Source organism: Salvia hispanica, chromosome 2, assembly GCF_029641045.1.
Source record: "Salvia hispanica isolate PSC_SH4W2 chromosome 2, Shi_PSC_v1, whole genome shotgun sequence".
Classification (NCBI taxonomy): Eukaryota; Viridiplantae; Streptophyta; class Magnoliopsida; order Lamiales; family Lamiaceae; genus Salvia; species Salvia hispanica.
The window spans coordinates 46,377,709-46,449,797 of NC_142693.1; the positions used below are offsets into that span (position 1 = coordinate 46,377,709).

General features: G+C 34.7%; 2 protein-coding genes across 2 annotated transcripts; one reads left to right on the forward strand and one right to left on the reverse strand.

Annotated features, from left to right (window-relative positions):
* Positions 1-12,678: 12,678 nt before the first annotated feature.
* Positions 12,679-13,188, forward strand: LOC148932528 (uncharacterized). Its single transcript, XM_089064605.1, has one exon. It carries the CDS (start codon positions 12,679-12,681, stop codon positions 13,186-13,188), a length of 510 nt encoding a protein of 169 aa, XP_088920731.1.
* An 8,242-nt stretch (positions 13,189-21,430) lies between these two features.
* Positions 21,431-24,093, reverse strand: LOC125202290 (2-methylpropanoate--CoA ligase CCL4-like). The gene is made up of 2 exons (XM_048100667.2): positions 22,820-24,093; positions 21,431-22,158 (listed from the first exon to the last, which is right to left on the reverse strand). Exons 1-2 carry the CDS (start codon positions 24,057-24,059, stop codon positions 21,557-21,559), a joined length of 1,842 nt encoding a protein of 613 aa, XP_047956624.1. The 5' UTR covers positions 24,060-24,093; the 3' UTR covers positions 21,431-21,556.
* Positions 24,094-72,089: the final 47,996 nt, after the last annotated feature.

Consider the following 72,089-nt stretch of genomic DNA (forward strand, 5'->3'; position numbering starts at 1 on the left):
CGCTTGTTGGGAGGCAACCCAACCTTGTTTTTGAAGATTTTTGTTTTAAGTTAAGTATTTTTGGTTTTAGTTTAATTTTGTGCATTGAATTTTTTTTTGCAGGCTCTGACTTCTACGCGGCGATCGCCGCATGTGCTGCGGCGGTCCGCCACCTGCTCCCTGGAACATTCTGTTGTCGCGCGGTGACCGCCGGACATGCTGCGGCGGGCCGCCGCCTGGGCGTATTTTTCCAGCGCGATTTTTCCTAAGTTTCTCAACTTTCGTCCGGTCAAGCCTCGACACAAGAATTTTCAAGGTTCGTTTTTTTTTCAGTAGTTCACTCACGTCCCTACCAACTCTGCAAACTTATTTTACACTTTGTTGTAAATAAGTTTGGGGGGATGAAGTGGTGGACCGTGAGTTTAGGTTTTTGTTTTAAAGTTTTTGTTTTAAAGTTTTTGTTTTTGTTTTTCAAAATCCTGTAGGAGAATTTTGTGTTCTAAAAAAATGTTTTCTTGAATCCATGTCGTGAACTTAACATGAAGAACTTAGAAACACGCATGCTTAGGGACACACTTTAGATTGAGATGCCGATGATATTACATTCCATCTATGTTTAAGTGTGGCTTAACGTTTTGATTTGATGGTTTGGTAAAAAGGTGCATAATTAGTGAATTATTTGTTCGCCTTGAATCATGCTTATACCTTGTGAGGATTTGAGCCAAAAATTTATTCTTGTGTGATTTATCTGCATGCATGTATATGTTTCTAGAACTTGCTCCTAGCCTAGCCTAACTTTACATAGTGTTTAAGTTGATTTAGGAGGATGATTGACCATCTTTTCTTAGCCTACTTTTATCAAAAAACCATGACCCTCTAAAAAATTTTATTTTCAAATTTTTTTCCTTCGGAGCCAAGTTTGAGCCTTTAAGCCTATTCTTTGGAAGCCAAAATAATGGGGGCAATTCCTTGGGTTAGTTAGTTTTTGCTATCTTATTTTGTAAAGGAACTGGAGAGATAAGGAGGAAAGATAAAAAGTAGTGTGCTTAATATAAAGATAGTACAAGTTGTGAAATTGAGAAAAATTCCAAATATGTGCTTGATCTTAGAAAAAAAAAAGAAAGGATGTGTAAGAAAGAAAAAGAAAAAGAAAAAAAAAAGAGAAAAAATGTGTGAAAGGTTGTGAAAAGTAAAGAAAATCAAAGGATTGGAAAGTGAGTTGGAGGAGATAAATGAAGTGTTAAAAGTGCCTTGGGTTTAGAAAAGTGGAGTTATCTTTACTCTACTTGGGATATTTTTATTTTTAGTCACTTTTTAGCCAAATATTCCACACCTACCAAAGAGCCTACATTATAACCAAAGATAAAGACCTTTCAGACTTTTGAAGCTTAATCACATTTAGTAGAGGAGGGAGTAGACTTTGAGCAAGCCTATGGTAAACTTTGCATGATGTATGATTTGAGTGCTTATGTACACATTATCCTTATACACTTTGAGAGTGAGAGAACACTTCCCATCTTTGGAAGTTTGCCACGTGCGAGGGCTTGAATTCAAGGTGTTCCACGAGTTAGTAATGAAAGTGCACTAATAAGCCTTGCTTGATTTGATTGTGTTAATACATGTTTAAACTGTCCTTCCATCTTTTGAGGCAATTATGACATATAGTCCTTGTACATTCCGTGCGTCTATTCTTGTATCTTTATTGTTTTGTTCGAGGACAAACAAAAATGTAAGATTGGGGGAGTTGATACGCTCGGATTTTGCACTGTTTTAAGGCTATTATTTGGTCCATTTTTTATGTCAAAGTCACTCTACATGTCCATTATTTGCATATTTTGTCTATTTTGGTATTTTGACGTGTTTTGTGAGAAATGTGCATAAATGAGCCGAAAAAGGGAGCCAAAACGCCAGGTTTGGGAATCTGGAGTCAGACGGCGATCGGCGACCCCCGCGGATGTGTGCGGCGACCGCCGGCGCCCGGCGGGCAGATCAATGCAGCGGTCCGCCTCGGAAAAATGTTCTTGGAAGAGAAGTCTCGTCCGGCGACCGCCGGAAGATGTGCGGCGGTCCGCCTCCGAGGGAACAGACTCTCTGGACTCCAACGCGGCGACCGCCGGCCAAGGTGCGGTGGCCCGCCGGAGAAAGGCGGCGAATCCGAGAAGCCATAGATTTGCGCCCAATTTTACCATATTTTGGAGATTTTTTCCTTCTACACCAAGGCATGGCTTTTCCCTTAATATAAGGCCTCAAGCTTCATCAAAAAAAGAGAACTTCTACTTGCAAAATACTTCATAGAGATCAAGACCTAGAGTACTTCATTGGTGCAAGGAGTTGGAGAAGGATTTCAAGAACATCAAGAACGACAAGGATTCAACCCACGAGTTTTATTTGCTTTAGTTTTATGTTCAATTTTTAGCTTATTCAATTATGTGTAACTAAACTCATAGGATTCTAGGGATGTGTTAGTAACGATTTTGTTTATACAAATTCCTTTTTCTATCTAATATCCGTTTTGTTTTTACTTTGTTTCTTCCCTAAGTAGTTTTGATGCTGCATGATTGAGTGACACAATCGTGTATGATTTAATATAACTTGCTTCATAACTGTGACAGAGTTCTAGCGAGTTAGATTCACTTAGTAGACACTACAGTTAGCTTCCCTTAAAACGGCACTGTTAATTGAGAGTGGGGACTTTTCAAGGGTCTTAGGAGCTTTTTGGAGTTACGTGTTAGGATTGACAACCCTAATCTTGTAATCAACATTTGTATCGCATGAGCATAAGCTAGGTGACTTGTCCTTTCAAAGTATAAACTGTGTTAGGGTATTGTAGTTGGAATTTTGTATAACCATAACTGTGAACACACATTCCTGGGATTCCCTTATCTCTATCGTCTTTCTCTGTGTTTTATTCGCTTTTTAGTTGGTCTATGCTTTCTATTGTTTTTAGTTTTTCAAAAGTTTTCAAAACTCAATTGTTTTTCCAAATAGTATTTGAGTCTTAGTAGAAGGTAGAGGATAGACACTTTGTGTTCGTCTTCCCCGTGTTCGATATCCGGTACTAACCTTTAGCTATACTATATATACTCTGTATACTTGCAGGTTTATTTAGTGATAATAAAAAGTGCATCAATATTGAAAGACATATCAAACCAGTTGGGTGTCTCCCGAGGTCTCAAACCTCCCCTTCTTAGCCGAACCTTCTATCATCACAGGGAGAGGAGCTATGTCTTCAGCCTCCCTTTTCTCCAACAGCTTCCCATCTTCAAGACTCTCCAAATCCTCCTGTTCATCCTCCGGATCCCAATCTTTCTCATCTTCATATATTTCATTATCAAAATCACCAATTGGCAGCCTTTTAAAGAACTTTGGGTTAGCGAGAGAGTTTTGAGAGAACCCCCAGATTCCACCATAGTCCCCTTTTGAGAATGATGCTCCTGGTCTTCATACACCTCATATATATACACCCCGTACCTCCCACCATACATCCCCTGGAGTGACCTTCTATCCCCTCTTCCTCGGTCAAAAGAATAGGATCTTCCCAGTCCCCTGCCCGGCTCCCCACCCCTGACACCTCCAGACCTCCCCCTCCTACTCCAGTAAGTTTGAAAGCCTTCCTCATCCATCTCCACAGCCAAGAAACTTGATGGGGTTTGGTGCCCCGTGCACAGCGGAAGACTTGTACAAAACAAATAAATCAGACACGGGTTTATTTGACTGATTATGCGATTAATCAATTCACATGTTAAACAGATAATTGCATGCTAGAACGCAAATAATTCATGCTTAGAAAATATGAATCCTAAACATGATTTCTACTGTTTACCGATTTTGATTCTCCAAAGAATCGACGATTGCTTGCACCTTCTCCACGATGATCTTCAATACTAGACCACAGATCTTCTGACTGGTTCTCGAACTGTGTCTCGATATCAGGGTGGGTTGATCTTATCAAAATACTAGGACTCGAATAAAAGAAGATAGAAATATCTCACGGAGGAGAGCTGAAGAATTTTCGACCTCCTCTAAAACATAGAGAGGGGGACGAAAATTTCATCTAATAATAATTGTGATTCTGTCTCTCCTTTATTCTCCTATTTATATTAAGTTCATATTGGGCCCAGACAGGGATCTATGGAAGGTTTTGGATATGGGCTCCCCCAATTAGCTTTTTACTAATTAAATTGAACCCACAATTTAATAGAAGCTTATATTGGAATATTACGAGCAGCAACTACAGAAGTAATATTGCACTCCCCATCCAAATCTGAAATTACAAGTAATCCGGGTTTCCATTATTTATATTATTTATTTCCCGGACTTAAGATATAAATGTCCAATAATTAATTGAAGTCTGCTATGGACTTAATTAATTAACATCTTATTAATTCCAAGAGTGGACTTAACAAGAAACACTTATTTATTATTCATAGAGTGATAAAACTCCAACTGGCCAGTTTTCTGAATAATAAAACCTTGTTCGAGCTCCTTTTGAGGACATTATCAAACGAGACTCACCTCGCACACGATTCAACATAATAGCAATCCTAGCACCACCAAATATTAATCACCACTACCCAATATATCAGGATTATTGGGTTGCGAAAAACTCGCACCATTTAATAAGTCAAAGTAGTGCATAATCAATACCGTATGCTCAATGCTAACGTATGTAGATTAAGAAATAGTTATTTATCAAGACCTAGTCTTTCAGTAGATAGCATAAAGACACGTCTTGCTGTTAGATCCATTTAGTGCTATACCACACCAACGTCATCTTATCTAAGTAAGGCTTAGAAATAATCGGACTGACATTGCAACCTTTCATGATAGGTAGTCTAAGCCTATCTGGGTTGTGAAATTCTTCTTTTTCTTTTTCAATGCATTGCATAGAACCGACTGTGTTACCTTAAAGTGGACGACGCCCACAACCAGTCTACAAAGCAAAAGACTTAGACTTTGTTTTCTTCTTATACATTTAAATGTTTATAAAACATCTTATAAATGCACAAGCAAACACAATGTAATAATATACTGATTCTATTCGTGCGAAACTGCTCGAATAATACTGAATCGGGTTAAAAGTGGATTATAGAGTTTTATGTATACAAGCAAGATTCTATTCGAGCGAAACTTGCTCGAAACATGCTTTTCAGTATACCAAACCTAACAATCTCCCACTTATACTCAAAACATGCTTTCGAGTATACCCACTGCCAAAAACTCTCCCACTTATACACAAAGGCATTTTATGTGAAAAATCTGCCTGGTTGTTCTCTGATCATATCTTTTCCACCATAATGTCTTTGTTGCGTACTTGATCTTTAATTAATTTCATCTCTCTATATGATTGCTTAGCTTTAATAGCTCGTGTGTCCCTTGAGTTAGCCTTCACTAGAGTCATACTCCAAAATGTAATACTCATAGGCATACTCAAACTTACGATTAAAGCTATTAGGAAGATACTCCTAAGGTAAACACATATTCAGATGATGACTTACTCGATCACTGATTAGTCATAAAACTAACTCAGTGTAACCCCAAGGACATTACATGAATGACTGGTAAACTAGAATATAGCAAATAGTCTTTCTCAAGCACTATGGTATACTCTTTTCCTCAATCAAAGTCATTTGCCATGGTTAATATGATATACGCTTTTCATGCATAAGCACAACTAATATCAAACTTAGTACAAATTATAGCATTCATGAGACAACTATCTCCGAAACTAGTCTCATAATTCTTCTCATAATTCTTGATCTCACTAAACATCAAACGACACTTGACTAGAGACAAGACAATTCCATCTTGAAAGGTATAAACCTTTTCATGGAATTTCTATGCTAAAATGTTCCAAGCAATGTGTAGATATAGGATTCCTAAGAGAATCTCAACATTCATTCTAGCAATCTTAAAAGGACTTAGATGCTCAGAATATAATTAGTTTCTCTTAAATCCTTTATCTTAAACTGGGTAGACAACCAGTTTCCTACGCCAGATGCTAATCTTAGTTGTTTGCAACTTTTGTAGATTTCATCATCGTAGAGTACTAATAATACCATATTTAATGCACTTTCAACTTCTTTGTGCTTACAGCACTGCTATGGGCAAAAGTCAAATTCCAAATATTTGACAATTTTGATAAAACACATATGCTCTGATTTAGATGTTTGCCTAAGACCACGAAGGTCTATATTAGCTTCCAATCATGTGTTTCTTGCCCTTCATTACATATCCATTAGAATGTTCTAGTAGATGATTTTCTCAAGACTTCTATTCATTGAAGGCTGTCTTGACAATCATAATACATAAATTAATAGACAATATGATCGAATAAATCCTGGCACAATGATAACGAGAAGAAAATTCTCCTTGGGCATAACCCATTGTCATTGTCTAGCCATTTGAGATCCACATTTACACTTGCAAAGATACTTGCTCCCACTGACTGACACAGCCTATTGGTAGTATTGCAAGTTTTGTAAAATATGTTGTCTATCTTAGATTGTAATATGGAATCTATCACCTTTTCAAAGATGATTATCCAAATTAACCAATACTACATTATAGTTAAAGGGATTATTTTCAAGTTAATCTAAGACTGAGTCTTACGACACTCTTAGACCCATGAACTTGTTGTGTTCCAGTGGAACGCTCCCACTACGACATGGTTTTTACAATCTTAGGTACTGAAGTTGATTTTATTAGGGCAAAAGTTTCTAATGGTATGACTTCTTGGTAATGTGGAAAATCTGATATCTCTCTTTTTATTTTGAGAGTTATCACGCTGTTAGGCTTGTAGTTCATCTCTTGATCTTCATACAAGAATTATATATTTGAAGATTACAAAACTTATAACCTTACATCATTTGGGACAAACCTTAAAACATGCCTCAGTACACAAGTCCAATTTCTTGGACACTTTTCCAACACGTGTTGGAACAATATTACACCTTGAGATGTGCTAGACTAGAGACGCTCTAGTCCACAACTCGTGTTTTGTAGAAGGTACTGATGTTGGTAGTTTCTTTAATGTTTATCCCATCAATGATAAGATTTTAATGAGTACAACTCATCACTTAATCAAACTTGTCTTAGAAAGACTTCGATTCCTTCTTATATAACTATCCCATTCATTAGATGAATGCTTGGATTTGTTAATGGAGATTAGACTCCCACTACTGATCATAACCCTTCGCTCGTCTCCTTATGGTGTAAACCATTGAGACTTGCTAGTCTTTCTATGTTGCACTTCTATAAGTATTCTGAATCTCTTGAAAAATCAAATGATTCTAACTCATAGTGCATCAAACAGACTTTCTCAACTCTCAAGCTATTTAACGAAATGTAAAAATCTTGATAGTCTAGATCAGTTCGAACAATTGCTAAGTATTTTCTTAGCCTTAAGATTAAGAGCCATAAACACTTTATCATTCAATGATTAAGAAGTTGATGTGTTGTTGAATACTCAACCTTGTCGCACTTATATTATTTTAATACTATAATGCCTTAAGCATCAACCATAAAACAACAGTTGAGCATTAATAGCTCCCACTGCAACAAAAACATAACTGGATCAAAATCTCTTACTTAGAAGTTGCATTGTCTTGTAAGTCATTGTCCTTCTATAAAATAGGTCAATCCAACTCACAGAGCATCTTTTCTCGCTTTAAACAAACTTTGATGGCAATTCAGGCTCTCCCATTTCCATATCTAGTCTTTTGTTGAAATGAACTAGGACTTAAGAAAAATGCAGCCTTTATGAATTCGTCATCTATCATGTTACTTTCCTCTAACAGTAATATAACGACTATTAGTCTGAAGATTTTCTACTTTTTAGTTAAACCTTCTTGTAGTCATTTCTTATTACTTTAGGCGATGACTTGTGTGTCAGAAACTATTTGAGTGATCAAAAGATCCTCAAAACATGCTGTCACTCTAGGATATTCCAATCGAATCATCTTGATAGATTCTATTTATATCCATCTTTCATCGTCATTAACCAAGACTTGTCGAGCTACTTAAAGGAAAATAGCTTGACTTTATTCCTCAAAGAGCTTGTCAAGTACATGCATTATGCATTCTCGAACATTCTTCGTGGAATTATGTCAAGGAAATGGAGGACATGAATCATTGAGTATAAATTCCAAGCTTTTAGCGATAAGAATCTTATCCATTTTCGTTTCCGGTCTACATAATTTAGGCATTCGAGTTTACTTTCTTTAAAGATCGCAGACAAATATTAAATGACATAATGAAGATAAGGCAAATAAACTTATTATCACATACTCATGCTCAATACATAATCGCAAATAACCACAAAACAATTATGTATCTTGCAACTGTAAAAATTAAAATTTTGTACCCTCAAGCAGAGGTCAATACGCATTAAAATTTTAGCAATTTTACTGGTCACAACACCGACGAATAGTCCAAAGACCGCAGCACGGCATGGCCGCCAAATGTTGCCTAAGCACGACCATCAGATTTAGCATTACAGAATCTTGTTTCTACAATACACTGCCATAACTATGCTCATGTGCTAATAACAAAACCAAGCTATCTCATAAATTTTGTTTGAACTTCTGAAACTTGTAATTTCTAAGGATTATTGTCCCCACAACATGGGTGGCGATAATATTAGAAACTACTTTCTTAGGGATTATGAACTTGCTATTTCTTAGGATTATTGTCCCCACAGCATGGGTGGCGATTATATTAGAAACTAGCTTCATAAATTTGCAAACCAACCGATGGAGACCGTATACAACGCACTTGTTGTAATCATCACTTAGATATATTTATATGGTTTTTGCATAATTATCACATAAGCAGATAAAGCAGATAATCCACTTAAATTAGATAAACACCAAATAAACAAATAAATCCATTTAATGCATGGCATTTAAACACACATGATAATTATCAAAAATTATTTAATCTAGTCAAGGGAGAATCAATTAAATAATTAAGTTTTATCGTGGATAATGGTTATCCAAATTCATTTAGGATTTATCAAGATAGTGTTGACTATTTAAATCCATTTAGGATTATTCTAGATTTTATTTCGATAAAATCAAATCCTACAATTCAAGATAACGTTGATCTAGGATTATCATTATTTAAATCGTACTAGGATATCGCTAGATAGAAACAATTCCATCATAATCCATAAGATAAAAATAAAATCCTATCAACCAGGATTTATACAAATCTTAATTCTATTTAGAATAGACATCTAGAATATATCAAATATTACTTAGGAGTTCTTAGATAAATAAATTCATCTAAATCCAATTAAATAAGAATTTTCTTATATATATCTTTATCCTAATCTATCTAGGATATAAATCCAAAATATAAGGATAACTTGGATTAATGCTTATTTTAATCCATCTAGGATTTGTCTTAATAGAATTAAATCTATTCAAATCCATAGGATAAAAATAAATTAATATTAATATTAATCCTAATCCATCTAGAATTTTTTAGGAGTAATCAATATAAATCCATAGAATTAGATAATATTATATTATAATTATTCAAATCTATCCAAGAATTTATCTAGGAACAAATCCATATAAATTTATAAGATAAGAATAAAATATTATATTATCACTATCCAAATCTATCTAGAATTTATCTATGAATAAATTCATATAAACTCATAGGATGAGAATCAAATAATATTATCATTATCTAAATCCAACTAGGATTTATCTAGTAATAAATCCATACAAATCCATAGGAAATAGATAAAAATTAGATTGTCATTTTCCAAATATAACTAGGATTCATCTAGGAATAAAATCCATATAAATCCATTAAATAAGGAAAGAATCTAATTAATCCATGATTTAATTCATAATTAAATCTCATATAATATATAAAAAATCACAAAAGATATATTCAAATCTTATTTCTAAATTAATCTTGAATTATTTCCAAAATTGAATCCAAGGATTTGGAAATCCTAATCAAATTTGGAAAGCGAAGTCTCGGGACAAGACGTTGTGACGTCGCGTGGGAAAAACCCCAACCCCAACGCTGCACTCCAGCCGCCTCACGGAGGCTGCCAGTGCTCCTGCGTCGACTTCGCCGCTGCTTCTTCCTTTCCGGCGCTGCTGCGTTTCTGCTCGCTGATCGCCTGCCCGGCGTCGCAGCTTGCTGCCAGCACCCAGTCAAGACAGCCCCAACCTGAGGGCCTGGGCATCCTTCTCTCCGTCGGACTCCCACTGCTCCGCAGCCGCTGCTGCTACCCAGAACTCCGCTGCCGTCGCGCTTGCAGATCGCCGCCGCAATCGTGCAGCTGCGTCGCTGCTCTCGCTGCAGCAGCTGGATCATGTCAAGGCTGCGAGCCCGCCGAACGGATGCGGTTATACCCGCGAATCCAATTTCAATTTACGTGTAATATTATGTATCACAAATTATTTGGTCAAACCACCCATTAGGTAATGATTACAAATCTTGAGAATTAATTCTCATAAACACATCTACACGTAAAAGAGACGCCAGGGATTCACGCCGCAATTAAGAGATATGCAATCATTAACTTTGATTCCACAATTAGAGAATTAAATTCCTTCGCACTCCTACGTCCTTGTGTTCGAACAAACAAACAAACTCAACACACCGACAAGAAAAACATGCATTCAAGCAATTCACATAACATGAAATTAATCCACATAATCAGAGCCAAAAATTGGCTCTGATACCAATTGATGGGGTTTGGTGCCCCTTGCACAGCAGAAGACTTGTACAAAACAAATAAATCAGACACGGATCTATTTGACCGATTATGCGATTAATCAATTCACATGTTAAACAGATAATTGCATGCTATAATGCAAATAATTCATGCTTAGAAAATATAAATCCTAAACATGATTTCTTTTAGGGTTACCGATTTTGATTCTCCAAAGAATCGACGATTGCTTGCGCCTTCTCCACGATGATCTTCAAAACTAGACCACGGATCTTCTGACTGGTTCCCGAACTGTATTTCGATATTAGGGTGGGCTGATCATATAAAATACTAGGACTCGAATAAAAGAAGACAGAAATTTCTCACGGAGGAGAGCTTAAGAATTTTCGAGCTCCTCTAAAACTAAGAGAGGGGGACGAAATTTCATATAATAATAATTGTGATTTTGTCTCTCCTTTATTCTCCTATTTATATTAAGTTCATATTGGGCCAGACAGGGATCTATGGGAGGTTTTGGATATGGGCTCCCCCAATTAGCATTTTACTAATTAAATTGAACCCACAACTTAATACAAGCTTATATTGGAATATTACGAGCGGCCACTATAGAAGTTATATTGCACTCCTCATCCAAATCCGAAATTACAAGTAATCCGGGTTTCTATTATTTATATTATTTATTTCATGCACTTAAGATATAAATGTCGATTAATTAATTGAAGTCTGATATGGACTTAGTTAATTAACAACTGATTAATTCCAAGAGTGGACTTAGCAAGAAACACTTATTTATTATTCATAGAGTGATAAAACTCCAACTGGTCAGTTTTTTGAATAATAAAACCTTGTTCGAGCTCCTCTTGAGGACATTATCAAACGAGACTCATCTCGCGCACGATTCAACATAATAGCAATCCTAGCACCGCTAGATATTAATCACCACTACCCAATATATCAGGATTTTTGGGTTGCGAAAAACCCGCACCATTTGATAAGTCAAAGTAGTGCATAATCAATATTGTATGCTCAATGCTAACGTATGTAGATTAAGAAATAGTTATTTATCAAGACCTAGTCTTTCAGTAGATAGCATAAAGACACGTCTTGCTGTTAGATCCATTCAGTGCTATACGACACCAACGTCATCTTATTTCAGTAAGGCTTAGAAATACTCGGACTGACATTGCAACCTTTCATGATAGGTAGTCTAAGCCTATCTGGGTTGTGAAATTCTTCTTTTTCTTTTGCAAAACATTGCATAGAACCGACTGTGTTACCTTAAAGTGGAAGACGCCCACAACCAGTCTACTAAGCAAAAGACTTAGACTTTGTTTGCTTCTTATACATTTAAATGTTTATAAAACATCTTATAAATGCACAAGCAAACACAATGTAATAATATACTGATTCTATTCGTGCGAAACTGCTCGAATAATACTGAATCGGGTTAAAAGTGGAATATAGAGTTTTACGTATACAAGCAAGATTCTATTCGAGCGAAACTTGCTCGAAACATGCTTTTCAGTATACCAAACCTAACAAAACTCCCATTTATCCCCTCATCTCCTGGAATAACCTCAGACTCCAGATTATGTTTTACTATTTGTGGGTCAACTTTGGGATCATCTTTGGGATCCTCTTCACTATCTATATGTTGACCGCATCTCAAAGAAGGACGGGGCCACTATTTGTTGCGGGGGCTTGATTACGGCGATTGCTGAACACACCTTGGCATCCCAACCACAGACTTCACTCCGGGCATGGGTGAGATGTTCATCACTTATGAAGTACTTTTTGCGGTAGGGTTTTTGAAGACCGAATCAAATGGCCAAGCGTTCTTTCTCCAATTGGAGCGGGATCACTTTCCCATTCCAATCCCATATTTTACTAAGGTCGATACGTGGGACAACAAGTCCAATTTGAAACTCGACACCGCTGCCCACCGGAGAGCCATTGAGGCTAACCCTGTTCAAGGGGAATTCAAGAAGAGGAACATGCCGTTGCGCACCCCCATCTTCGACCCGGAGGAGGACTCCGCCTTCGCCGCCATTGATCAATACCACGGGGGCGGAGAGCATTCACATGCTCAAGGAATTGGGGCACCGCCGCAACAAGAAGAAGAAGAGGAGGTTGAAGGCCACCGTCGACGAGGAAGGCCGGATCCTCAAGAAGAGTTCCAAGCCGGCACTTCTGCCCAACTAGGAGGGATGTTCTCCTATGTGAAATACATGTCCAACACTTGGGGCAACCGTTGGGTGGAACAACAACAAGTCAATGCCTTCAATCAACAAGGTTGGGAGGCGCAAGGCGATTGGCGGGCGGCGGAGCAAGATTATTTGGAGGCTCAAAGGCTTGCGGATGTGCAACAACGTCAACAAATCGCCGAGCTCCAAAGGATGGCCACCGAGGCTAGAGAGGAGCGCCAAACTATGAGGGGCGACATCACTTATCTCATTGGCGCTTTTGAAGACCTCAATGCCCGTTTCCCTCTTCCCCAAGAATGATGAAGTCAAGATCATGACTTTAAATGAGCACTTGTATCATTTGTTTTTGGTTCAAGACAATTTGGCTTTTATTTTTTGACAATTTTTGTTTAAGTTTTTTAGTACCTTTTGGTTAAATTTTTTGTTTTTGTGTTGTTGGAAATTTTCGCATGTTTCTGGACTCTCGCCAGCGACTGCTGTTGTGCCCACAGCGGCCCGTAGGCCAATCTCCGGAACGATTCTGATGCTTTGCAGCGACCGCTGGTGGGCGCCCAGCTACCGCTGCCCTATTGCAGTTTCCAACGCGATTTGCGAATTCTTCGAATTTTCGCCCCGTGCAGCCACTACGCGAAATTTTCAAGGTACGTTTTCTTTAAGTAGTTTACTCACGTCCTTACCGACTCTACAAACTTATTTTACACTTTGTTGTAAATAAGTTTGGGGGGATGAAGTGGTGGACCGTGAGTTTAGATTTTTGTTTTTAGGGCTTTAGATTAAGTTTTTGTTTTAAAATTCAAAAGGTGAATCCATGTCATGAACTTAGCATGAAGAGCTTAGAAACATGCATGCTTAGGGACACATTACACTGAGTTGCCAATGATATTTAATTCCATCCATGTTTAAGTATGGCTTGACGTCTTAATTTGATGGTTTGGTGAAAAGGTGCATAATTAGTAAATTGCTTGTTCGCCTTGTGAGATTTGAGCCTAAATTCTTTCTTGTGTGATTTATCTATATTCATGTATATGTTTCTAGAACTTTCTCCTAGTCTGCCTAAGTTTACATAGTGTTTAAGTTGATTTAGGAGGATGTTAGGCCATCTTTTCTTAGCTACTTTTATACCCAAAATATTCGACCCTCTCAAAAATTTACCCTTTGGAGCTAACTTTTGAGCCTTTAAGCCTATTCTTTGGAAGCCAAATAAATGAGGACAATTCCTTGGGTTTGTTAGCTTTTGATATCTTTTGTAAAGGAATTGGAGTGATAAGGAGGAAAGTATAAAAAAGTAGTGTGCTTAATACAGAGAAGTACAAGTTATGAAATAGAAAAAATCAAAATATGTGCTTGGAAGTGAGTTGAAGGAGAAAAATAAGTGTTAAAAGTGTCTTGAGTTTTAGAAAAGTGGAGTCCTTTTAACTCTACTTGGGATATCTTTATTTTTGAGTCACTTTTTAGCCAAATATTCATCACCTACCAAAGAGTCTACATTACAATAAAAAATAAAGACATTTCGGACTTTTGATGCTTAATTACATCTAGTAGATGAGGGATTAGACTTTGAGCAAACCTACGGTAAACATTGCATGATGCATGATTTGAGTGCTTATACACTTAACCTTTTTACACTTTGAGAGTGAGACAAAGAAATCACTTCCCATCTTTGGAAGTTTGACACATGTGAGTGCATGAATTCAAGGTGTTCCACGAGTTAGTAATGAAAATGCACTAATAAGCCTTGCTTGATTTGATTGCGTCAGTTTATGCTTAATCTATTCTTCCATCTTTTGAGGCAATTACGACGTCTAGTCCTTGTGCATTCCGTGCGTCTATTTCGTATCTTTATTGTTTTGTTCGAAGACAAACATGTATGTTTGGGGGAGTTGATATGCTCGGATTTTGCACTGTTTTAAGGCCTTTATTTGGTCCGTTTTTAATGTCAAAATCACAATTCATGTCCATATTTTGCATATTTTCTCTATTTTGGTATTTTGACGTGTTTTGTGAGATTTGTGCATATTTGAGCCTAAAAAGACAGGAAAAGGTCGAAATTGGAAATCTGGAGCATTCGAGATGCCCAGCACTCCACTGCAACATGCACAACGACCGCTGGAGCCCAGTGACCGCCAAACCAGTAGCGGTCCGCTCCGGAGAAAGTTGTGCTGAAACGAAGAACACGCCTAACGGCCGCTGGGGAGTTTGCAACGACCGGTCGAAGAGTTTTCGAAGCTACGGGATTATTCACAGCAATCGCTGCAACACAGTGTAGTGACCGCTATCCAAGAGGCATAGGCTACGGATCATTGTGCAGCGACAACTGGCCAAGGTGCAGCGCCCGCTGTGAAAACGCGGAACACGAATTTAACTTACTTTCTCCCCAATATTTACCAAACTTAAAACGGCACTGTTAATGGAGATTGAGGACTTTTCATGGGTCTTAGAAGCTTTTAGAAGTTACAGATCTAGGATTGACAACCCTAGTGTTAGTAATCTACGCTTGTACGGCATGGGCATAAATTATGTGACTCGTCCTATCGAAGTATAAACTGTGCTAGGGTCTTGTAGTTGGAATTTGTATAACCATAACTGTGAACGCACATCCCTGGAATTCTCTTATCACTCATATTTTATCTCTTTAATAATTTGCAATTAGTTGTTTTATTGTTTTCAAACTGTTTCTTGTTTTCAAAATCTCCAAAAACTTTCGGTTTTCCAAATAGTGAACGAAGCTTAGTAGAAGGTAGTCAGTCTGTGACTTTATTCCCCGTGTTCGATATCTGGTACTGACCTTTAGCTATACTATATAATCTCTATATACTTGCAGGTTTTTAGTACTAATAAAAAGTGCATCAGCTGACACTGTCACCTTATGTATCCATACTTTATATTGTTCATTCTCAAATTATTTCTCTCATTATCCATCTATGTTCGCAGTTCCCTGAAGTTCATATCTGGGTTGTTTAGGTTATCGTTGACACTAAAATAATACAACATTGATTTAGTTTGGAACCTCTTATGGGTCCGCCACTGGACCCACCATATACGCTTCTTTTTTGCACTCATTTTGGAAAAATGACACTCCTTCCGTTCCAATAAAGCGTGATTCAAATTATTAATTTCATACGTGTGTTCTGATCAGGTTTTGGTGTAGTGTAAAAAATTATCCAGCTTATTTTAGATTACGTGGCTCTTTATAAACTGTTACTCCCTCCGTCTGCCATTAGGAGTCCCGGTTCACTTTTACATCAAATGGTATGTTGACCACGCTTTACTCTTAACTCATTCTTCTCACGTATTACTATTATATAACTAATATATAAAATGTGTCCCATATTCTGCTATTTTTTCCATCCACTTTCTTTTGTATTTTCTAAAACTCGTGTCGAATTTAAATGCGACTACTAATGGCGGATGGAGGAGTATTATTAATACGTTTTCGAAGCGAATGACATACTTTGGAATTAACAACACCTGATACTTGAAATTATATTATGAAAATTTTTTGGTTAGTTTTATGGTTAATAATATAGTATTAATTTAACTATGCATGATTCGAAATAATTTAACTAAACATCGCGAAGCTTTAGTTTGGTTGTATACAATTCATGACATTGCTCTTCAACATACGGACAATAGTTTGGGTACTCAAATCATAGCTATTCTTTTTCTTTTTCAAAATGCTCAATGTGACATTATCGATTATGTGATGTATTTCTCAATTAGTACACCATTAATTTGTAGAAATTTTACTTTATAGCCACTTCATTATTTAAATCTTGATTTTAAAACAAATATTGGAATTTATCGCCGTTAGTATGCATAGGTTTACCTCACCAGATTTGGCAGTTTTGCTATTTTTACTAGGTTGTTCCTTCCAGAATTTGCCTAATTTGCCATTTTTACTAAGTTTTTCCTTCCAGGTTGCAAATTCATATTGATGTATTATGTATATACCTCAAGAGTTTTTTAGAAAACTCAACGTTGCACGTAGTGGTTTGAGTTGGAAAATGTAAAAACTAAATTAACTTGGGCCCCACCCAACCACACAAATAAGAATATTTATGGAGTCGGTCAATTGTCAACTAAGAGATGCATTTAATTTTCATAACAAAGTAGGTTCATATATTTATAATAGACAGAGGGAGAACTTCCAAATCACTAAATCTAAGTTTCGCAGACCTCATTAATTTTATTATATTTAGTGGATTTTGTGTCGTTTGCGTACCACTGAAATTATAACTTACTCAATTGAATGGCTAAAAACTTTTGAGCCATACATGAACTATATGTTGTGCACGATTTATACATGTAACTGTCTGCTAACAATATATTCTGAATGGAACAACGAAAACATGATCGCGTGCGTGTCACTTTAATTATATAATGTTATTGATTTGATTTGATGTAATTTTGATTCGATTTGATTTTATTTGATTTAGTCAATATGTATTTAATTAATTCATTTATTAAAACTAAATTTAAAATATTATTAAAATAATAAAGGTTAAAGGTTAAATTAAATTTTAATATATTAAACTAATGAAACGTAAATGACTAGTAGTTCATCTTCAATTGCTTATAGCATCATAATCCAAAATCAAGATTAAATCTTCACCCTTAGATTTTAAAATGAGTTGATGAAATTAAATCTTACGAATCTCAATAAATAGTAGACAAAATATCAACAAAAGGGTAAGATCGTCATTTTGTTATCATATCATAATTTTCGTGTTTTTTTTTATATTAACATGACATGAGTATTTTAACACAAGTACACGAAAATATCAATCCAGTTATTGAGATTTCACATGCATTATATTGAGATTTTACATGCATAATATTGAGATTTTATATGCATTATATTGAGATTTCGTCAAATCATCAACATACACGAAAATTGAAATAAAAATCATCAAATTTCACCATCCTATCATAATTTTCGTGTTTTTTTTTATATTAACATAGTGTATTACAAATATCAACACAATGGCATTAGTATTTCAACACAAGTACACCAAAATATCAATCCAGTTTTATTAAGATTTCACATGCATTATATTGAGATTTTACATGCATATTATTGAGATTTTATATGCATTATATTGAGATTTCGTCAAATCATCAATATATACGAAACTGAAATAAAAATCATCAAATTTCATCATCCGAACATCGTTGGAACATATGCAATTGATATCTCGTTAGAATCCTTATAAATTACCTTTAATTTGATATATTTTTTGCAAAAAAATAATTTAAATTGAGTGAGTTACGTAAATTTAAAGTTTTAGGATAATTTTAATAAGAGGAGATTGACATTAATACCCTTTAATTTTATTTAATTATTATTTAAATTTAAAATATAATACAACATTAAATCAATCACTAGATCTCCTAATCTAATGGTTAAAAATTAACCCTAATTTTGAATTGCTATTTAGTTACCAATTGATCACCTCTCATTACTAAGTACACGTATAATTATTATTTATTAAATATCTTTTCAATTGTCTTAAATATCTTATTTATTAATTATATAATGTTATTGGCAAAGATGCATGATAGAATTTGGCTATCAGAGATCCTCTATGGCACGAAATCAACCTTTTATTGTTTATTCAACAAATATTTTAGGTTATATTTATTTAGTTTGTACTACGTACTAAATTACAGTGTCTAATGTATACTGATTAAGCTTGTAGTTTATGTTGCTTGTATTTGGTACTAGTTTTTTCTATTGTGTTTCTAATTATTTTGATTGAGTTTTTAATACTCCATCCATCCGTCCTACAATAATATGCACTTTTCGTTATGCACGAATTTTAATGTACAGTTGGTAAATTAAGAGAGAAGTAAAAAGAAAAAGTAATTAAAGTATTATTAGTGGAGAATGAGTCTCACTTCATTAGAGATAAAAGACTTTTTAAATTTAGAAAGTGTATATTCTTGTGGGACGGACTAAAAAGGGAAGAGTGCATATTCTTGTAGTCCGAAGGGAGTATAAGTTAATTGAGTTTCACATATGGTGGTTTAGTTTCTAATGTATGTTGATTATGTTTCTAATATGTTGATTGAGTTTTAATATGCGTTGTTGTATGACTATGTTGATTGCATTGTACGAATGTGATGATTGAAATATATAGTTGTATTGATTGTGTTGCATGTAGTGTTGATTCAATTGCATGGTTGTGCTCAATGATCCTATGCATGCTAATTTTACTCGATCAAGTATGGATCAGTATAAAGATTAAACATGGATCAACTTACAACGCAATCATGGGCGGAGCTACGGTGGGCAAGGGCCCCCCAGCCATTTGAATGTTTGCTATAGTGTATATATTCATTAACTTTGTTCATAAGGTTCGATAGCACAATTGGCAAGCCATTTTGGCTATTAGTTAATGTGGTAGGGCAGGAGGTGCGTGGTTCGATTCTATCCCACGCCTTCTTTTTTAAATACTTGCACAATGTACAAATTTCATGTCAAATCATTTTACATATGAGCATATATATCCAACGACTTTTAAAATTTATTTTTACCTAATGCCAAATATTTCTTGCCCACTGTTCATTTCATGTCAAATCATTTTACATATGTGATATATATATCCAATGACTTTTAAAATTTATTTTTACCCAATGCTATATTTCTAGTTCATAACTTTCAATGGTCATAGGTAAAACATTACAAAGTGCTTATATCAATTATTGTCAATTAGTTAAAATTTGCTTGATATGCATTTATTTCTAAAATTTAAATGATTGAAAAAAGGCAAACCATAAAAGGGTCTTCTTCTGACTAGTTTTGATGGAAAAGTCATATATAGATAGTTAGATATCTACAACTATTAAGAATGGTAGAGCTAAAAAAATTTTCTTCTTGGGCCCCCCACTCCAAAATTCATGGCTCCGCCACTGAACGCAATATAGATCATTATACAGATCTTGTATTCGCATGTTAATTTCACGAGATTTAGGAGAGAGATTAAATTTTAGGTAAAGTAAGAGACGGTTGGAAAAAGTAAGAGAGAGGATCGGAAAATAAAATATCAAAATATAATGGAATGAGTGATCTGTAAGGTTAGTATTGGTTGAAAACTTTCCTTTTTTGAACTTAGTCTATTTTTCGTGAATGGACCAAAATGAGAAAACTTGTCTATTTCTCGTGGACGGATGAAGTAAAAGGTAATACTATCTCGTAGTACAAAAATTACGATAACAATAACAATAAAGATACTTAAATATTCTATTCATGGGCCGCACTGCACTTTTTATCCCATCTCTTAACTAAGAGACAACATTTGCAGTCCTCCATCTCTTAACCATTTCATACCTTAACTATTCATTCAATTTCATTTTTTATTTTTATTTCCAACAAATTGAATTAATATTTCATTGAAATATTAAATTAATACTAATAATACATAAAATCATTAAAAACCACTAAATTTACAACATCCGAAAATACGAAAAATACATAATTGAAATCCTAATATTACAATTTATTGATGCATTTGCTCAAATAGATCCACGAATGGATTAAATTTGGAAGAAGAATAATGTTTTGAGATGAAGAATGTAGAGTGTTTGAGTGAGAATAGAGAGTTTTTTTATGGTGAATAATTTTAGGGAATGATTTGATATTTACAGAAGTGACTAGGGGCTTAAAAAAAATATTAAAAAAATTAAAATATTGGAAAAAAATGGCTATAAACAGCTAGTATTTTTGGGGAATTTTTTTTTTTTACTGAATTTAAAAAAAATGTTTTTCAACAGATATAAACGACGCCCACTCGCCGCGAGTGGGCGTCACGAATGCACGGGAGCTCGCCAGCCTCCTCTCCACGGAGGGACACGGGACGAGATGGAGTACCTGCATCGCCGCCTCGATACTGTCTCGCCGAGACAAGAACAAGCCTGCATCGAGACAGCGAAGCGGACGCTCTTAATAAAACATAGAAGAACCACATAAATATTTGATCATAAAAGCTATATAGCACGTTGATCATAAATGTGTATTACTTTGGATTCATGACCATAAATTATCATAAATATTTGATAGATATTTTCATAATGGAAAATGGTCCCATGCCAAATTCATATGCTTTAGTAAGTTATATTTTGGTAAGTAATTAGTGATTGATGTTAATTGCAAAAGTTAGGTGTATCAACTAGAAATAGACAACTGAGAACGAAATTACGGTTCAATATGACTCACAAGCAAAATAAAAAAACTAAAATGACACATTTCTTAGCCGACACGAAATTTTAGGAGTTATTGGTTAAAGTGTTTAATTGGAGAGAGAAAATGTGGGTGTAAGTATTAAAGTAGAGAGATAAAAAAAAGATGGATATTTTAATAGGAGTGAGAAAAAGTGGTTGAGTGTATTAATTAGAGAAAAAAATTACTTAAAAAGGAAATGTGTCATCTTAGTTGGGACAAACTAAAAAGGAAAACATGTCATTTTAAGCGGGACGAAGAGAGTAATACAACTGTAATACTATCATTTAATAATATTAAAAAATAAAATGAAATAGGAACGCCTCATAAATACATATCTTCTATTTGTAATAATTGTTCCCTAATTGATAGCATGAAAACATACAAATACTATATTTCACATCAACATTTCAAAATATGATCAGTTGCAATTAATTTGGTTTGTTATGTTTAAACATAAACCTTGCCCAAATCCTTGGCCATGTTTCTAAGCTGAAACTTCTGAACTTTTCCGGTGGAAGTCTTGGGCAGCTCCGGCTTGAAGACGACGGTTCTCGGCACCATGTAAAGCGGCAGTCTTGCCTTGCAGAATTCCCTGATCTCCTTCTCCGTGGGCTTTTCAGCCGCGCCCTCCTTGAAGCTCACAAATGCGCACGGCGTCTCCCCCCAAAAGGCGTCGGGACGGGCCACAACGGCCGCCTCGTTGATGGCCGGGTGGGCGTAGAGGACGGCCTCGACCTCGACACTGCTGAGATTCTCGCCACCGCAGATGATCACGTCCTTGGACCTGTCCTTGACCTCCAGGTAGCCGTCGGGGTGCATGACCCCGACGTCTCCCGTGTAGAACCAGCCATTGTCTCTCATGCTCTTCTTGGTCCCCTCTTGGTCTTTCAGGTATCCTAGCATGACGCTTCCGCCGCGCAGCACGATCTCCCCCATTGTGACCCCGTCCCTCGCCACGCTCTTCCCTGTGTCCGGCTCAACGACGTCCATTTCTCCGAACGCCACCGTCCTCACTCCTTGCCTTGCCTTCAGCTTTGCCCTCTCCGTCCCTGCCATTTCTTACCATTATACTGGTGGCGAAATAAATAAAAAGCGAATATAACAATATCACCCATAAAGTATAAATAGATAAGTGAAAGTCTGGAACTACTATCTAAGTTACTATTCCTAATATGAACATGGTATCCGAGTGAGTCGCTAAGCGTGGATTAAAATTAACTTATCTACCATTATATCTGGACTAAAGCTGAAAATTGATTGACTCCAAAAATATTATAGTCCCCAGTCCCGGAAAAATAGGCTAATTGGGGTGACATGGATTTTAATTTGTAATAGGTAAAGTAAGAGACACGGGAAAAAAATAGTTGAAATAACGTAGTGGATCAAGGTGCCTATACATGATAAATTAAAAAGAGAATGAGAAAAAATTTCCATATGTAAATATGACTTATTTTTATAGAACGGGAGGCTAAAGGAATTCAATCTATTTCTATGAGACAAATCGAGTAGTATACTTTATCGGTATTAAAAAACTGAAACCTTTGTTTAGTAGATTACTACTACCACTAATACTAATTTATTGAAACCATTTTATAAGTATTGTAGACTACTCCTCCTAATATTAATTGATTTTAGAAATGAACTCTATCAATTTCTAACGTATATAAATTTAATCACGAGTATATAACTATTATAAATTGTTCCACCTACCACTTAATTGATCCCACTCCTTTTTCCACGCGCAGCTCACCACCAAACCCCCAGTCTCCGTCAGACCATACCCGTGGCTGACAATGAACCCCAGCGCCTCTGCCCGCCCCAGCACCGCCGCCGGAGGCGGTGCTCCGGCTGTCATAATGTGAACAGCCGACTTCAACGGCTTTGTCCTCGGATGGTTGGTGAGCATGCTGAGCACAACCGGGGCGCCGCACATGTGCGTCACTCCGTACTTGTCAATGGCCTCGTACACGGAGGGCGCGTCAACGCGGCGGAGGCAAACGTTGACGCCCCCGACCGCGGCCATACCCCACGCATAGCTCCACCCGTTGGCATGGAACATCGGCAGCGTCCACAGGTAGACCGGCTGCTTGGGCACGGACCAGTCAAGCAGCGAGTCCACCGACATCAAGAAGGCGCCACGGTGGCAGTGCACCACCCCCTTTGGAGACGAGGTGGTCCCCGATGTGTAGTTGAGGGTGATTGGGTCCCACTCGCTCAGCGGCCTCAGCCACTTGAAATCCTCGTCCCCGCCCTCCACCATGTTCTCGTAGTCGATGCAGCAGTCCACCGAGCAGCTATCGCAGGCGTCGTCGCCTACGAGGACTAAGGTCGGGCGGTGGAGATGGGGAGGGAGGAGCGAGACGGCCTCGTGGACGAGGGACTCGGACTGACAGTCGGCGAAGATGAGCTTGGAGCCGCTGTGCTGGAGCAAATTGGCGATGGCGTTGGCGTCGAGGCGGAGGTTGATTGTATTCAAGATGGCTCCGGCCATGGGGACGGCGAAGTGTAGCTCGGACATGGCCGGAATGTTGGGGGCGACGACCGAGACAACGTCGCCTCGCTTGATGCCGAGGGAGGCGATGGACGAGGCCAGCTTCAGGCATCTCTTATACATCTCGGACCACGTGCGGACCGTGTCGTTGTAGAGAATGGCGGGGCAGTCTCCATAGACGACCGCGGCTCGTTCGAGATAGTTTATCGGTGTGAGAGGGGTTGCATTTGCTGCTCTTCGCTGTTGTAGCTTTGTCTCTCGAGGCATCACTGCTGCGGGTGATGCCTTATTGGAGACGGAGTATGAGAGTGAAGCTCTGATGATGGTTCTGCTTAGGGCTGGGTAGGTACGATATACCTTACACCTCTGCTTCTGCCATTGCAAAGCTGGGTTATGCTGGAAGAGGGAGGAGGAGGAAGAAGCGATTGAAGAGTATTGAGTGTGTGAGAGAGTCTTCATGATTGAATGTGATTTTCTGTTTTGGACAACAACTGCCTCTGCATACAGTTTATTAATAGCGAGGCAGACTATGTGAAGGGTAGAAATGTAAATTCCTAGCATGTATGGCATTGAATATGCTCTACCTGCCCACACTACTACAACCAAAACAAATTACCAAAATTAAATACTGGTGAATATGACATCTGGTAAATAGGAGTTCTAATTTGCGAATCGAAATTTTGTTTTTTAGCCACAAATTTATATGAAATGAGGGACTAATTAAAATGACTCTGTGCCCTTTATTTGTGAAAAGGACAATCATCTAAAAACACCCTTAATTGAGGTATTACATGTTCCAGACAAGCATACAACTTTTATTGTTATGTTTGGGACAAAAGTCGGTATTTTTGAGGTAGTTACGTTTTTCTAACAATCTTAAGAGTGTTTATGAACATAAAGAAAAATTAAATAAGAATGAATGTAATATTCCCAAGGCCGATGGGGTGGGGCTTTTAATAAAATGATGGCACAATGTATCCTCTAGCAACTCTCACATGATCAAATTTAATTGGGATTCTCAAGTGGAAAAGTTGGACCGTAGAACCTTATACATCCTATACACTTCTTAATCTGCTGACACGTGTCTTATACTTGAATAATAGAAAAATAGTTTATATGTGTCACTTTTAAAAATTGAATCAGTGAATCTATGAAGCTACTAATTTAAAATTCAACTGGTCAATTTTATAATCTATGAAGACCTCAATCACCCAATTTTATAATCTAGTAGATAATATAAATTAATCAAATCTTTATCTTTTAATTATAAAAATCACTGAAAGGGTGGTATTGGAAGTGTCAATTTGCAACAATTATTTACTTTCTAAAATCATGCAACTTAATTATGGATTGAGATTTCATAATATGCATCTGAATCCATCGTGAATTACCGGCGATCGTTTCTCAATTATTATCTTGTATTGCACTACCTTCCCTCGATGGAGAATTCAACTACTCCCACACATACAACCGATTCTTCGAACACCAATGGAGGATATAACCAACCCTGCACCCAATTCTTCCCTCTGTATAAGTGGGAGAATTAGACATAGTGCACATTTTTTTTGTATACTCGAAAGCTGTTTTGAGTATAAGTGGGAGATTATTAGAGTTTATATACTAGAAATCACCTTTCAAGTGATTGAATACTGTTAAAACTCTTATTTTATTTTCCAAATGAATAAACAGATTATTTTTATCATAATGTTGTTATGTTTTACATTTAATGGATGTTTATTACATGTTTAAATGTATAAGTAACTTAACAAAGTCTAAGTCTTTGTTTTAGTAGACCGGTTGTGGGCGTCGTTCACTTTAAGGTAACACGGTCAGTTCTAAACAAAGAAAAAGAAGAATTTCACAACCTAGATAGGCTTAGACTACCTATCGTGAAAGGTTGCAATGTCAGTCCGATTATTTCTAAGCCTTACTGAAATAAGATGACGTTGGTGTGGTATAGCACTGAATGGATCTAACAGCGAGACAGTCTTTATGCTATCTACTGAAAGACGAGGTCTTGTAAATTGTCATTTCTTAATCAATGTACGTTAGCATTTAGCATACGATATTGATTATGCACTACTTTGACTTACCAAATGGTACGGGTTTTTTGCAACCCAATAAGCCACATATTGGGTAGTGGTGATTAATATCTAGCGGTGCTAGGATTGCTATTATGTTGAATCGTGCGCGAGGTGAGTCTCGTTTGATAACATCCTCAAGAGAAGCTTGAAATAAGGTTTTATTATTCGGAACCTAGCTAGTTGGAGTTTAATTACTCTATGAATAATAAATAAGATTTTCTTGTTGAGTCCTCTTTTGGAATAAATAAGATATTAATTAATTAAGTCAATAGCAGACAATAATTAATTAATGGATGTTTCTATCTTAAGCGCGGGAAATTAATATCAAGCAATGGAAACCCGGAGTACTTATAATTTCGGATTTGGATGGGGAGTGCAATATTACTTCTGTAGTGGCTGCTCGTAATATTCCAATTATAAGCTTATATTAAATTGGGTTTAATTTAATTAGTAAAAAGCTAATTGGAGGAACTCATATCCAAAGCCTTCCATAGATCCCTGTCTGGGCCCAATATGTGACTTATTATAAATAAGAGAATAAAGGAGACAGAAAATACACTTGTTTTAATCTAAAATTTTCATCCCCCTCTCTACTTAGAAGAGGGACAATTTTCTCTCATCCGAGGGAAAGGATTTCCGTCTTCTTTATTTAAGTCATAGTACACTGGTGAGATCAGCCCATCCTGATATCAGTTTACAGTCCGGGAACCAGACAGAAGATCCGTGGTTTTGTACTAAAGATCTTCACGTGGAGAAGGCGCTAGCTATCTTCGATTCTTTGGAGAATCATCAAGGTATAATGGCTAAACCGTAGAAAAGCATGTTTTAGGTTTCAATTAATTTAAAACATGTTTTATCTGAGTTATGAGCATGATACATGTGATAATTACGTGAATAGAATTTGTCTAAAAATCTGCTAAATAGATCAGAATTATTATATAATTGATTTATGTGAGCGCTTCCGCTGCCAGCCCCTTCAACATTGTATACAACAATTTTTCTCGGCCAGCAATATCTAACACGCTACTGTGTAGCATTTATAATATTGCTGTGTAGCGTTTATAATATTGTTGTATATGTGGTGTCACGGTGTCACTTTAAGAGGTATTGTAATTGCGTGTAATATATGTTAAGTGTATTTAATATATGTTGATTAAATTTTTAATACTATATGTTAATCGAGTTTCTCATATGGTGGTTGAGTTCGAATTTTCATATGTGTTGTATGCCTATATTGATTGTATTAATACGAATTGTGATGATTGAATTATATAGTTGTGTTGATTGTATTGTCAGTTCTGTCAATTGATCAATTGCATGGTTGTGCTCAATGATCCTATACATGCTGATTTTAAGCGATCAAGTATGGATCAGTAGTATATAGATTAAGCACAGCTTAACATGCAACACAAACAAGATGATCCAAATAACAATGCATCTAAATTCAGAAATGCATCCAAATCTTAGTCCTAGGATTAGGTGATCTAAGAGTCAATAATTAACCTAAAATCACGGAAGATCATTATTAATCAGTTTTAGGTCATTTTATAAAATTTGGGTTTGATGTCAATTTTAGACCATTTTAAGTCATTCCTTTATTAAAATGACCTAAAAATAAACTAACAATATCCTAAAAATATCCTCTATACGATTTTGTTATGTATTTTTGTATTAGGATCCAGTTTTGTATAGATCAAAACCATACATGGGATGGTTAGCACTATATAACACGCCTATAAAATTGTATTTAAAATATGCTATCTAAGGACCGTAGTTAATTCACTTTATTTGGCCTTTTTCTTACTCAAAATACTAGTTTTGAGATTTAACATTAGATTTCACACAATTATATCACAAATCATTATGGAAATCAATCTTTCTCCTAATATGAGAATACTTTTAAATTTTTCGTAACTTTTTAAATTTAAATTAGTTTTTTCGCAAAAAAAATATTTCAAAATAATAATTTGATGAGAATTCTAAGAAAATCCTGACTGTATGATATATCGAAAGTTGGAAAAATGATATGTGAATGAGGAATTCTTTTTTATTATATTTCTGAATAATATGAGATTTTGATAAAGGAAAATGATGTAAATTTTAATAAATTATCACCATTATCTTTATTACTCGTAAGATGATGTGCGAGCTTTTTTACACCGATATTCATATAGGCCTGTCAAATCGGGTACCCGATTAGAAAATTTCGGGTACCTGATCCCGAATTTTCTAAAATCTAGTATCCGATACCTGACTCGAATTTGATTTCGGGTACCCGGATACCCGACTCGGGTATCCAGTCCCGGATTATCGGGTATCCAGTCCCGATTTTGATTTTGATTTTGAATTTTTTAAAAAAATTAAAAAAATATACAAACATAAATATGGAATCATATATGCTAAAGTATAATAAATAATCCAACAAAAAGCAATACATAAATAAAGCTTTACCTTCACTGGGGAGGGAGAGACTGTCGGCGCTAGGAGTGGGCGGTGGTGGACGGCGACGGCCGGGCAATGGGCGGCGGCCGAGAGGAGAGGGAGTGACTGTCGTTCGCTGGGAGAGCAGAGCGCTGATCTGAATCGCTGGGATAGGAGAGTGTCGGCGCTGGGAGATGGTGCCGCGGCGGTGGGGGCGGCGGAGGGAGGCGCAAGCGAGAGATTTTTTAATTTTGGGAGGGAGGCGATGATATTTTTATTTTTTACTTTTGGACTAATGTAACTTTAGTAAGAAATATTCCATCCGTCACATAAAAAATGTCACATTTTCCTTTTTAGTTTGTCCCACAAAAGATGTCACATTTCTCTTATTGGAAAAACTTCTCCCTCACATGAATATAAAAATTATATTTTCTCTCTTCATTTAACACACAAAACAAAACCTCCTAAAATCTTGTGGTGTCCCACAAGTGTGACATCTTTTAAGGGACGAGAGGAGTACTAACTAACACTAACTGTTAACTAAATTACATTTAATATTTTAATTACTTAAATTTGAAAATCAGAAAAAATATGTATAATTTATTAATTTAAAATAAAAACTCGGATAATTCGGATATACCCGATCGGGTATCGGGTAACCCGATATCCGAAAATCCAAAATCTCAATTCCCGAACCCGATCTGAAACCCGATTTTTCGGGTTTCGGGTATCCAATTATCCGATTTTTTCGGGTTTGGATATCGGGTATCCAATATCCAATATCCATTTTGGCAGGCCTGTTCATTAAACACAATCTATTGCAATCTATATTGTACAATCTTTAGACTATTATGTTGGATCATATTAAAAATGTTCCAACAAGTATTGGTTGAATACTACTCCCTCCGTTCCATAGTAATGGAGGCTTTTCTTTTCGACACGGAGATTAAGAAAAATTGTGTTAGGTAAGTTAAGTAAAAGGTGAATAAAGTGGAAAATGAAAAAAAAGTAGAGAGATGAAGAGAGAAAAAAGTAAGAGAGAGTAAAGTAGGTGTGGAAAAATGTGTTGACTTTTACTAAAAAAGGGAAATGACTCTATTACTAGGGAACGTACCAAAATGACAAAATGACTCTATTACTATGGAACGGAGGAAGTATCATTGTTGAACTTTTTCTATTTTTCGTTGACGGATTAAAATGACAAAACTCTAGGGGTGAGCAAAAAAACCGAAAACCGAATATTCGAATCGAACCAAACCGAAATTTTGAATTTCAGTTCGGTTTTTCGGTTCGGTTCGGTTTGAGCGAAAAAAAAACCTCAAAACCGAAAAACCGAATTATATTTTAAATATATTATTATATATTTTTATTGTATTAATTTAGTATATTATATCATATATATAATATATATTCTTTTAATATATTTTTATAGAATAAATATTATATATATTCTATTAATTTTATATTATATATATTTATATTCTATTATGGTATATAAAATAAAATAAATTATATATATTAATATATACTCCCTCCGTCCCATTGAAGATGACTCACTCTCCTTTTTAGTTTGTCCCAACTAAGATGACTCATTACTTAAAATGGAAACACATTTATCTCTACTTTATTCCCTCTCTCCTCTCAACACACAAACTAAATTTGCATAAAATCTTGTGTCGCCCAAAAAGGGGTCATCTTCCTTGAGACGGAGGGAGTACTATTTTTTTCGGTTTTGTTTTAAAATTTCGGTTTTTTCAGTTTGGTTCGGTTTTTTAAGTTCGATTTTCGGTTTTTCGATTTTTCGGTTCGGTTTGGGCGAAAAATCGAACCGAACCCCGAATGCACACCCTTACAAAACTCATCTATTTTTCGTGGTGCATGGAGGGAGTAAAATATAATACTCCTAGTTTAAAAATTACTAACAATAACAATAATAATGCTTAAATATTCGATACATATATTAAACCTAACTATTTTGTATCCTAAATTAATCTAAATTTTGAAATATATGTTCGTGTAAGACACGTTGTATTTAATACTATATAGAAAAACCACATAAATGTTTGATCATAAAAGCTATAACAACATTGATCAAAAAAGTGTATTACTTTGGATTCATGAGCATAAATTATCATAAATATTTGATAGATATTTTCATAATGGAAAATGGTCCCATGCTAAATTCATATGCTTTAGTAAGTTATATTTTGGTAAGTAATTAGTGATCGATGTTAATTGCAAAAGTTGGGTGTATCAACAAGAAATAGACTACTGAAAACGAAATTACAATTCAATGCGACTCACGAGTAAAATAAAAAAAACTAGTACTGGTAGGGATTGGTGGCCCTTCACAGCGGAAGACATGCATAAACAAATAAATCAGATCTACAGATCTATTTGCCCGATTATGGGATTAATTATCTACATGTTAAACAATCAAATTGCATTCAAGAACACAAATAATTCATGTAAAAGGAATTAAAACACTAATTCATGAATTACCGATCTGATTCTCCAAAGAATCGAGATTGCTTGCGCCTTCTCCGCGTGATGATCTTCGTACTCAACCACAAACCTTCAAATATGAAACCGGAACTCAGATTATGACCTTTGGGTGGGCAAAGCTTCAGATTATGACCTTTGGTTAGCAAAGCTTGTCAGAATCGAAAAGGGCTTGATTAGAAAGAAGACAGATTTTCTGTTCTGGAGAGAACTGAAAATCACGTTCACTCTAGAGAGAGGGGAACGAAATTTTTAGAGTTAATTCTCCATTAATCTCCATTCTAATCTCCTTTTATATAGAGTTATGATGGACCAGATTAGGGATTCATGGAGGTTGGACTTGGGCCAAACCTGCTGGTCTTTTACTAATTAAATTGAACCCCAATTTAATACAAGCCCAAACATAATATTATTATCATCCAATATAGTATAATAATATTGACTTCCCGTCCAATCCCAAATTACGAGTAATCCAGGCTTTACTACCTCTTTAATCTATTATTTCCCGTGTTTAAGATATAAATATCCATTAATTAATTTAAGTCTGCTATTTAACTTTAATTAATTAATATCTTTTTCCAAGAGTTGTCTAGTTCAAAATCTTTCTTTATTATTCTAGAATAAATTCCAACCGGCCGGGTTTCTGAATAATAAAACCTTTTTCGAACACCCCTTGAGGATATTACCAAACTGGACTCACCCAACACACGATTCATTGCAATAACAATACTAGCACCTCTAGACATTGATCACCACTACCCAAGATATCAGGATCCTTGGATTGCGAAAAATCCGCACTATTTGATAAATCAAAGTAGTGCATAATCAATATCGTATGCTCAATGTTATATCAACAATAATTATGAAATAACCATCACCGAGACCTCGTCTTTCAGTAAATAGCAAGAAAGACTTATCTCAACTGTTAGATCCTTCAGTGCTATACCACACCAGTGTCGTTTATTTCCTAAGGTAAGGAAACATGCGGACTGACACTGCAACCTTTCACGATAGGTAGCCAAAGCCTATCAAGGTTGTGAAATTCTATTTCTCTCTACAAAGGACCGACTGCGTCACCTTCCGTGAACGTCGTTCACGACCAGTCTACTATGTATGAGAATTACACTTATTTGCTTCTTATACATTTAAATGTTTGAGAAACATTTTATAAATGCACAAGCAAACATCAATGCTATAAAATTACTTCTTCTCCCTTTGGGTTAAAAATGGATTGTAGAATATATTGTATGCAAGCAATTCTATCCGTGCAACATGCTCGAAATATGCTCTTCAGTATACCGATCCTAACCAGTACAACTGTAATACTATCATTTAATAATATTAAAAAAATAAAATTAAACAGGTACGCCTCGTAAATAATTGTTCCCTAATTGATAGCATGAAAACATACAAATATTATATTTCACATCAACATTTAAAAATATGATCAGTGGCAATTAAGTTGGGTTGTCATGTTTGAATAAAAATCTTGCCCAAATCCTTGGACCTTGGCCCATGTTTCTAAACTGAAACTTCTGAACTTTGCCGGTGGAAGTCTTGGAGAGCATATAAAGCGGCAGCCGTGCCTAGCAGAAGTCCTTGATCTCCTTCGCCGTGGGAAGAGGCAGCGGCGGACTCAGGATTTTTGTACTGGGGTTCCGAAACCGCGGTTAAAAATTGTTGCATATTTTATAGTCAACAATATCATAAACAACCATGATATACGTGAATAACGAATTAACGAGAGACACATAATTTGAGATTGAGCAATATAAATTAAAGATATATATAGTGACAATGTCGATGCCAAAAATAATTGTAGAACATCTTTTTTAATAAAAAGTATAATTGTAAAGATCATTTCTAGTGTAAAAAATAGAAAGATTTATGTGAAAAAGGATCATATTTACGGGGCATAATTCATGATCTTAAAATAACAAGATTTATGCAAATGAGATAAATAAAAATCACCCAAAGTTACTCGTATAAAAAATTAAAAAAACATATATATATATATATATATATATATATATATCATGTTAGGGTGCCACCATCCCTTAAAATTAGGTCTGCTTAACCGGTTCTCCGGTTCTCGGGTACTCGGTACCGGAATCGGAACCGGTCGGGTAATTGAGGAACCGGGAACCGGAAAAACCGGTTCCGGTTCCAGTTCCGGTTCTTATGCTTTTGAAAATTCCAGTTCTGGTTCTACCCGGAACCGACCGGTTCTTACCCGGAACCGAATAATATAACAATTTTAGATATTATAAAATTTAAATATAAATTAAAATAATAAACTAAGCACATTTCATTTGTTTTATTATTCATAAAATATTTTTGATTATCCTATTAGCAAAAGTGATTATTGCCTTTGTGGAAAGAAAGTATTACTTTTTGTGATCAATCTTCAATTTTTCGCACCTTTTATTAGATCAAAATTATTTGTTGATTCACTCCTATGATAACTCAAAAATAATTGAATTTTTTTAAAAATAACTCATAATTAATTAAGATTTTTTATTATAAAAAATCAAGTTTAAAGTGAAAGATTAAATGTATTAATATATCGATTTTTTTCTAAAATCAAAATAGAGTAATTAAGATTTTGGTCTTTTGAATATTATTGCCTTATTAGAATATTGGTTTCGTATTTTGTTGTGTATAGATTGTAATTTTTAGTGTTAGATTTTTTTAGTAATTTATTAAATTATTGTTTTAGGTATTTAAATATTGGTTGATGCATATTGTTATCTTGTTGATTTGCATTTTTTTTATTTTTTGTGTTTATTTGGACTTTTAGATATTAATTATTTTAGGTATTTATTGAATTATAGTGTTTAGGTATTGGAATATTAGATTATGAATTTTTTTATTTTGATGATTTGTATTTATTTGAATTTTTCGGTATTTCTATATGTTGAATTATTTTAAAAAAATTAAAATTGAAACTACAAATCGGTTCCGGTTCGGAACCGGAACCGACCGGTTCTTATCCGGCCGGTTCGGAACCGAAACCGGCCGGATCCGATTCCGGTTCCGGTTCCCAAATTTATGATAATTTGTAACCGGGTACCCGGTCAACCGGACCGGGTAGAACCGGAACCGGCCGAATAAGCAGGCCTACTTAAAATAACACCATACCACCATTCCTAGCCAATCATTTGTACAAGTGGATGAATAATAAGCTGTCATGTGGCAAAAAAAAATTATCTGAAAAAGACTGCCAGCAATTTGTTGTTCTTTATACAACAATATTTCTTGTCCAGCAATATCCGACACACTATACAACAATCTATAGATTGTTGTGTAGTGTTTGTAATATTGCTGTGTAGCGTTTATAATATTGTTGTATAAGTGGTGTCACGGTGTAACTTTAAGAGGGGTTGTCATTTTAACACAAACCTATAAAGGGTTCTATGAAAACTAGATTTAAATATAGAAACGCAGAACAAAGTCATACGTAGACCATTTTTAGGTCATAGTTAGTCTATTTTTGGGTCATGCTAACAAAGCATGACCTAAAAATATCTTTAACATGACATTAAGCACAAATTTATCATATGACCTCAAACTGCTTAACTATGACCTTCCGTATTTGTGGTTAATTATTGATAATTAGATCATCTAATCCTAGGGCCATGATTTAGGCTGCATTTCTTGATTTAAGGACATACTCCCTCCGTCCCACAAAAGATGCCACACTTTCCTTTTTAGTTTGTCCCACAAAAGATGTCACATTTCCCTTTTTGGAAAAAATTCTCTCACATGAATATAAAAATTATATTTTCTCTCACCATTTAACACACAAAACAAAACCTCCTAAAATCCCGTGTCGTACAACAAGTGTGACATCTTTTGTGGGACGAAGGGAGTACTTGTTTTGATCATCTCCCTATATATATATATATATATATATATATGATTGTGATCAATTGAGATTTTTTATGCTAATTGAGAAATGAGATGCAATATCAGCCACTCATTTTTATTAAATGAGTGATCCAAATTTTTCCACATGGAAAATATCTTTAGATTAATTAGTTATGAAAGGGCAGAATGGTAATATCATAGTAAATTTTATTCAATAAATATTTTAATTAATTTTTAATTTTAATTTTTTACTAAATTTTTTAAAAAAATTTTAATTTATTTTTTAATTTATTTTTAATTTTTTTAATTTTTTTTAATTTTTTTTCGTTTTTTTATTATTTATTATTTTTTTTTAATTTTTATTTTTCAACTACATACACATTCATGTCAACTACACACATATAATGTCAACTATGTGTACAATCCATGTCAACCACACACACAATCCATGTCAACTACACACATATAATGTCAACTATGTGTACAATCCATGTCAACTACATATACAATTCATGTCAAATAGTATTTATTGAATAAAGTTGTTGACATTTGATGTGTAGTTGACATGAATTGTACATATAGTTGAAAAAAAAATTAAAAATAATAATAAAAAAATGAAAAAAAAATAATTTTTTTTTAAAAAATTAAAAAAAAAAATTAAAAAAAATTAACAAAAAATTAAAAAAATAAAAAAAAATAAAAAAATTAATAATATTACAATTTTGCCCCTCTGTTGACATAAACTGCATGTTATTGACATTTCACAAATATTTTGGATGAGTGATCCATATTGCATTTCATTTCTCAATTTAGCTAAATAATCTCAACCTAACAAGACCATATATATATATATATATATATGATTGTGATCAATTGAGATTTTTTATGCTAATTGAGAAATGAGATGCAATATTAACCACTCATTTTTATTAAATGAGTGGTCCAAATTTTTCCACATGGAAAATATCTTTAGATTAATTAATTATGAAATAGCAGAATGGTAATATCATGGTAAATTTTATTCAATAAATATTTTTTAAAATTTTTAATTTTAATTTTTTATTAATTTTTTTAATTTTTTATTAATTTTTTTAATTTTTTTTAATTTTTAAATTATTTTTTTTATTTTTCAACTGCGTATACAATTCATGTCAACTACACACATATAATGTCAACTATGTGTACAATCCATGTCAACCACACACACAATTCATGTCAACTACACACATATAATATTAACTATGTGTACAATCTATGTCAACTACATATACAATTCATGTTAACTACACAATATAATGTCAACTACATGTACAATTCACGTCAAATAGTATTTATTGAATAAAGTTGTTGACATTTGATGTGTCGTTGACATGAATAAAGTGGTCCAAATTTTTCCACATGGAAAATATCTTTAGATTAATTAATTATGAAATAGCAGAATGGTAATATCATGGTAAATTTTATTCAATAAATATTTTTTAAAATTTTTAATTTTAATTTTTTATTAATTTTTTTAATTTTTTTAATTTTTTTTAATTTTTTAAATTTTTTTTTTATTTTTCAACTACATATACAATTCATGTCAACTACACACATATGATGTCAACTATGTGTACAATCCATGTCAACCACACACACAATTCATGTCAACTACACACATATAATATTAACTATGTATACAATCTATGTCAACTACATATACAATTCATGTTAACTACACAATATAATGTTTACTACATGTACAATTCACGTCAAATAGTATTTATTGAATAAAGTTGTTGACATTTGATGTGTCGTTGACATGAATTGTATATGTAGTTGAAAAAAAAAATTTAAAAATGAAAAATAATAAAAAAACGAAAATTTTTTTTACAAAAATTAAAAAAATTTAAAAAAAAATTAAAAAAAATTAAAAGAAAATTAAAAAAAATAAATAAATAAATAAAAATAAAAAAAATAAAATTACAATTATGCTCCTCTGTTGACATAAACTACATGCTGTTGACATTTCACAAATATTCTGGATGAGTGGCTGAGATTGCATCTCAATTCTCAATTAGGTTGATAAATCTCAACCTAACAAGACCCTATATATATATATATAGGTTTGTGTTAAAATGACAACCCCACTTAAAATGACACCGTAATACCGCTTATACATCAATATTATAAACGCTACACAACAATATTACAAACACTACACAACAATCTATAGATTGCTGTATAGTGTGTCGGATATTGCTGTTCAAGAAAAATTGTTGTACAACAAATTGCTGCCCGTCTTTTTCCAGATTTTTTTTTTGCCATGTGGCAGCTTATTATTCGTCCATGTGTACAAATGATTGGCTAGGAATGGTGGTATGGTGTTATTTTAAGGAGTGGTGGCACCCTAACATGCTCATATATATATATATATATATATAATATATATATATATAGGGTCTTGTTAGGTTGAGATTATTTAGCTAAATTGAGAAATGAGATGCAATATGGGCCACTAATCCACAAGCTAAACAAAATGTCAACAAATACAACATTATGTCAACAAGGGGGTAAAATCATAATTTCATTAATAAAAAAAGCGTAAAACACAAAACTGATTTCAAACCAGCTTCTAAAAGTTTCTCTAAAATATTTCTTCAAAAATCTCAAATCTCGCTGATCTTCATACAATTCGAATCCCTTCAATTTCTGCAAAATCTCGCTGCTCTAAATGACGAATGAAGAGGAAAATCGGAAAGAATCGGTTGAAAAATCAATTGAAGCTAAGGAACAGAAGTCAAAATCGGCGATGCATGAAGCCACTTCTTCAGGTTAAGAAATTGATTCAAATTTTAAGTATATTGCTTTGATTTTGGTATTTTAATAAACATCTCGATTTCGTTTTTTATGAATTCGATACTTGCTGAATTTTTTTGTTGATTTGCGATTGTAGAATCGGAAAAGATGGCAACGAAAACTGCTGCTGTAAAAAAAGGAAGAGAAGAAGCTTCACCTTCCAGTTAAGGATTTGTTTAAATTTTTAAGATTATTGACATTCTATATACTAGCTATTGACATAACTATAATAATATACTGTTGACAGTAACGACAGTAGTGTATGTTTGTTTGAATAGGTATTGACATATTGTATGCTTGTTAGAGTGACCGTAGAAAACATACAAATGTATGGCTGTAGTAGTATGTCAACAACTATAGACATAGGATATGCTTGTTTCAATGGCTGTTAGGATGGCTGTAGAAAACATATGTATGGTTGTAGTAGTATGTCAATAGCTATTGACATATTCTAAGCTTGTTTAAATAATAGTTGACATAGTCATATTTATATAAATAGAGTATACTTGCCATAAACTTTATAAGATAATCAACAGGTTATGTCAACTTTAACCGTTGACATAATAGTAATAATATAATTGTTCTAACTATATATGGAAAATACCTTTTAATGACAGAGCATACTTAATGCCTGAAATTCTGTTAATTGTGATTGGTATATCTAATGAAATAATTTTAGTAATATACACACACTTGATGTCAACAGAGTACACTTGTTATTGTCATGATACTTTGTATAATTGATATAGATTTATTATGTTTGATTTTAAACCAGAAAACAGAAGAACATCCAAGCGAAAAAGGAGTACCTCAGTATCTCAGAAAGAGTTAATTATTGTTAACAAAAAGCAAAAGAAAAGTGTAGAGGATGGAAAACAGATTGTTATTGCTGAAAATCTATCTCAAAGACTTCTAGTGAAAAGGAAGCCGATGTATTTTGTTGATGCAATAAGCAGACTGAATGAGGAACAGATTAATTCTGTGAAGGAGTTGGGTTTCGAGAGTGTCCTACATTTCAAGATTGATTACATTCCTAGCAGATTAGCATTAGTATTATTAAAATTTTTTGAAGAGAATAAGTGCAAGATAAAGCTTAACAATGGTAAAAATATTCATATCACTGAAGAGGATGTGGAGCTTGTATATGGATTCCCAAGAGGTGACATTACTTATTCTAGAGATAAGTGTAAAAGTAATGCAGCTTTCATGAGGAAGATAGCAAAGAAATGTCGTACGAAAAAAGAAAGTGTGAACCATAACGATGTTTTAAAGGTTATGTTGAATGATCTTCAAGGAGGAAGGAAGTTTAAGACAATGTTTTTGTTATTGCTAGAATCAATATTGATTGAGCAATCAACATGTGGAATGGTAAAATCTAAGATTGGAGAAATAATTGATGATCTGGATAACGTGAGAAATGTAAATTGGTGTTCGTATGTAATATATGTTCTCAAATTTGCAAAACAAAATTGGTCAATCACAGAGAAGAATGCATTTGCTGGACCACTTCCCTTCCTTATGGTATGTTTTACATTTTGCATTGTTGATTATTAACATAATTACATTAGGTTGTGTGTGTAGTTGATATAGCTCGTACTATAATTGACATAAGCTGTATTAGTTATTTTAAGTGGCTTTTGTATTTAGTTGACACGACACAATAGTAATTGACATGCATTTTTTAACATATGCAGCTCTGCTACTTGACAGAGTTATACAAGACAAGCGTCCTGTTCCTCGGACATTTCCATTAATGAAAGGATGGAAAAGTGAGCATCTTCAGGCTAGAGAAGATAGAGAGATTAGTGCAGGAGTTTTTGGTTTTTGGTTTAGGAAATGTAAAGAAGAGATACATTCGAAATGAAGAGCAACAGCAAGAGAATGAAGAACAAAGAGTTGATGTAGATGACAGTGGAGTGGGGTCTTCTTCTCAGAACATACTCCCATCAGATATGGTGAAAAATGTTTTAAAATACATCAATCAGAAAAATGAGGGAAGAACCAATCTTGTTAGAGTCCTCAAAGAAGCTTCTTCACAGATCAAGAATAATGATTTATTTGGATTTGTTTGTGACATTGCTAGAAGCGCAATTGGAAGCCAAAAATCTCCGGTTGTATCTGTGAGTGACACTTTCCTGCATTTGTCCCAGTCATTTCATATAGACGACAATGTTGCTGTTCATAACTGGAAAGCGGTATTTGACTCAATACGGAATGCTAAAAAGAAAACGAAACACTTGAAGATTTGAATGAATTTCCAACTTTCAGATTGGGAGATTTCTTCGATAAAGTAAGCACATAATCAACCTATATTTAGATTAATACATCATTTTGTTGATACATTGTTGAACTAATTTTTGAACAGGCCGTAGAAAAAAGAAATGGAGAAAATTTACCTACAACACCAGTTGATAATCCTGAAGAGGTCAGACAAACTGTTGAAGAAGATGAACAAAGCAAGGAGAACATGATGTGTGATGGTGATAATGAATCAAACTCTCCTATCTTGACAGCCGTATTAGGATCTCCACACACAGCATCCCCATCTCTCCAACAACAAGAAGCCAATGCTTCAGAGCATGTCAACAATCAAGCATCAGTTTTAGGATCTGAGAACAGAGGAAGTGAGATGGAAATTCAAGTACAAGTTCAAGCTGATAGGGCATCACCAACTACTGAATATGCTGGACATGTCAATACTCAAGAATCAATTATGGAATCTGAGAACAGTGGAACTGAGTTGGAAATGCAAGAAGAAGTTGAAGCTGATAGGGCATCACCAACAACTGAATCTCCTGGACAAGTCAATAATCAATCATCACTTATAGAATTTGAAAACAGGAGTAGTGAGTTGGAAATTCAAGCAGAAGATGAAGCTGATAGGACATCACCAACAAATGAATCTCCTGCACATGTCAATATTGAAGCATCAATTATAGGATTTGAGAACAGGAAAAGTGAGTTTGAAATTCAAGCAGAAGATGAAGCTGATATAGACTTAAGAACACAAAATGCCTTGCATCTATTATCAAAAGCATGTACTGACTTTGAAATCAGCAACAATGAAGAAGCAATCAAGGCAACAAATGTTATTGTTGATATCATAAATGAACAGGTACAATGTATAATGATTATATTAAACTCTTGAATATTTTTATATGATTTTATATTAGTTATTGACATTGTGGATATCATAGTTGACATAGATAAAAATATAATTGACATGGTATAGCATGGAGTTTCAGGAAGACAGGGAGGATGCAGCTGCATGCTCAATTGTTGAGTATATGATGAGAGAGGGTATTGAAACACTGGATGACACTCCTCCTGAATCCAACATACAAATACAAGAATATAAAGGGAAAGAGAAGATGCATGAGGAAAAAGAAAAAACTCCTGAAAACACGGAAAGAAGAATGATTATTTACAAGGTAAAAAAATGAATGAATTATTGTTTACATTGCTTGTAATAGTTGTTAAAATGTAATTGACACGGTTATTGACACGATATGTAGTGCAGTTGACATGATATGTAGTGTAGTTGACATAATCATATTAGTTATTGAAACAGTTAGTATAATATAGTTGACATGATTTGTAATTGCAACTAACATTAAATTCACTGACAACAACATCCGAACCCTGTTCCGATCTCTGAGATTCCACTGGCTGAAGCTAGAGAGAAACGGACTCGTGCTGTTCCTAGCCCAGTGCTACGCTCACCATTTGAAATACGAGCCGTGTATATGAAAACAACCCTGAACTCGGACGAAAGAGATATGTACTTCTACATAGTAGAAACTGAAGGAACAAATAGTATGCATAATTTAATTCTTTGAATAATCTCTACAATCCTTTTATATTTACATGCAGTTGACATAATTTATGAATGATATTTAAATGTTGTCTGCACGCTTTCATTTCAGTGATTTATGTGTCTACACTAATGGATATGTTTGGGCAAGCAAAGGAGTGTTTTCATCTCTGAAACCCCATTCAGAAATTAGTACAAGTGTAATTGATGTATGGGCAGCACACCTGAACTACAAGAAAAGAGAAAGGGAAAAATCGTCACCTCCGTGCCTGTTTCTGACAACATCCCCATGCGTGAGTAATCTAAATTTATGTGTCAACTATTTGGATGATAAATTTCACTAACAAAAAAATGTTAAATGCAGTATTTGAATATAACAAATCGGCAGCCTCATTGGGATCCATTACAATCCCAGAACAACTTTGTGTCGCGAATTCAACAGGAGATTAGAACAATAGAAGATTTCGATTGGAGAAAGATTGATTTGGTAACAAATTTATTTTTGTGCAAAGATCTCACAGTTTCACCTACATAGTTTTTTACAGGAGTTGTCAAATTCTTTTCTCTAATTTTATCTACATACAATACAGGTATTCTTCCATGTTTTTAAAAGTGGCTATCACTATCTTGTGGTATTCTGGATGAGGATGAACAAAATTGAGATAATTGATAGTGCCAAACCACCTAGAGACAAGAATCCCTTGGAAAAGTATAGCTTTGATGTTGCAATACTGGTATGCTTTTTTAAATATAGCTAACATTATGTTTAGATTTTTGTTGACATAATTTATGTATCTTGCTAAAATGATTTGTATGCAAATTTTAATTTAGTTGTTTATATATTTGCAGAAAGATATGTTTGAGGCATACTTTATAGAGAATAACATGACAGATCTATCACAAAATATAAAGAAGTCACCTTACAAGGTTATTCCTTTAGATTGGGCCACAAGCACCAATAAAGAAGACAGCGGTGTTTATACGATGAGACATATGGAGACATACTTTGGCAGGAAGGGAAGGGATTGGGATATTGGCTTTACTCCACGCGGCTTGAAGATTCTATAGGTACTCAGAGGAAGATATTGCGAAGCAATGCTTACATCAGAGAGCAACAAGAAGTGTATGAATATGATATGTCATGCTAACATCTGGATGAATGCAAACAAGCATTATCTGCGTTACAGAACAAGTACAAGGAATGGTTTAGCCGTAGAACCAATAAGTAAACAACTGTTTTATTTTGATTTGAACAAAGACTCGTTTGAATATTTGATGTTATCATGTTTTTTAGATGGATGTGTAAAACAATTATTATATATCGATTTGAGCTACGCAGCCTATAATAATATATCAACTATGAAATCAGTAAAGCAACTTCAATAGTAATGTCAACAACTTGAATTTTATGTCAACAGCTCAAAAAAAATTGTTTTAACTAAAAAAAATGTACAGCTATTTTTCTTCATTTTTTAATTTTAAATATGTACTGGCATCATTATCATAAAAAACATGTTAATAGTTTCCATATAAAAACTCAACAAATGTGAACAGCTTGTCAATGGCTTCATATAAAATTTCAGATAACTCAACATTTTGAACATATTGATGAATTATGGTCATACAATACATTTCAGTATAAAGCAAATTAAACGCGAAAAACAAAAAAGAAAATATAAATAAACTCTATGTAATGCCAATAACTAAATAATTGTCATGTCAACTGCCTTTTTTTCAAATATTAACAATGTCAATTGCCTTTTTTTCTAATAAAATGGATGAAAAAAAATATAATTCAAAACCATCTACTCTACAAACTATTCCGCTAAGTCATAAAAAAGCAGAATAATAAATATTTCTCTACCACCTACTCTCTCACACATAGATTACCGCTCAAAGAAATTTCTGCTACTCTCTCATATTCAAACCCTTCGTCTAACCGATTTCATCTCTTTTCTAGGTTTCTAAATCGATTTAGAGTATTAGGAATGTCAACAGAAGAAAGAAACACAAGTGATTCAGTATCGTCGACCGTTCCTGGAAAAAACGACGTCAGAAATGGAGGTCAACAGCAAATCAACAAATAGTACTGAAACGACTCATTCAGGTTAAACATTTCTTTGGATTATTAATTGTATGACTTCAATTTCACTTTTGAAAAACACAGTTTGATTATTCAAAAGATTTTATTTTTAGGTTTCATTATTTAATTATCTGATGAGTTCGACTTTTGCTTTTTTAAAACAACAGCAGAATATTTCTGAGGTTAAGTAGTATGTATTTAAATTTTTATGATTATTGACATTAAAAGATGTCTGTTGACATAGTAGTATTGACATTTTATAAAATAAATGTTAACATAATGTATGCTTGTTTGAATTGCTGTTGACATAGTCATATGGTTCCTATAAAATAGATATGTTATGTACAAACAAACGTGAATTGATATGTGAAGTGTCAGAGGATTACAAAGTATATCAATAGGGTATGATGGAAATTGTCATATGTATGATTGCAGTTGCTATAAATTTTGAAATGATAATACTGTATTGTTGACATTTTGTTGAAATAGTGATGTTGACATTTTATACAATAATTATTGACATAATGTGAGCTTGTTTGAATGCTTATCAAGATAGTTATATGGTTAACATTATATTACTGTATTTTTAACATTTTTATTGTACTTGCTTTTAAACTAGAAAAAAAGAACACAACAAAAAGAAAAAGAAGTACATCAATTGATGGGGATGAGTTGATTACATCTGAGATTAGAAGTAAAAGAAAAAATGACAAGAGACCATTAATTGCTTCTGAGATTAGAAGCAAAAAACAGAATGAAATGTATATAGAGGCTAAGGAACAAAAAAAGAAAAGTAATTTCTTTTCTAAACGGCTTCTAGTCAAAAGGAAGACGTGGTATTTTATTGAAACACTTAGAAAATTGAATGAGGCCCAGATTAATGCTGTCAAGGACATGGGTTTTGGGAATGTTTTTCATTTCAACATCGATTACATTCCTACCTATTTGGCATTTGAATTGGTGAAATGTTTTAATGAAAAAGAGTGCAAGATAAAGCTAAATAATAGGAGGAGTGTTAGTATAACAGAGGACGATGTGGAGCTGGTATACGGATTTCCGAGAGGTAGGATAAATTACTCCAGAGATAACTGTAAAAGTAATGCGTCTTTCATGAGAGATATAGCCAAACATTGTAAAATAAAAGAAGGAGGAAATGTTAGCCATAAAGCTGTGGAAGAGCTTATGTTAGAATATAGTGAAAGAGGGCCATGGTTCAAAAGATTGTTCTTGTTACTATTAGAATCAGGATTGATTGAGCCATCAAAATGTGGAACAATAAAGTCTAAGGTTGGGGAAATAGTTGACGATCTGGACAATATTCGAAATGTCAACTGGTGTTCGTATACATTGTCTGTTCTGAAGTTTGCAAAGGAAAATTGGTCAAAGAAAAAGATGAATGCTTTTGCAGGACCACTTCCTTTGCTCATGGTATGTTTTACGTTTCACATTAAAGATTATTAATAGTCAACATAATGTTGACATAATGTTGTATATGTAGTTGATATAGCTTATAATTGTTATTGATATGTATTTTATATGCAGCTCTGCTATATGGATAGAGTTTTACAAGCCAAACGTTCAGTTCCTCGCACATTCCCATTAATGAAAGGCTGGACAAGCACACATCTCCAGGCTAGGGAAGATAAGGAGATAGATGTGGGAATATTTGGTAATGGACTTATCTTCAGAAGATATGTCCGTAATCTGGAGCAGGAGCAGGAGCAAGAGCCTCAACAACAGATTCCACACGTAGTTGACAGTGGGGTTGGGTCTTCCCAAAGCGTTGTCCCAAAAGATATCATGCAGAATGTAATGAAATACATTCTACTCATAAATTATGGGAAGACCAATCTAGTAAAAACCCTTGAAGAAGTTCCTACACACGTCAAAAATAATCATCTATTTGGATTAGTGTGTGATATTGCTAGATCTGCAATTGGAAGCCCAACAACTTCTGTTCAATCTGTGGAAGACAAGTGTGTAAAATTGGCAGAGTCATTTCTTCAAGACAAAAATGAGGCATTTGACAACTGTAAAACAATCTGTGAAGCACTAGTTACTATTGAAAAGAAAAAGGAAGCACTTGAAGATTTGACTAAATTTTCAACTTTCAAATGGAGAGATTGCTATAACAAAGTAAGTACATCATTTTGTTTACATACCTTTTCTCTAAGTTGAAATTAATTTAATATTAATTATAAATAACCCTTTCAATAGACTGCTGAAGAAGAAGTACGTGAAAAACAACAAAGTGAAGGACAAGATGAACAAGAAGGATCAAAAGAGGACAACACATGTTGCATCAATAATGAATCAGCGTCTCCTATATCACCACCTGTACTAGAATCTGATAACAAGGGGAGTGAGACAGAAAACCAGAAAGATCTTGAACAGGTACAATTTACAATAACTATCTTAAACTATAAAGAAATTCTACATATTATAGAAAAAAATATAAGTAACATAACATAATGTGTTTCAATTGAAATAACAGGAAGATAAGGAGAACCAAGATGACACACATGGTGAACCGGACAGAGAATATCCACTGGATAAAGAGGATAATATTGTTGAGGTAACTAAAACTAAGATTAAACAGTATATTATTTTTATAAAATGAGTGAAGTGTTGTTGACATGACTTGATAGTGTAGATGATATAAGTTATAATAATTATTGACATGGCTTCTACGTGTAGTTGACATGGACCATTTTGTTTACATACATTTCTCAAAGTTGAAATTAATTTAATATTAATTATAAATTACTATTTCAATAGACTGCTAATGAAAAAGTACATGAAGAACAAGATAATGAAGAACAAGAAGAAGGAGAAGCATCAAAAGAGGAAACAACATGTGGGGTCAATAATGAATCAGTGTCTCCTATGACACCACTTGTACTAGAATCTGGTAATAAGAGGAGTGAGATAGAAAATCAGAAAGGTCTTGTACAAGTACAATTTACAATAATTATCTTAAACTCTAAAGATATTCTGCATATTATAGATAAAAATATAATTGACATAACGTAATATATTTCAGTTGAAACAACTTGAAGATAAGGAGAATGAAGATGACACACATGTTGAAACGGACAAAGAAAATCAAATGGATAAAGAAGATAATATTGTTGAGGTAAGTATAACTAAAATCCATTATATTATTTTTATAAAATGAAAGAAATGTTGTTGACATGACTTGATAGTGTAGTTGATATGATTTATAATAATTATTGACATGGCTTTTACGTGTAGTTGACATAACTTATAAGTGTTGTTGACATAGCCTCTATGAGTAGTTAACATATTATGTACTGTAGTTGACAAGAGAAAGAAACAGAATCCATATCCCTACATTGCCAGTTTCTGATCCTAAAGGGATGAGCCAAATCTCATCTTTTGTTATTTAGAATTAATTATAAATTACTAATTTATTAGGCTGTTGAAGAAAAAGAAGAAGAAGGAACAAAAGAAGACACAGTGGGTGATAACAATAGTGAATCAGCCTCTACTATTTCACCACCAGCTGCAAGTTCAATGGATGACGCACATGTTGAAATGAACAAAGCAAAGCAACAGGAGAAAGGAAAAGAGAAAGAAGAGAATATTGTTAAAGTAAAGTAACTGAAACTAAAATTAGATATTGTATTGTTTTTATGAAATGGCTTGAAAGTGTGGTTGACAGTTGGTTATAATTGTTATTGACATGATTTGTATATGTAGTTGACATGTCTTATAATTGTTGTTCACATGATTTGTATGTGTAGTTGACATGTCTTATAATTGTTGTTGATGTGAATTTTATTTGCTGTTAACATGTATCTGTGTGTAGCAGACATAGTATGTACTGTAATTTATATAACTCGTATGTGCGGTTGACACGATATGCACCATACTTGGCATAATTATACTAGTTGTTGACATGGCTAGTATATATACTTGACATGATTTTTAATTGAAACTAACATGAATTTTATTTTCACTGACAGAAGACTGTTGTTCCATGCTCTGAGATTCCACTGACAGAAGCTAGTGTGAAAGAGTCTGATGATAAAACGCATTCCGACCCATTCCTAGGCTATCCAGTTGACATAAGAGCTGTAGATACAAAAACATACCTGGAATCTTATGAAAGAACTGTCTACTACTACATACTAGAAACAGAAGGAACAGATGAGTATGCATTATTTAATTATTTCATTGATCTAAAAAGTATTTTTAGTTTTCTATGTAGTAAACATAATTTATGAATATTGTTCATATGTCATTTGTATAACTTCATTTCAGAAATGCATGCGTTTATGAAGATGATTTTACTTGGGCGACCAAGGAATTGTTTTTATCACTGAAGCCCCATGTTGAAATTAATGTGGGTGTAATAAACGCGTGGGCTTCACACCTGAACAACAGAGAAAATGCCAACAACATCACTTTCACGCTTTTTTATGAGTACATCTCTATGTGTAAGTAATCTTAAATTATATGTAAACTGTTTGAGTCAGATGTCTCCCTAACCAAAAATGTTAATTGCAGAACTTCAGTGTAACAAATCGGCAGGAAAATTGGGATGCTTTGACAGCAAAGAGAAATTTTATTTCTCAGATAGATAATGAGGTTGAAAGAAGACCAGATTTCAACTGGAGAAAAATTGATTTGGTAATAAGATCTAAAAATGATATCTATGTTAGAATATGAACAAGTATTCTATGTATATAATTATATATTTCATGTCATACAGGTCTTCTTCCCAGTTTGTGCAGATAACCATTACTACCTTGTAGTATATTGGATGAAGAAAAACATCATTGACATCATAGATAATATAAAGCCACTTAAAGATACAGATCCGTTGAAGAATTATGACATTGATATTGGCTTACTGGTATGCTTTTATCTATGTTATAGACATATTCTCTACATTGTGTTGAAATGCTTTATACATGTAGTTTAATTTAATTATTTATATATTTTGCAGAAAGATATGTTCGAAGCATACTTCATAGAGAAGAAATTGCTAAATCTTTCAGAAAATATAAACAAGTCTTCATTCAACTTTCTGAATTTAGAATGGGCAACAACCACAAACATAAAGGACTGCGGTGTCTATTTGATGAGGCACATGGAGACCTATGTTGGGAAAAAGGGCAGTGATTGGGATATCGGCTTCTCTGCGCGTAGTCTGAAGATTATCCAAATACTCAGGGGAAGATATTGCTGCACGATGATTGCATCAATTTACAATAACCAGAGATCAACAATGTTACAACTAGCTCATGATTGGATGGAAGCAAACATGGACAAATTGTATAAGCTAGACAACAAATACAAGAAGTTGTTTAGTTGTAGAAAGAGGAAGTGAACAAAAACAGATTTTAATGTTTGATGTTAACTTATTTTTTGGATTGGTTTTAAAATGATTATTATGCATTCTGACTTTTGTTTACATGGCTAGTATTTTTAGTTGACATTACTTAAAATTGTTATCAACATGTTTTCTATGTATTATTCACATGGATGCGTAAAACAGTTATCACAGTATATTATTTTTATAAAATGAGTGAAGTGTTGTTGACATGACTTGATAGTGTAGTTGATATGAGTTATAATAATTATTGATATGGCTTCTACGTGTAGTTGACATAATTTATAAGTGTAGTTGACATGGCCTCTATGAGTAGTTGACATAACTTATAAGTGTAGTTGACATGACCTCTATGAGTAGTTGACATATTATGTACCGTAGTTGACATTACTTTTATGACAAAATATGAACCATAGTTGACATGGCAAGAATTTGTAGTTGACATGAATTTTATGTCCATTGAAAAAGAAAAGCCAACAACTTCAACATTTGAACAATATTGAAAAAAAACCTGTGCAATCTTTAATAATATGTCAACTATGAAATCAGTACAGCAACTTAAATAGAAATGTCACAACTTGAATTGAATGTCAACAGCTCAAAAACAATTCTTGTAACTAAAAAAAATTTACACCTATTTTTCTTAATTTTTAAATTTTAAATATGTACTGGCAAGATTATTATAAAAAACATGTTAATAGTTTCCATATAAAAACTCAACATTTTGTCCATACCTTAATTATCAAATGTCAATAACTTATAGGAAAAATTTGAACATCTTATCAAGAGGCTTCATATAAAATTTCAGAAAACTCAATATTTGGAACAAATTTATAAATTATGGTCATACAATACATGTCAATATAAAGAAAATTAAATGTCAAAAACAAAAAAGAAAATATAAATCATGTCAACTGCCTTTTTTTCCAAAAATTAACGATGTCATTGTCTTTTTTTCTAATAAAATGCCGGAAAAAAAATTTAATTCAAAACCCTCTATTCTACTAACTATTTCGCTAACTCACAAAAAAGCATAGCAATAAATGCCAACAAGAGAGAGATGAGCTACCCTCTATTCTATCTTCTTCTCTCTCACAAATAGATTACTGCTCAAAAAATTTCGACTACTCTCTCATATACAAACCCTACATCTACTCGACTTCATCTCTTTTCTAGATTTCTAAATCGATTAAGAGTATTAGGAATGTCAACCGGACAAAAAAACACAAGTGATTCAACTGGATCGTCGGCCTTTCTTGTAAAAACGACATCAGAAACGGAGGTCAACACCAAATCAACTAATAGTACTGAAACGACTAATTCAGGTTAAAGATTTCTTTCGTTTATTAATTGTATGACTTCAATTTCAGTTTTTTAAAACACAGTTTTATTATCTAAAAGATTTTATTTTTAGATTTCATTATTTAATAATCTGATGAGTTCGACTTTTGCTTTTTTAAAACACCAGAAGAATAATTTTGAGGTTAAGTAGTATGTATTTAAATTTTTATGATTATTGACATTAGAAGATGTCTGTTGACATAGTAGTATTGGTATTTCATAAAATAAATGTTAACATAATGTATGCTTGTTTGAATTGTTGTTGACATAGTCATATGGTTCCTATAAAATAGATATGTTCTGTAGAAACAAACGTGAATTCATATGTGAAGTGTCAGAGGATTACAAAGTATATCAACAGGGTATGATGACAATTGTCATATGTATGATTGTAGTTGCTATAAATTTTGAAATGATAATACTGAATTGTTGACATTTTATACAATAATTATTGACATAAAGTGAGCTTGTTTAAATTGCTGTGAAGATAGTTATATGGTTGATATAAACTAGATTTGTTCTATTTAGAAAGGATTGTTTATGTTAAACAACATATGACTGCACTTGTCATATATAGGGTTGTAGTTTCTATTAATTTTGATATTATATTACTGTATTGTTGACATTTTTATTGTACTTGCTTTTTAACCCAGAAAAAAAGAACACAACAAAAAGAAAAAGAAGTACATCAATTGATGAGGATGAGTTGATTACATCTGAGATTAGAAGTAAAAGAAAAAATGACAAGAGAAAATTGATTGCTTTAGAGACTAGAAGCAAAAAACAGAATGAAATATATACAGAAGCTAAGGAACAGAAAAAGAAAAGTAATTTCTTTTCTAAAAGGCTTCTAGTCAAAAGGAAGACGTGGTATTTTGTTGAAACACTCAGCAAATTGAATGAGGTGTTATTGTTGATCTATGAAGTCCAAATTTAAATACATAAACGCAGAACACGGTCATACGTAGGGCATTTTTAGGTCATAGTTAATTTATTTTTAGGTCATGCTAACAAAGCATGACCTAAAATGATCTTAACATGACCTAAAACTTGACAGTATAAAACGCAATTTATGTGAAAATGCAAAACTCAACACTATAAAATGCAATTTACCTACAACAAAAATGCAATCTGTGGAAATGCATATACAACTAGATTGCAGTTTTATGTTTAAAATATTGCATGTTTTGTGCCACATGGCAGCACCAGGTTAGATGTACGTTGTGACTGTAAATAAGGGGGCACCCTAGTGCTCCTATATATATATATATATATATATATATGATTGTGTTAAAATGACAACACCTCTTAAAGTAACACCATACCACCATTCCTAGCCAATTATTTGTACATGTGGACGAATAATAAGCTGCCAAGTGGCAATCATAAAAATTGCTCAAGGGTAAATTTTCACGGACTGCAATATCCAATACGCTAGACTGCAATCTACAGATTGCAGTCTAGCCTTTATACTATTGTAGTCTAGCATATATAATATTGCAGTCTAGCGTGGTGTCACAGTGTCATTTTAAGAGTGTTGTCATTTTAACGCACCCCTATATATATATATATATATATATATATATATATATTGGGGAGCACTATGGTGCCACCATAGATAGGATAACACCATACCACCAATATAGTCCGTTAGATCTCATCGATGGACGCCTAGGATTAAGTTTCGTGAAAAAACACGGGTTTGCAATCTACTGTATTAGATATTGCAGTCTACTATATTAGATATTGCAGTCGTGGTAAACTGCAATATTATTGTGGTAAGACTGCAATATTCAATGAACATCACTAGGGTAAACTGCAATATTATTGTGGTGAGACTGCAATATTATTGTGCTAAGACTGTTAACTAGGCGAACTTAAGGCAACAAGAAATGTAGACTAGGGTTTCATTTAAAGAGATTTGACCAAGTGTTTAATGAAGTATCAAGGCAATAAATCAACGGCTTTAAATACGAAAACAAGATTTAATAGCTAACATAGGCTAAGCTCAAAAGTCAAAGGTTTATTGTAGCTTCAACAAATCGCAATAGTTCACCACAATATTCTAATTCGAAGAAATAAGTTCAACCAACCAAAGATAATAAGTTTCAAAATATTCAGCGGAAGCATTCCAAGAGAAAGCGAAGCCATGTATGAGGACACGACTACACTCAAAATCCCAACCATCCATATTATTCGATTCAACTGTCTCAACACCACCGACCGCCCGTCGCCGCTCAACCTGCACATAGGGAAAACACATGCAGGGCTGAGTATTTTAAACATACTCAGTGGACTCATGCCAAAACATTTTATAGTTATGCCACCCTTACCATAGTGAACTCGAGGTTTTACCTTTATTTAAAGATAAGCATCGAGTATCACAAAATATATCATGGACTGGCTAGTCAAATAATACCTCTCATTTTCTCATCAATTATCAATTCATATGGTGCGACGAAGTGTGGCCACACTTTCGCCACGAGACCGGCATGACTAGTAAGGATGGCTCCCGATCTCCAGTGTACACTAGCGCCTGATAGGGTTTGCGGCCCTACTCAGACCCGAATTCGTTTATATAGCCCTATAGCCTAATGGAGCGTACTCACAATCTAGGCATCCTGCACACACAATATCCAAAAATATTCATAGGCATGGCATAACAGTTCAATCCACTCTTATTTCTCCACTTTCATAATTTGCAACATAAGAAAGAGTTTAGAATAAAGCCCACCTCGATTTTCTTCGAGTTGAAAAACGCACTTCTTCTTGTTATCACACCGAGAACGCGAACTATCACCTTTAGTTCATATATTTCAAATAAGTCTCAATCATGGATCAAAATCATGCATGATCTCACGTTTCCCTTTTCCCATCGATTATTTTCAATATCACCAATCAAAATCAAAGTACGATTATCATATCGTTTTTATTCACACAACAATTCCAGATTTATCATCAAATCGTGTCACGCATGAGTGTTTCCCACACACAACACACGCACACACACACAACACACGTACACGCCTACCGAGGCGTGCACACACACACACACACGGTCACATACCCACACATGCATCCAAATTCACCGATTAATTTCCCCTTCACTCGTTCTAAATGCATGAGGACTCAAGAACACCGATTGATCGGTAGAAGAAGAAGAGATCAAAATAAAAGTACCTTTTCAATAGAACAATTGGTAGGAAACAAGTAGGATCTTGATTCTTCAACAAATTCTCGAATTGCAGCTTCAATCCTTCTCCAAAAGATGAAGAATTTATGGAGAAAGTAAAAGAAAAATTTGAGAGAGTGGGAGAGAGAGAGAGAGATCGAGTTTGAGGGAGTGGGGGCGTGATTTGTGATGTTAGGGTTAGGTTTCTTACTCTTATTTATAGAGTACAAGATATAATCAAATAATTAAATAAATCAAGATTTGGAAGAGATTTGAGGGGAAGTGGCGTTAAAACCATTGAGGGAAAGGAGGATTTCGAATTTCTTAGGCTATTTAATTAGCTTATGATTAAATTTGAATATTTCACGGAGTAGAATAAAATATCACGGAGCAAGAAAATAATAATAATCTCCCCAAAAATATGGTAGTAGGCGTGATTTTCAAATTCCTACTTCAAGGAATTAATTGAAATCCAAATTTAATTAGGATATGGTAAGATCTTCTTAGATTTGGCAAGATATGCTACGATATTTGAATTTATTTATGGAAGTGAATAAACAAAGGATCAAATAATATAATAAAATAATCCCTTCTCCCATAATATAAGGGATTTTCGAAAATCCCATTATATGACAAGGGTTTCGAAAATTTCATCAACAAAATAAGGAATATTCGGACTTTGGATTTAATTCGGATAATTATCTCAAGCAATAATTTAAATCCAAGAAAATAGGATTTCTTCCTTAATAAATAGGAAGGGTCGAAAATTCCACATACCCAAATAATGCTCCTATTAAATTCTCACTCATCCCTTAGGATAATATTTCACCACAATTATTATTTCTTCCCACATTAAAATATCCACATATTCGGATTTGACCTCCACTTCACATTTTCAAATGACTTTGACCATTCCACGGCCACGTCATATTTTCCACAATATTGACTATTCAATAGCCACGTCACATATTCAACGAGTTTGACTATTCAACTCAAACTCAACTCAATATCGCAATTAGGTCACAAAGAATATTGCAATAAATTATTTATCATTTAATTCCACATATATCATAGCATTAAAAGCATTTAATGCAAAAATTTCCACGTCACAAAAATTAGGGTTCGAAAAAGCGGGGCGTTACACCACCATTCCTAGCCAATCATTTGTACACGTGGACGAATAATCAGCTGCCATGTGGCAATTATAAAAAATTCGCAAGGGCAAATTTACGCGGACTGTAACATCCAATAATCTAGACTACAAGGTGACGCGGCCTGCAATATCCAATACGCTAGACTGCAATCTATACATTGTTGTAGATTGATGTAGACGCGTTTATACTATCCGATTTGTCAGTTCTCACTTCCACTTGAATCTCTTCGAGTTTCGCATCCATTCGTTGTGCTGCAACGATTCTTGTTTTCAAATTTGGCTCCACCACTAAGGTGGCGATTCGTCCTTCCACCGTTTCAGGTGCCCTTATCACTTCCAATCGCAAATTACTAAACTCTCGTATCAAAATTTCCTCCTCCGTCAGGAAAGCTAGTTACGAATGATCCTTTCGGCTCAAAGCATCTTCCACCACATTTGCTTTGCCGGGGTTTTAATTGATACCAAAATCGTAGTCCTTCACAAGTTCGAGCCACCTTCGTTGTCGCATGTTCAAGTCCTTCTGTTCGAAGAAATATTTCAAGCTCTTGTGATCCGTAAAGATTTCGCATCGAACTCCGTAGAGATGATGCCTCCAAATCTTTAGGGCATGAACTACTGCTGCTTACTCCAAATCGTGTGTTGGGTAATTCAACTCGTGTGGTCTCAACTGTCGTGACGCGTAGGCGATCACCTTGTTGTTTTGCATCAACACACATCCTAGTCCAACCTTCGAAGCATCGGTGTAGACTACGTAGTTTACTCCAGACTCTGGCACAACTAAAACTGGCGCGGTTGTCAATTTCTCCTTTAGGAGTTGAAAGCTTGCTTCACACTCCGGGGTCCAATTCACCTTGACTCCCTTCTTAAGGTTTTGGGTCATTGGTCTCGCTATCTTGGAGAACCCTTTTATAAACCTTCGGTAGTATCCTGCCAAGCCTAGGAAACTCCGAATCTCGTTTGGGGTTGATGGTGACTTCTATTGTTGTACGGCTTCAACTTTGGCGGGGTCCACTCTGATTCCTTCTGCCGATACGATATGTCCAAGAAAGTTTACTTCTTTCAGCCAAAATTCACACTTGCTGAATTTGGCGTATAGCTTCTCGGTCCTCAAGGTCTCCAAAGCGATTCGTAGATGCTCCTCATGCTCCTTCTCGTTCCTCGAGTAGACTAAAACGTCATCGATAAATACTAGGACGAATTTATCCAAGTACGGGTGGAAAACCCGATTCATCAAATCCATGAATACCGCTGGGGCATTCGTTAATCCAAACGGCATCATAACGAACTCGTAGTGTCCATATCTTGTGCGAAATACAGTCTTGGGTATATCCTCCCTTCGAACTCGTAGCTGGTGATATCCGGACCTCAAGTCCATCTTTGAAAAGACTCCGGCTCCTCGAAGTTGATCGAACAAGTCATCGATCCTCAGCAGTGGATACTTGTTCTTAAGAGTCAACTTGTTTAGCTTCCTATAGTCGATGCACATCCTCATCGATCCATCCTTCTTCTTTACGAAAAGAACTGGTGCGCCCCACAGCGAAACACTAGGCCTAACAAAACCTAGGTCCATGAGCTCTTGGAGTTGTATCTTGAGTTCCTCCAACTCCTTAGGCGCCATTCGATACGGTGCCTTGGATACGGGTGCGGCTCCCGGCTCGAGATCGATGGTGAACTCCAATTGTCGATCTGGCGGCGGTCCAGGTAACACTTCAGGAAAAACGTCTGGAAATTCCCGCACAACAGCGACGTCTTCCTCTCTTCTTTCATCATTTTCATCGCCGTGAAGATAGACGAGATAGGCAGGTCGCCCCTTTCTCATCATCGCGGTAGCTTGCGGTGCAGAGATTATCGTGGTTCGCCGGTTCCTCGAGATGCCATGATACATGATGGGTTCCCTTCCCGGAGCTTGTAGGGATATTTGTCTCTCCTTACAACGAATTGTTGCAAAATTTGCGGCCAACCAATCCATTCCTAGGATTACGTCGATATCTCTCATCGCCATAATTTGCAAGTCGTGAGCGACTAACTTAAGTTCTCCCATAACAATTTCTATGTTCGAGCACGTTCGAGATATTTCTATCATTCCTCCTACTGGTGAGGACACCATCATTCTATGTTCAGATTCACTAGAAGGCAAGCCCAAAGTGTGCACACATAGCTCAGATATAAATGAATGCGATGCGCCCGTGTCATATAACACAACAACGGGGTTATCGAGAATTTCACCCATACCTGTCAAGTTTCCTTTCTTACGATCATCTTGCTCTTTCTTCGGCTTCTTTTGTTCCAGCGCGAACACTCTAGCTTGTTGAGGAAGTCTTGGGCGGTGAGGTTGTTGCTGCCGCGACGATGGGTCGCGATTTCCTCTTGATTCATTTTGCGGTGCCCTCGATTGCTGATGGGATCCTTGATCGTTCTGCCTTGATCCCGATCCTACCTTGTTATTGGCACACTCCCTAGAGAAGTGGCCGTTTCCTCCGCAGGTGTAACACTTGACGACATTCTGATATCGGCATTCCCGAGATGGTACTTAGAGCACACATTGCACTGCGGTGCCCTGGGTCGATAGTCTTCTCTCTGGCTAGACGTACGTTGCCCTCCTCCGTGCTGGGGTCGATGCTGATTCGACTAGTGCCGTTTTCCGTCGTAGGAATTCCTAGCATCCTCCCACTTCCTCTTCTCTCGGGAGTGATGTGATGGGGGTAAGGACGGTGTAGAGTTCTCCTGATACGACCTCACGTGTTGGACCCATGACGAGAGCCATGACGAGGCGGCTTCGGGATGGACTCAAAACTTTCATTCAAAAGTCCAAGCGGGAGGAGCCTAGGAGGACGGATGAGCCAAAGTTGAGGATCGTGCTGAAGAACGAGGGCAGACCAGCTGGATTCAACTGGAAATCGTCCTATTGAGATGACATCCGAAAGCTATTAAACTACCACCATTGTCTTCGTCTTGGAAACAGCTTCGCGTGGGTATCTTGCACATCCCAATCGGAGTCCGAATGAGGGAGTTATGGCGGTTTTACGGAAGTCGCGCAGAGAAGGCCGGGAGCTTCGGGAAAAACGCCCGACCGGGCGTTTCGCTTGTGAAAATCGCCCGGGGACAGGGAAAACGCCCGGGTCGGGCATTTTGGCATGTGAAAAATGCCCGACCGGGCGATTATGCTGATTTTTAGATTTTGTGGGCCAACTTTCTATTTTTGGACCCATAGTATAAATACCTCTTGATGTCATTTCTTTTCTTTAGGTTTTTGCTGAATTATATGCTTGAGAGCTTTGTTTCCTCTTGAAGAGGGTTTCTATCCAATTCCTAGATTTAGGTTGCTTGAATCCATCAATTGCTAGTTCAAGCATGGGATTTCCATCAATTGCTAGTTCAAGCATGGATCAAGTAGAGGTATGCTTCGAGGTTTGTGGTTCCCTTGAAGATCTAGCCATGGATGCATGTTAGTATGTTGTAAGTGTCTTAGCTTGCCTCATCAATGACTATGTATCACAATTTCCACTCTATCCAATGTTACTTCTTGTTTTGATCATCTTAGTTTCCTAAATTCTTGTTGGGTTGCCATTATTGATACAATAGAAAATCTACTTCATAAAAATATTAGATCAATCACCTACAAATTGGGTAAATCCTTGGGAAATGGATCACAAAATACATGGATCCACATAATTTGGTATCTAGAGCCTAGTACCCACTAGGTGTTTGATCTATTGTTGCTTTGGGTTGGGTTATTTTTCCTTTTGTCCTTTGTTTTTGCTCTGTTTTGTTGGGATGATCGGATTGATCAATTGTGCTTAGATTAAGCTGAAATTTGGTGTGTATGATCTATGTTATGTGACCTAAGTACCTGCAAAATTTCATCAAAATGAGGGTTATTAGGTTATCACCATAAATATGGGTTATGATATGATCACACCCCTATATATATATATATATATAGGGGTGTATTCAGATTAAAACCATAATGAATATTAAAACATCAAACCATGTAAAATAATGTACATTATACACACTAATAATGTACATTTTTATTCATGTATAATGTACTGTCAGCATAATGTACAGAATTCATATAATGTAAATGTACATTATTAGTGTGTACAATATTTAGAACAGTACATTATACATGAATAAAATGTACATTATTTACATGGTTTGATGTTTTAATATACATTATGGTTTTCATCTGAATACACCCCTATATATATATATATATATATATATATATATATATATAAGGGTCGAACGATGGAGGTGTGGAGATAATATCATATCAAGAATGAACGGAATTTCATTTCCGAGGCAAATGGTTTATATATATATATATATATATATATATATATATATATATATATCGTCATAAGAATTTTCCAATCACAACACGATATACAACTAAGCATAGCATGCTCAAGTTCAACTCATAACGTTGTTCATCGAACAATCACGCAATCACAAATCATATAAAATTTCCATAGAGTTTTATTCGTTCAACTCATAACAGTCTTAACATATAATCACTTGCATAACGACATTCATCTTTTGTTTTGCATAATCACAATCCGCAGTTTCGCATGCATGCATAATCATCATTTTATAGTCCAACACAAATTTCCAAATATCACAACAACTCCCATTCGCTTCAACTTCCAACATTTCATAATTCAAATCAATATTCCAAAGATACGGATTGCCTCATTCTTCGTGGTTGAGCGGAGACGAGTCGTGGTGTTGAGTCTTCGAAGATATTATTTAAATCAATTCCCACAAATTTCAGATTTTAAGACAACAAGACTCTTGGGTCCAGTGCGGAAAGAACTGAGGCTCTGATACCAACTGTAACAGTCCGGCATTTCTAGGGTATAATAAATACGGTGACTGTTAACTAGGCGAACTTAAGGCAACAAGAAATGTAGACTAGGGTTTCATTTAAAGAGATTTGACCAAGTGTTTAATGAAGTATCAAGGCAATAAATCAACGGCTTTAAATACGAAAACAAGATTTAATAGCTAACATAGGCTAAGCTCAAAAGTCAAAGGTTTATTGTAGCTTCAACAAATCACAATAGTTCACCACAATATTCTAATTCGAAGAAATAAGTTCAACCAACCAAAGATAATGAGTTTCAAAATATTCAGCGGAAGCATTCCAAGAGAAAGCGAAGCCATGTATGAGGACACGACTACACTCAAAATCCCAACCATCCATATTATTCGATTCAACTGCTCTCAACACCACCGACCGTCCGTCGCCGCTCAACCTGCACATAGGGAAAACACATGCAGGGCTGAGTATTTTAAACATACTCAGTGGACTCATGCCAAAACATTTTATAGTTATGCCACCCTTACCATAGTGAACTCGAGGTTTTACATTTATTTAAAGATAAGCATCGAGTATCACAAAATATATCATGGACTGGCCAGTCAAATAATACCTCCCATTTTCTCATCAATTATCAATTCATATGGTGCGACGAAGTGTGGCCACACTTTCGCCCACGAGACCGGCCGACTGGCAAGGACGGCTCCCGATCTCCAGTGTACACTAGCCTGATAGGGTTTGCGGCCCTACTCAGACCCGAATTCGTTTATATAGCCCTATAGCCTAATGGAGCGTACTCACAATCTAGGCATCAGGCACACACAATATCCAAAAATATTCATAGGCATTGCATAACAGTTCAATCCACTCTTATTTCTCCACTTTCATAATTTGCAACATAAGAAAGAGTTTAGAATAAAGCCCACCTCGATTTCCTTCGAGTTGAAAAACGCACTTCTTCTTGATATCACACCGAGAACGCGAACTATCACCTTTAGTTCATATATTTCAAATAAGTCTCAATCATGGATCAAAATCATGCATGATCTCACGTTTCCCTTTTTCCATCGATTATTTTCAATATCACCAATCAAAATCAAAGTACGATTATCATATCGTTTATTCACACAACAATTCCAGATTTATCATCAAATCGTGTCACGCATGAGGGTTTCCCACACACAACACACGCACACACACACAACACACGTACACGCCTATCGAGGCGTGCACACACACACACACACGGTCACATACCCACACATGCATCCAAATTCACCGATTAATTTCCCCTTCACTCGTTCTAAATGCATGAGGACTCAAGAACACCGATTGATCGGTAGAAGAAGAAGAGATCAAAATAAAAATACCTTTTCAATAGAACAATCGGTAGGAAACAATTAGGATCTTGATTTTTCAACAAATTCTCGAATTGCAGCTTCAATCCTTCTCCAAAAGATGAAGAATTTATGGAGAAAGTAGAAGAAAAATTTGAGAGAGTGGGAGAGAGAGAGATCGAGTTTGAGGGAGTGGGGTCGTGATTTGTGATGCTAGGGTTTGGTTTCTTACTCTTATTTATAGATTACAAGATATAATCCAATAATTAAATAAATCAAGATTTGGAAGAGATTTGAGAGGAGGTGGCGTTAAAACCGTTGAGGGAAAGGAGGATTTCGAATTTCTTAGGCTATTTTATTAGCCTATGATTAAATTTGAATATTTCACGGAGTAGAATAAAATATCACGGAGCAAGAAAATAATAATAATCTCCCCAAAAATATGGTAGTAGGCGTGATTTTCAAATTCCTACTCCAAGGAATTAATTGAAATCCTAATTTAATTAGGATATGGTAAGATCTTCTTAGATTTGGCAAGATATGCTACGATATTTGAATTTATTTATGGAAGAGAATAAATAAGGGATCAAATAATATAATAAAAATAATCTTTTCTCCAATAATATAAGGGATTTTCGAAAATCCCATTATATAACAAGGGTTTCGAAAATTTCATCAACAAAATAAGGAATATTCGGACTTTGGATTTAATTCGGATAATTATCCCAAGCAATAATTTAAATCCAAGAAAATAGGATTTCTTCCTCAATAAATAGGAAGGGTCGAAAATTCCACATACCCAAATAATGCTCCTATTAAATTCTCACTCAACCCTTAGGATAATATTTCACCACAATTATTATTTCTTCCCACATTAAAATATCCACATATTCGAATTTCACCTCCACTTCACATTTTCCAACGACTTTGACCATTCCACGGCCACGTCATATTTTCCACAATATTGACTATTCAATAGCCACGTCACATATACAACGAGTTTGACTATTCAACTCAAACTCAACTCAATATCGCAATTAGGTCACAAAGAATATTGCAATAAATTATTTATCATTTAATTCCACATATATCATAGCATTAAAAGCATTTAATGCAAAAAATTCCACGTCACAAAAATTAGGGTTCGAAAAATCGGGGCGTTAGCCAATCATTTGTACACGTGGACGAATAATCAGCTGCCATGTGGCAATTATAAAAAATTCGCAAGGGCAAATTTACGCGGACTGTAACATCCAATACTCTAGACTGCAAGGTGACGCGGCCTGCAATATCCAATACGCTAGACTGCAATCTATACATTGTTGTAGATTGATGTAGACGCGTTTATACTATTGCAGTCTAGCATATATAATATTGAAGTCTAGTGTGGTGTCACAGTGTCATTTTAAGAGTGTTTTCATTTTAACGCACCCATATATATATATATATGTATATATATATATACATATATAGAGGGGAGTGATCAATTGCTACCTCATCATTTAATTGCTAACTACAACTAATTTAAGGCCACATGATTTTAAAAAACGTGTGGCCTACAATTTTTCACGTGTAATTTTCGTTTTTATTAATTAAATTGAAAAAGATAAAAAAAAAACGCCAAATTAGGGTTTTGGATGAAAATGTCAATATAGTGTTTCGAAAATATCAACACAATGCTTTGAGAATGTCAACACAAATTTAGGATTGACAATGTATATGTTTTATATTGACATATTATCTTAGCTACATTGACATTAACTTGTGTACGAAAAATACGAAAATTCTAGATTTTTTTTTTCAAATTTTGACGTCGGAACATATGCATGTAGTATATCGTTGGAATCCTTATAAAATTATCTTTAATTTGATATATGTTATATGAATTTAAAGTTTTGGGATTTCTTTTAAAAGTTAATTATAACTAACTTGACATTAATACCCCTATTGATTTTTATTGAAATTAATCCTATAGCCTTATTGACGTTTTTTGTTGATCGTGTTGACATTTTGTGGTTGATGATCTAGGCCTTTAATTTGAATATCTAATGACTATTATTGAATTGTAGTTAGCAATATAACACTCCCCTATATATATATATAGCGATGTGCTAATATGACAACCCCTTCTAATATGACACCATACCACCAATTTCAGCCCTAGGATCTAGAAATCGGATGGTTGAGAAGCTGCCATATGGCAGCCCATTTTATTTTTATTTAATCAAATTATAATGCTAAAGGGCAAATTGGGAAATCTCTTTTTCATCTTCTAAGAAACAATTCACGCTTCAAGCCACTTTCCTTACCACCATTCTCAATTCACGCCAATTGAAGGTGTCTTTTGCAAATTACCCAGCAAACTCGATTTCGAGTCTCGATTTCATGCAATGGGCTTCAATCCAGTTTGAGTTCATCTCAATTTGACCTATTCAATCACCCAAACTCACACGAACTGTGCGATCCATCTCAATTTGATTCCTCTAGAATTTCCAGCGATTTCTCTGCAATCACATCACTGTGCAATCAATTTTCTGTTCTCTCTGTAATTCATTACAAATTCGTTCAAATATGGGTGAATTAATTATCGATTTTGATCTGGATGTTTTTCCAGCAGGTGGATTTCGTCATTACCTCAATTCTCGATCAATTTTTCATGTGATGTCTGTCGCACTATGGATTATTGTCATATTTAGTGATGGATTGTTTGCCAATTTTGTCAGATTGAAGAGTATTTTGTGATTTTGATTGTAGGGAAAGTTTTTGTTGAATGTTTCTCTGTTTCTGATTCTGTTTTGTATGATTTGTTGTTTTACGTGTTACATCTTGCTGTTTTATTATATGGTTGCATAGTTTGTTCTAATTGTTGTTTGATTGTGTTTTGTTATATTTTGATTGCCTAGTTATGTTTTGTTATATTCTGATTATGTAGTACTAATTGTGTAGTTTGCTCATTCCGATTCTGTTTAGTAGTTTTAGTAATTGCTGTCATATTGCTGTCAGATTTTCGTATGCAATAATTGTTATTTTATGTGTATCACATTGCTGTTCACCTAATTGTTAATTGCAGTCAATTGTATCTTAACTAAGTTCCCTCATGTTTTATCATTTGAACCAGTTGCATGTGTGCCAGCATGCCCCGATGAACTCCGTCCTTATGTTGGAAAGAAATTCCATTCATTAGATGAGGGCATCGCCTTTTATGAAGGTTATGGGCGTGAAACTGGTTTCGATGTGCGTAAACGTGGAATCAAATCTACTAGAGATGTTGTTACGTGGCAATACCTTGTTTGTAACAGAGAGGGATTGAAGGTGGGGATTGAAATGGACCAGATGCATGTACAAGAGGGTTTTATAACCAAACGTAGACGCACATCCAAAAGGTGTGAATGTCGGGCGCGAATATCACTCAAGTATGTATCTGAGGTTGGATTTGTGGGTTATATTGTTCAAGAATTTGTGGAAGTTCACAATCATAGTATGATTGAACTTCCTTTTAGATGTTACATGCATATTAACCGTAGGTTGGGTGAAGTACACAGGAATATGGGACTGCACGAAAGGTAATATTGGACCCACTATGACATTCAAATTCTTGAATGAGTTCTTGCGTGGCTATGACACTGTGGGAATCACCGTGGCAGAACTTAGGAATTATGTCCAGGGTCTGAAAACTTATGTCGAAGGTTCTGATGCACAAATGTTGTTAGATGAAATGGCGGGGAAAAAGAAGGCATGTCCTGATTTCACATATCACTATCAGCTTGGGAGTTCAAAAGAGTTGAAATCTCTTTTCTGGTACGATGCAATATCTAATCGGAATTATCAACTGTATGGTGATGTTGTCTCCTTCGACTCCACATACAATACCAATAGGTAATGCCTTCTTCGTTTATATATAAATTATGCATTCCATGTGTTAGGTTTCTATTTGGATAACATTGTAGATTAGGACTCTAATATTTGCAGTCTATTGTGTATTATATTGCAGTTTTTGGACTCTAATACTGCAGTTTACTGTTTATATGTATGAAACAGGTATTGCATGATATTCTCACCCTTCACGGGCAAGGACAACATGGAAACCTAGTCACATTTGGAGCTGCACTCTTATCCAATGAGACCACAAAATCTTATTCATGGCTCTTCAAGCATTTTGTGGAATCCATGGGTCAAGCTCCTAAGATGATTGTTACTGACCAAGATAGAGGTATGAGAGCTGCCATTCGTGATGTTTTGGTGGATACAAAGCATAGATGGTGTATGTGGCACATTATGCTTAAACTTACCGACAAAATTCCAAGGAGATCTCTAGAAAATGAAGAGTTGAAAAAGGAGATTAGTGCTTGTGTGTGGTCTGAGGTACTAGAGCCGAAAGAGTTTGAATTGGATGGGGATAATGGAGCGTTATGAGCTTCTTCATGTCGAGTGGTTTGTAACAATGTTCGACGATAGAGAGATGTGGGTCCTTGCCTACTTTAGAGACTTTCCCATGGGGTCTCTTATTAGGACGACGTCTGTTTCCGAGTCTGAGAATAGCTTCTATAAAACATTCACGGGACCTCGCTCCAATCTAGTTGAGTTCATCATGAATTTTGATCATGCATTGGCTGCACAAAGAAATTCAAGCTCGAAGTTAGATTATATGGATTCAACTATTATACCTCCGTTCTCCAGTCAATTGGTATTGGAAAAACATGCTGCAACAGAGTACACTGATCACATGTTCAAGAGAGTGCAACATGAGATAGTGGACGCATTGCACCATTGCAGCACTGATGGTTTGTTGAAAAATGATCTGTTAGAGATCTCCACAATAAAGGACAAGTATAGTAAATCTTGGGTTGTTACCTACACGACCAGTGAGGATTCGTATTCCTGTTCTTGCAAATTGTTTGGGAGAGAGGGACTTCTTTGTAGCCATATATTTTTGTTTTTTAAGAACAGGTTTTTGAAGGTTATACTTGATAAGTACTTCCACGTGAGGTGGTTGAAGACTGCCTTAGCTGATGCTATTCGTGGACCAGCTCGAAGTTTGGGAGATCCTGAAATTCTATCAGATCCAAACCAGCTGTCAAAGAATAAAGTTGCTGACATATTTTTCAGTTACATGAAAAAATTTGATGGTGATAGTGCCATCATTGATTTGTTTTCAGCTGGAATTGATGAGCTTGGGAAGTGTCTTATGACTAGAATCCATGAACCATCTTTAGCAGACAAGGATAAGCCAGTTAAAGATTTCTATTTTGCTGAAAAGCCAGCTATGGTTAGAGTACAGCCACCATCAGTTGTGTCCACCAAAGGTTCGAAAAGTGATTCTAAAAGCCGTTTGGTGTCCGCGAAGGAAAAGGCTATAAAGTTGAACAACAAACCATTGCGTCAGTGCAAAGAATGTGGAGAATTTGGTCCCCATGACTTTAGGAACTGTGGTCGACAAAAGGGAAAATAAAATCGTTAGTTCATTTTTACATTATCAGGTTGCAGTCTTATACAGAAGATATTGCAGTATTAGGGTAGATATATTGCAGTCTAATGAAACGAGTGCAGACACACTATTTGCTTCTTTCTATTACTTCATTAATTTCACCAGACAGTAGGATTAAATATTAATTTTATACTATTGTTTCCAAGTTGCCTTTCATTTCTGTCTAATGAAAAAATCATTAAAAATAGTTAAAGTGCATATATAATAAAGTAAAAGCGAGGATAACGTAGATAAGACTATTCCCTATATTCTTCTCGCTTTTACTTTACTATACATCCACTTTAACTATTTATTACGATTTTTTCAAAACGAGTGCGAAAAAGAAGTGACTCAACTTAGTTGGGACGGAGGGATTATGTTTTATGATGTCAACTGTATCATAGAACTAAAATGATTTCAGATCTCATTTTAAAAAAGTTGTCACCCTACACACGAAGTAGTACATTTTATCGATTATATGACATACATAGAGAGTGTGTGTGTACTGACCGCTAAAGGCGATGCCGGCACTGGCGATGACACATGTCTGAACGACGGTATTCTCTTGCCTTGTGAAAGGGTGGTTGAGGAATCCAGCTTTGTGTAGAATCTTTGTCCAAGAATTGACAAAAAGGAATCCAAGCAGGCCAACAGAGACACCGAGAGAGGGGACAATCCCAGTTGTGAGGTTGAGCTTCATCACAATGAAGGTGAACAATATGCTCAGCATAAAGCTCACCACCAAAGCCCTCACTGTCAGCTGATCTTGCCACCGTGGCACCTCCTTGCTCTAAAAAATCTTCTCTATGGACTCATCTTCCATCAACTCTATGCTTCTGCCACTCATATTTTTCAATTTTTTTTTTTGCTGCTTTTGCTAAATGATTATGGCTTACTACTTTCTTTCACTTTTATTTATACTACTATTTCTCCTAAGTCAAAACTACATACCCTTTACACAACATAGTCATAAATAACAATCTTATTATGTACTTTACACTTTTTGTAAAATGGAAAATAGAGATAATTGAGCTGCATATTGTATCATCTGATCTTAATGGTATTGGCATAGTTGGCTCAATTAATGCTATTGAATTATAACCACAATTGCGTCCAGCAAGGACCAGATCTAATTTGAAATGTAGTACTCCCTCCGTCCCATTAAAGATGACCCACTTTCCTTTTTAGTTTGTCCCAACCAAGATGATCCATTACCAAAAATGGAAACCCCTTTATTTCTACTTTATCTCTCTCTCTTACTTTACTCTCTCCACTCAACACACAAAATAAAGTTGCATAAAATCCCGTGCCGCCCAAGAAAGGGGTCATCTTCCTTGGGACGGAGGGAGTACTACTTAATACTACCTCCATCCCTGAAAATTTGTCTCATTTTTCCATTTCAGTCCGTCCCCCAAAATTTGTCCCATTTCACTTTTACCATTTTTGGTAGTAGACCTCATATTCCACTAACTCATTTCTACTCACATTTTATTATAAAACTAATATATAAAAGTAGGACTCACAATTCACTAACTTTTTCAACTCAATTTCCATTACATTTCTTATAACCCGTGCCAGGTCAAAGTGGGACAAATTTTTAAGGACGGATGTAGTATTTTTTTTTTATTTACTATCACCCTCCCTTCCAATAAATATGAAATATTTGGTTTCCCGTATGTAATTTTATCCAATGTTGTTGTATGAGTTAATGAAGAGAGAGTAAAATAAGAAAGAGTGAAAAAATAGAGGTGGTGTTGTTTCCATCTTAGGAAGAATTTAATTTTTAATGGGACAACTAAAAATGTGAAACATTTCATTTTTAATGAGACACAGAAATATTATATTGTTGTATTAAAAATCCAATACATATATACTGAATATAAATAGAAGGATTAATTTATTTTTATTTTGTGCAATCTTCCATTTAATCAGAATCATCATTCAACAGTCGAATCAACGGAAAATAGGGTTGCAGAATAGGTGATATATGTATGCATTGAGGACCAACCCATTGAATTTCCGATCAGCCATACTAGTAGCATGGTAGATGCTTAATAATGTGCGAGCTAATTAGGTTGACATTTTATTATGTTAAAAAGTTTTAATCCTAATCTTAGTATTTAAGAAGATATTCTAGTCAACCTTAGATTCTGAGTAACATTGACATTTGGTAGTCAACATCATATTTTATTTGTTTTTGTTATTTTATGTAATCATTGTACATATTTTATATTTATGATGATATTATTTATATGATATATTAAAATGACAATCCTTTTTTAAAGTGACAACGTATCATCAATCTTGTGATGTCACGTGACACGTTATCCAGCAATATTAGGGGCGTATCCAACAATATTTATTTAGTAGGCATTTATAGATTGCATGATAGTAATAGGTGGATTGTAGTGTAGATTATGAGTATTGCAGTATAGACATAGAATATTTCAATTGCAGTATATATATAGACATATCGCTTTTGTATACGGTTATTTTGCATTATAGACAATAATGCAATACTCAAGTAACTCAACAATCTACACTGCAATCCACGTAATACAATCATGCAATCTGTATAAATCTATCTAAAACGCCTACTATGATATTGCTAGATACGCCCCTAATATTGCAGGATAGCATGCCACATGACAGTACGAGGTTGATGGTACATTTGTCACTTTAAAGATGGTATCACTATTAACATAATATTTTATTTGTTTTCATATTTTTATGTATATTCTAAAAATGATTTATTGACATAATCACTACCAAAAAATTGGCCTGTTATTACATTGAATTAGTCACACTTTATTAAAACTGTGAGCATAGATACTCAAACAACACTCTGATCTTTCATCACATTTTTATCATACACTAACGTTACACTGGAGATAAATGTCATTTCTACAATCATATACTCACACTTCTGTAAGTAGAATAATGGAAACTTGCTCCTATTATTGCTCAAGGAATATATATTTTCGTAAATGAATATTTAAACATGATTCTAAATGAATAACGTAAAGGAATATTTAAACTTGCTCCTATTATTGCTCCTATTAATACTTTAATAATAATTATTAAATTATTGATTGATGTGATGTGATTTATTTATCTAAATTTGAGTCGTTACATTAATTAACCAATTCATATATATATCGAACTAGGGATGTGTTAAGATGACAACACTTATTATAATGACACCATACCACCATTTTAGGCCATTGGATTTGGAAATCGTGTGCTTATTAAGCTGTCATGCGGCAGCTGATTTTAATTTTTCTGAACCCATTAAAAACGCTGAGGGGTAAAATAGGAATTTTTCTATTCCTTATGTGATCACGCTGATTTCCATCCAGATTCTGAATTTCACGCAATATTCAATCCAGATTCTGTAAATCGAAATCAATTTTCAATCCTAAATCTAATTCGATTCTAAATCCAGATTCAGCAATTCAATTTCTCCACAATTCGTTTTCTGCAATTGGATTTCGAATCTTCAATTTCAATCCTAATTTGAGAACCTAGAAATCTCCAAATCGTGTTCTCTTCATAGGTTTCTGCAATTCATTCCACAAATTGATGAGAATATGGGCGACTGGATCATCAATTTTGATTTGGATGTTTTTCTTGAAGGTGAGCATCGACATGTTTAGCTGTAAAATAATGGTCAGTTATTGGACGATTTTGACAACGAATTTGTTGACTGTTTTGACGATTCTTGACCTTTTTTTTGAAGAAGTATGTTTCTATTTATGTTTAATATTGGTTGATGAGTGTTGTTTGATTTTGGTTGAAGAGTAGTTTTTGATTTTGTTAGATTTGTTTTTTTGATGAATACTTGTTTAGTAGAGTACGTTTCTAGTTTTGTTCAATATTGGTAGACGAGTAATGTTTGATTTAATGGCAATACTTTGTTTCTGTATTACGAAATTTGGATGCATTAACTGCTGATTCTGCATCTGTTCAGTAGTTTGTAGTAATTGTTGTCATATTCTGTTTCTTGCTTAATCAAGATTATTGATTTGTATTTTGTATGAAATAGTTGCTGGTTTATGTATATCACATTGTTGTTCACCTAATTGTTTATTGTAGCCAATCGTTTATTAACTAATTTGCCTCATGTTTTATCATTTGATCCAGTTGCATGTGTGCCAGAGATCTCCACAATAAAGGACATGTATGGTAAATCTTGGGTCGTTACCTATACGATCAGTGAGAATTCGTATTCCTGTTCTTGCAAATTGTTTGGGAGGGAGGGAATTCTTTGTAGTCATATATTTTTGGTTTTCAAGAACAGATTTGTGAAGGTTATACCTGATAAGTACTTTCATGTGAGGTGGTTGAAGACTGCCTTAGCCGATGCTATTCGTGGACCAGCTCGAAGTTTGAGAGAAACTGAAATTCCATCAGATCCAAAGCAGCTCTCAAAGAATAAAGCTATTGACATTTTTTTCAGTTACATGAAAAATTTGATGGTGATAGTGCGATCATTGATATGTTTCAGCTGGAATTGATGAGCTTGGGAAGAGTCTTATGACAAGAATCCCTTAACTATCTTCAGCAGACAAGGGTAAGACAGTTAAAGATTTCTATTTTGCTGAAAAGCCGGCTGTGGTTGAAGTACAACCACCATAAGTTGTGTTGACCAAAGGTTCGGCAAGTAATTCTAAAAGCCGTTTGGTGTCCACGAAGGAGAAGGCTGTAAAGTTGAACAGCAAACCCTTGCGTCAGTGTAAAATATGTGGAGAATTTGGTCACCATGACTCTAGGAACTGTGGCCGACAAAAAGGAATATAAAATTGTTAGTTCATTTTTACATTACCATATTGCTGTCGTATACATTGTAAATTGCAGTATTAGGATCGCTATATTGCAGTCTAATTAAACGAGTGCAGGCACACTATTTGCTTCTTTCTATTACTTCATTATTTTCACACCATAGTAGGATTAAATATTAATTTTATACTATTGTTTCCAAGTTGCCTTTCATTTCAATAAATAGTGTAACTTCAATCCTTTTTAATTACAAATTTTTGCATTACTATATTGCAGTCTTATTCAATGAATGTTGCAGTGTTACCACAACAATGTTGCAGTTTACATATAATTGTAATAATTTTTCTTTCTGATGTAGTTTAATGGAGGTAAATTGTAGCTCACCACACTATATAGTTCCTATTCATTCATAGAGTGATTTAGAAAATTTCCAAATTTAGAGATTTTATATCATTCATATAATCTTAATACCTTAAATAGTTTATATCTTTAGATTCTTCCTACTTACACTTGTCAAGTGCTAATTAGTGGGACACACCACGTCATCATGCCACGTGGTGTGTCTAGACCACTGAATATTTTCTCCACTTGGTGTGGCTGATAAAAGGGAATATAAAATTGTTAGTTCATTTTTACATTACCAGATTGCAGTCGTATACATTGTAAATTGCAGTATTAGGATCGCTATATTGCAGTCTAATTAAACGAGTGCAGACACACTATTTGCTTTTTTCTATTACTTCATTAATTTCACACGACAGTAGGATTAAATATTAATTTTATACTATTGTTTCCAAGTTTCCTTCCATTTCAGTAAATAGTGTAACTTCAATCTTTTTTAATTACAAATTTTTACAATTCTATATTACAGTCTTATTCAATGAATGTTGCTTTGTTAAGACAACAATGTTGCAGTTTACATATTATTGTTACAATTTTTCTTTCTGATGTAGTTTAATGGAACGAAACTATAGCTAGGTGGTACACAACCTGAAAGTCAGTATTCTCTACAACCAAAGCATAATTAGCTTTCAAGTGCTAGGAAGATATGATGTTCTGGTAATCATCACTTGACTTTAAAGAAATGTTCACTCAAATTCCATTAATTTCATTAACCAAGAGATGCTTTTAAGTTTCTTTTATGCAAAGTCATGACATTTACACTGCAATAATTTCCCTATAGAACTCCCTGCTCTAACTGAATTTCAGAGTTACACCCACAAACTAATAAATATAAAAAATCCAATCTTTTTTCATAAAATGCCCTAAATTTGGGGAAAACTGAACAGAGATATGACCAGTAATTAATCTCAAGCATGCAAGCATATTATAAGTAACTGCCATTAAAACAATTATGGATAAAAAGTCAAATCAAATTAAATCAGTTACATTTTCTACCCCAAAATAAAACTATAAAACTAAATGTTTCAGCACAAGTTCATTC

Excerpts from the sequence above, each read along its gene's own strand:
- LOC148932528 (XM_089064605.1), top strand. The coding sequence starts at position 12,679 with ATGCCGTTGCGCACCCCCATCTTCGACCCGGAGGAGGACTCCGCCTTC.
- LOC125202290 (XM_048100667.2), bottom strand. The coding sequence starts at position 24,059 with ATGAAGACTCTCTCACACACTCAATACTCTTCAATCGCTTCTTCCTCC. Across the intron at positions 22,159-22,819 it reads GGAGTGGGATCAATTAAGTG|GGACGGAGAGGGCAAAGCTG; the intron begins GTAGGTGGAACA and ends AAGAAATGGCAG.